Below are 72,089 nucleotides of genomic sequence, written 5' to 3' on the forward strand. Positions count from 1 at the left end.
TAATCGTGGAGATGGATTCCAAGACAGTGGTTGATCTCATGAATGGAAAAAAATGAGACAGATTCTAGCTATGCCACCTTGTTAAATGATTGCATGGGCATGGTTAAGAACTTCGAAGGCATCCTTTACACCCATGTGTTTAGGGAAGGGAATTGTTGCACTGACTTCTTAAGCTAATCTAGCTCAAAACAAAGATTGGGGCACCTGGGTGTTCACTGAAGCTATGGAAGGTTTGAGGGTTCATCTGGCACGTGATGCTGGGGGAGCTCTCAACCGTAGAATTAGATAATCTTTGAGGCCTAGCCTCTCTTTCCTCACCAAAAAAAAAAAAAACAGCCAACAAACGGAATCTTAACCGAAGGACTAAAGTGTGTAAAACCATTAAAGTTGAGGACTAAATAGAGTACAAAAAGTCACTTAGGACTAAACTGAGTAAAACCACTATAGTGGAGGACTATATTGGGTATTAACTCGATCAAAATTGATAAAAATTGAATAGTTAAGGCACTAAATTAATAGTTTTGAAAGTCGTGAATTGCAATTAACAATACCACATAGTCACATGACCAAAATTGTAATTTTCTCCTAACAAAAATAACATGTTGGTTACAATAACAGGGTGTTTGGTTGGAGGGAATTTAAATTCAATTCCCTTCCCACTTAATTTCCACCTAATTCCAAATGTCATAAAATTCCTTAGTTTGGTTGGAAGGAATTGCAATTCCATATATAGAAATGCAATTCCCTCATTTTCATGGAATTAAAATCTCATATCCCCTGGGATTTTTGGAAGAAAAGAGCTAGTGATGAGAAAAAAATTACCCCTCCCTTTTTTTAACCTAAAATTAATACCAAAACAACAATGGACATTTTGAACTTTATATTACTTATTCCCTTTTAATTCCCATTTATACCAAACATTAGAATTGAAATTCCCAGTAATTCTATTCCTGTAAACCAACCACTAAAATTTAAATTTCTACTTTATTCCCAATAATTCATCTCCCATGAAATTGCAATTCCTTTTTCACGTAATTCCCCCCTCCGACCAAACGCCCTATAAAGAGTAATACTATTCTCTTGCATAATTTAATCATATTAAGCATCTCTCCCTTAATTTGAGATGTTAAAAACTCAAAATAAAACATTCTTTTTTTTTAAGCTACTGATTCAATTACATTGTAGTATTTGTTCATACATATTTTCTCAACTTGTTGAAGCACAAAGAGTCAACATGATCTCCACTAAGGCTCGATTTCGTGACCTCCCATATGGGAGATTCGCTACATACCATTTCAAAATAAAACATTCCTTCCTTAGTTCCTTATTTAGTTATTTTAAGAAGATCCAAATCGAGACATATCCTTAATGCAGTGAAAAAATGCAAGGAAAAAAACGTTTTTTAGAGATAAAATAGATCAAATTGCATTTATATATTATTTTCAAATTTAAATTTCTATTAGCAAATTAATTATATATTTCGCAAAAGTTAAATAACTTATTTAACGTTATCCTTTTATAATATTGCCATTATACTAGCCACTTTTAATTTTGTTCAAAGTTTGATTCAAAGAATGCTCAATCCAGTGTTTATTGATAGGTGAATGTCAAAACGTTGACTCGTTGACTCGTTGACTCGTTAGAGTAATTTCGTTAACAAAATTCCATTGCGTGTCTAAAGTGCTCATACCGAAATTAATGAAATGGGAGCATAAATAGGATGAGAGCAGCTTAGCCAAATGGGAGACCAGTCGTCCAGTATGGCCACAGCCTCCAATGCAGTTTCTTTCATTCTGTCTTATTTGCTCATAATATTTCTTCACCTTGCCCAATCTAAGTGCCCAAAAGAATTCCTCTGTAGCAACCGGAGCATTCCTACTTTTCCTTTCACAAATATGTCATTTCCTGATTGTGGGTTGGTTAAGTTAGGTTGTAATGTTGTCTCAAGACCTCCTACACTAGAATTAGATGGTAAGTTGTATAACACTATATTTTTTGGGGAAGAGGATTTTGTGGTGCTTTCTGATCCAGTTCTCAATGATCACTTGAAGAACCGAAGTTGTGATTCTTTCAATTGGAACTCGTCTACTTCCTTTACCAATTCTCCTTCCATTTTATTTGATGTGCCCAAATCCCAATTCCTTTTCTTGTTTAAATGCATCCAAGGCTCATCACACCATAGTCGGGAGGAGATAGATTATTATTTTAAGGGATACAAGAGCTATAGTAACTGTAAAAACTTCACTCTATACTACCAAGAAAATCATCATATTATTCCCAAAAACAAAGTTCCTAAAGATTGTTCGCTTGTTCAATTGCCATTTGACAACTCAACCAAAAGCAATGATTTATTTGAGGAGTTAACTCCTGAGATTATTTTCTTTTGGAAAGTGTCCGAAAAATGTTCAGAGTGTCACTATAGAGGGGGCCAGTGCCAATCTGATAGCAGCAACAATTTCAAGTGTTTAGAAGGTATGCTATATAAACTAAAAATGTTATGTTCTAATACTGAGGTAGAAAGGATGTTATATTTAATTTTATTGATCAAAATTGTCCGTAAAACTATATGTTTTTTATTATTTTTATTTAATAAAGCTTTCATTGTAGGAAAAAGAAAGGGGACTGTAAAAGGAAGAAAGGCAAACCTGAATCAAATAACAGGTAAGCATATACACCGATCCAAACTACTTTTTCCTGAAACATGTTTTAAAAAAGGAGGTTCCTTGTGCGCATTGAGCACGGTCTAGCATCTGTGGTTCATGTTCAGTTGAGTTACCATGATTTACATCCTCCCAAATGTTCTGTTGGGTCGGGGTGTGGGAGCCCTTAGGGTTGGGGTTCAGCCTTTGGAAGAATGTTTTAGAAAGGGAAAATATTACATGGACGTTCATTTCTTATTATAAATTTTTACTTCCTCGCACAAATTTTTAATATAGACACTTTTTTATGACATATATTATGAAAATATTTAATCCTTGCCTATTATATTATGGAGTAAAAATGAAGAAGTAAAATTTGAGAGTACATGTAATAAAACTCTTTAGAAAATTTTTATCTTGACCCACGATATAAAATTTCTTGTATAAGTATTGAATTTGATCTTGACCCGACTTGTCCAATCGTTATGCTGTGGAACCGTGTCCACCTTTAGTTCTATGTTCATAATTACTGAACTATATGTTCATAATTATAAAGTTATATATATATATATATATATATATATATATATATATATATATATATATATATATATATATATTCATAATTTATAAACTTCATATTTATAACTATTGAACTCTATATTCACAATTACAAAACTCTTTGTTCATAATTACTGAACTATATGTTTATAATTATAAAGCTATATATTTATAATTTTTGAACTTTATATTCAAAATTATTGAATCTCTATATTCATAATTACAGAATTATATGTTCATAATTATAGAACTATATGTTCATAATTTTTAAACTATATACTCATAATTATTAATAGTTTTGATACCGTGTCCACCTTGCAAGGTGGACACGGTTCCACAGCATAATTTGCCAGACTCATCTCAGACAAGTATTTTCTCACATGTTTTTGTCTTTGATTATAACTTTTAAGTTTATGTTACTATATATGGACCTTAGCTCATGATATAAGTATTGAATGAAGTTTGTTGTTTTTTTTTTTTTTCTTTTTCTCAAAAGTTGTTTCCTGCCAAATAAAAAATAAAATAAATTTACGAAGTTAATTGAATTGGTTTTTACATGCGAGCATATAAACATGCAAAAATTATCTTGACCCACAATATTATGTTGATGGCCTCATTTGCAGGACAAGATATCTTGACCCACAATATTATGTTGATGGCCTCATTTGCAGGACAAGATACGGTTGGGGGAGAAAATAAGAGGAAGATGATTGTAATAATAGGTATATACTTTCTTCACTATCACATTTTTGAAGTGTTTGGTAAATGATAAATTAGTACGGAGTAATTTTTTTTGCAAATTTTCAGACTTTAGCCCTTTGATCTCGTCAAATGGCTAAAACTAGTAGCATTTGATAAATAGCAAATTGTGGCCAAAATGTTAAAACTAATACTCCGTACTTTTTTTTTAGGTTAGCAAATTAATTACATTCATTTAATAATGCAAAAGACTATTTTGCCAATTAATTGTTACTATTAATTTTTATTTACATAATATTATAATAAGGTATATTACCACTAATTTATATTTATATAATAATTAAGAATATCATTCTTTAAATTTATATTAAATATATTAACATTTATTTATACCTATATACTCTCTCAGTCGCATTTTGCATATCATATTTTTAAGAGACAGAGTGCTGAATTTAACCCGTCACCGGCCTCTGCCCAACAATACCCCTAACTACCAATTGATGGACTTGGCCTTTTACTGTCCTCCGCCCAATAATTGATAACAATTAGTTGAGATTAACAAGAATAGGAAACAATAACAATGACAGAAAGTAAGAAAGACAAGATTTACGTAGGTTGATAATGTGCCTACGTCCATAAAAGTGAAGTTATTCTTTTATTAGTTCTGATGGTGATGATAAAACATTAAGAGCATCATATTTATATGTAACCCTAAACATGTACAAGTACAAAAATACTCATATACTATGGGTCTGACCCAATCCACTCCACTCATATTCCTTATATGAGACATACTCAACAAATCTCCACTTTAACGAATATGTCCCTTAGGAAAAAATAGCTATCTCACATATAACCATGAGTCGGGTAGTCGTGCTCATCTAGCATGCATCTAGAAACACCCAACAAATTCAAACAATGTCAGTAGTAACTGCCTTTGCTAACTAGGGATGTAAATGAGCCAAGCGATTCGCAAGCCGCTCGGTCAAAGCTCGGCTCGAGCTCGGTCAAAATCGAGCTCGATCCGAACTCGAGCGGCTCGTTTAGTAAATGAGCCGAGCTCGAGCTCAAATATTCTAGGCTCGTGGCTCGTCGAGCCGCTCACGCGCCATAATTAAATAAATAGATAAATATTAAATATAAATATAAATATAAAAAAGAATACATACATATATATATATATATATATATATATATATATATATATATATATATATATATAAAACTTAAAACTCTCAAAGTAGGAAAACCCTAAATCTATTGCAGCTGCATACCCGCTGCCTAAATCTCTCGGTGCCTCCCCGGAGACGCCACTGGCGTCGATAAGGAGGAGCATCAAATTAGATGCCACTACCAAAGTTTGGACTTTTGATTTTTAAAATTTTTTATTATTTATGTATGGATAAAATAATAGTTATTATTAATTGAAATATGAATTCAAATAGGTCAAACTCGAGATTAAAATTGAGCTCAAATTAAGCCCGAGTTCAAGCTCGAACTCGAGCTCAAGATCGAGCTCGAACAATTGAGCAGCTCGAGCCGAGCTCGAGCATCATTTTTTGAGCTCGATCGAGCTTGAGCTGAACTATGCTTATCGAGCTCGAGCTCGAGCCAACCCATGCTCGAGCTTGGCTCGACTCGTTTACACCCCTATTGCTAACATATATGTTGCATTCTCACTGGTATGAATTTTTTACAACAAAATCTGACCAGAAGCAACTAACTCTCTAATCAGATGAAACATTGTTTGGTCCTGGCCTGACGTACTTGATATTTAGCTAAAAAGATGGCACTCTGATTATCACAATGTAATTGAACTCCACCTTGCTCAATACCCAATTCCTTAATCAAACCTGAAAACCACAAAGCCTCTTTAGTTGTCTCAATCACAACACCCTGTATTTTGTCTCAGTTGTAGAGAAAGCAACAACCGACTGAACTGATGACCTACATCAAAATAAGGCCACCACCAAAATTAAATACATACCGTATTGTAGAACGTTTGTTATCCATATCACCAGCATAATCAAAATCCACATGTCCCTCGAGTATAGTCTCACTCAGTTGACTCCCGAATACAATACTATGCCCCATAGTGCCCCTTAAGTACCGGAAAATCCAATTAACTACTTCCCAATGTTGCTTCCCAAGTTTAGACATGTAGTTACTAACTTGGCTAATAGCATGCGCCAAATCAAGTTGAGTACAAACCATCACATACATTAATTAAGCAAGCAATTGCACTAGCATAATGAACCTTTGCCATATTTTAAATCTCACTAATTGTTTGGGGACACTAACTAGATGAAAACTTATAGCCAAAAGAGTGCTAACTAATTTAGATTTACTCATCCCAAACCTGTCAAGGACCTTCTCAATATTACTCTATTGAGTTAGCCACAACTTCCTTGCACCTCTATCCCTGCGAATTTTCATGTCAAGAATTTTTTGTGCAACTCCTAAGTCTTGCACATATCAAATTCCTGATTCAACAAAGCTTTCAATGAAGTAATATCATTCATACTCTTAGAAGCAATCAACATATCATCCACATAGAGTAACAGAAAAATAAAAGAACCATCACCATAGTTCTTAACTAGACACAACAATCATACTCACAACGTCTGTAGCCAATTTGAATCATGTAAGAATGAAACTGCTTGTATCACTGTCATGGAGCCTGTTTCAGCCCATACAATGACCTCTTAAGCCTACAAACCAAATGCTCACCTCCTGGTTTAACAAACCTTTCAGGTTGCTTCATAAAAATCTACTCTTCCAGATCATCATGCAAAAAAAGCAGTTTTCACATCCATCTACTCCAAATGCAAATTCCAAATAGCTAGCAAAGCAAGTACTAACCTAATAGAAGTATGTCTAACAATAGGAGAAAAAATTGCATTATAATATATCCCCTTCGATTGAGAAAACCCCTTCGTAACTAACATAACCTTGCATCTTCACCCCCCCCCCCCCCCCCCCCCACCACCACTACTTTTTTTTTTTTTTTTGATATTCGTGGCTTTTTCCTATAGACCCACTTGCACCCTATAACATTGTTTCCTTGAGGAAGCTGAACTAGCTCCCAAGTATGGTTTTGATGTCAAGACTCCATATTCTCAATCATAATTGTCATCCATTTATCTTTCTCCTAGCTAGAAACAACCAATCTATTGAAAGGTAACTGTATCATTATTAGTTACAAGAAGTGCAAAAGATACCATATCCTCAAACCTATAATTGCTAAGTGGTTTGACATTGGTACGTCTCAATCTACCTCTAGCCAAACCATAATCTTGTAAATTCTCTGAACTTGAACTTACTGCAGATGTGGAAGCTGTAACTTCACAGCAACACCATTCTATTGTGTTGTCTTACACAATGTATAGTACTTTTGAATTCAATGTTCTGCACAAAATTTTAGAAATTCTTTCTTAGTATATTATGTTCCATTGTCAGACCTCAAGTACTTGATTTTTTCTGTCAGATTGCTTCACGACCTCAACCTTTTATAGCTTGAATTTTTCAAAAACTTTAGATTGTTGTTTCAAGAAACACACACACACACACACTATATATATATATATATATATATATATATATAGAGAGAGAGAGAGAGAGAAGAGAGAGAGAGAGGTGATCACATGTGGCCATGTTGTTAAGTGTGGTCATATGGTCAATTATAGGCCATTAGGTTAGATAGATCCAATGAATCATATTAATCAAGATTTTTCCAGTATTTTCGCGCACATTCTCCTACCCAGCGAATTGCAAAGGTAAACTCGTCATAAAACACCGTAATAGGGAAAATCACATTGTTGTGTGTTTTATTACACTATTGGTGCATGTTGTCAACATTGTTAGTGTATTCTGGAACACGGCCGCTATAAATGGCCACTGTAATTACCATAACACGGGAATACACCATTGGTGTGTTTCACTGTGGTGTGTTTTATTACACTATTGGTGTATGTTGTCAACACTATTGGTGTATTCTGGAACCCGTCCGCTATAAATGGCCACTGTAATTACCATAACACCCCAACTTACCAAAACGCGCGAAAATCCTCAGAATTACCACAGCCGTTAGATTAAACTGATTCAATGACATAGATACTATATATATATATATATATATATATATATATATATATATATATATATATATATATATATATATATATATATATATATATATATATATATATATATATATATATGTCCATGCTCTCGCATGTGATCGTGCGGACATATCAGAACAGTAGAATTAGCTAAGATCAAAGGGATAGAAATCAATAAAGAGGAGAAAATATACGGTGGCAATTTCATAATTTCTTGCAACATGTATATTTCGGCGGTGCATTTAGTATTATATTGCACCACTCAATGGGTCTATTGAACCCATTGTTTTTTTTTTCCCCTTTTTGGCGTTGCACCACAGATCACTCATAAGTCCACTACACCATCCATAAGTGCACCACACACCAGCACTTAGTGCATCACCAAAATATACAAAGTGCACTTATGAGTGATCTATGGTGCACTAATGAGTGCTCTGTGATGCACTGATCTATGGTGCACTTTGTATTGCACCACTCAACGGGTCTATTGAACCTATCGCCTTTTTTTTTTCCTTTTTGGTGGTGCACCACACTCATAAGTGCACTACAGAGCACTCATTAGTGCAGTACAGAGCACTCATAAGTGCACCACACACCAGCACTTAATGCAACACCGAAATATACACGGTGCATAAAAGTACAAAAATTAGTAATATTATTTTAGTAAACATTATCAATAAGGTATGTGTAATTGTGTGTAACAATGTATTAGATTTACTACTAAAACTATTTGAAAAATTGAGTAATTATATGTCCACATTTTTTTCAATAATTGCAGCTTTTTCTGGAATTGGAGTCGCGGTGTTAATGATTTTACTTCTCTGTCTTGGAAGGACTTTCTCTTACCATCTTAAAACTCAAGATGAACGAAACATAGAAGTCTTTCTAGAAAACAATGAGTCGCTCTCTCCAAAAAGGTATAGCTATTCAGAAGTCAAAAAACTCACCAATTCATTCAAAGATAAACTAGGTCAAGGAGGTTATGGTTGTGTCTACAAAGGAAATTTACCCAATGGAACTCTTGTGGCAGTCAAGTTACTAAAGGAAGCAGAAGGTAGTGGTGAGGAATTTATCAATGAGGTGGCAAGCATTAGTAGAACTTTTCACGTTAATATTGTGACTTTGTTAGGGTTTTGTTTTGAAGGCCGCAGAAGAGCTCTACTTTATGAATTTATGCCTAATGGGTCACTTGAGAAGTTCATTTATGATAAAACAATTCAAAAAAGTCGCCAATTAGGATGGCCAACATTGTACAAAATTGCAATTGGTATTGCTCGGGGACTTGAGTATCTCCACCGTGGCTGCAAGACACGAATTTTGCATTTTGATATAAAGCCACATAATATTCTTCTAAATGAAGACTTTTGTCCAAAAATCTCAGACTTTGGTCTTGCAAAGCTGCACACAACAACAGAGAGCTTTGTATCAATAATGGGAGCACGGGGAACAATTGGATATGTTGCCCCAGAAGTTGCTTGTAGAAACATTGGAGCGATTTCTCATAAGTCTGATGTGTACAGCTATGGGATGATGGTACTAGAGATGGTTAGCGGTAGAAAGAATGTTGAGGATGATGTAGATAACAATAGTGAAATATATTTTCCGCATTGGATTTACCGCCAAATTGAACTTGATAAAGAGTTAGGATTGAAAGGAATTACGAATGAAGAGGATATGGAATGTGCAAGAAAGATGGTTGTGGTTAGTTTGTGGTGCATTCATAGTGATCCCTCAATCAGGCCATCAATAAGTAAGGTGTTGGAAATGTTAGAAAGCAATACGGATTCTTTGCCATTTCCTCCGAAACCTTACTTATATTCTTCCTCAACAACCGCGGTAAATTCATCTACTATACCTTAATTAGTTTTAACACTTCCTTTTAGCAGTTTGTTTCATGCTTAGTCTATAGAAAATCACATATGTATTACTTTTTTCTACCATGATTAGAACTACATGGTTTATGAACATTTTTCTGGATGATGCAAAATTGTTCTTAATGTTTAAGGATTCAGTTTAGTATATACTTTATACTACATTCATGTGTAACATATTTTGTCCTTATTCTGCATATTATGACTTTGTTTTGTCATAACTTATTTTAGAGTTTATAATTTATTTTAAATTATAAATAGTTTATAATTTATTTTAAGTTATAAATAGGCTATTAATTCTGTTTGGTAAATGAATACGAGTTTAAAATAAACTCTTATTTAGGAGCTTTAAGTTATTTTTTATGTTTTTATATGTGCACCATTTTGATAATTGAGGGACAACATTTACACCATTCATAATTTAGGAGTGACATTGATAATTGGCATATTATAGAGAAGCATTTTTTACAATTTTCCCTATATATTATTGCATTCAACGATTTGTTGAGTCATGAATCTGATTTGAAAGACTTAGGAACTACATAGAAAATTCTTGGCATGAAAATTCGCAGGGATAGAGGTGTAAGGAAGTTAGCGGTGTAAGGAAGTTGTGGCTAACTCAACAGGGTTATATTTAGAAAGTCATTGACAGGTTTGGGATAAGTCTAAGCCAGTTAGCACTCATTTGACTAATCATTTTAAGCTCTCATCCAGTCAGTATCCCAAAATAGTTAGTGAAATTGAAGAAATGACAAAGGTACCTTATATGCCAACGCAACTGGCTACCTAATGCATGCAGTGTTTTGTACTTGACATGCTTTGGCTCATGTTGTTAGCCAAGCCAGTAATTACATGTCTAAACCTGGGAATTAAAGCTGCATTAGGAGGTAGTTAAGTGGATTATGCAATACTTAAAAGGCACTATATGGAGCATAGTATTGTATTTGGGAGTCAGCACGCAGAGTGAGCCTTTAGTCGTGGGATATGTGGATTCTGAATATGTTGGCGATATGGATATTAGACATTCTAAATAGGGATATGTATATACTCTTTGTGATGGTCCTATTTGTTGGAGATCATCAATGCAGTCCATCGTAGCTTTGTCTACAAATGAGGCAGAATACATGGATAACTAAGGCAACTAAAGAGACTTTGTGACTCTCAAGTTTAATTTATTTAAAGAATTAGGTATTGAGAAAGGTGAAGTTCAATTACATTGTGACAATCATAATGCCTTCTTTTTGGCTAAGAATCAAGTATATCATGCTAGAATCAAGCATATTGATGTAAGGTTTCGTAAGGTTAGAGAGTTGGTTGTTTCTGGTGAGATTTTTTATAGAAAATTCAATTCATACCAGTAAAAATGCAACAGACATATTGACAAAGACAATTAGCACTGACATTGTTTGGACTTGTTGATTGACCGTAGGGGCAAGCTAAGGACAAGAACCATCGTTGTGTCAAACTCTCTAATGTATGGAAGAGAGCCTTAAAGAGCATGGGGTCCTCTACCCCAACCACTAAATCTTCACTTAGGAAGCAAATTAAATTATCCCTGGAATCACGGTTGGGTGGGGGCAATTTATATCGTGGATCATGGTCCACAGTACACTATACACCGTAGTCTAATGCATAGAATTTGACTTCATAAGGTACAGAATTAATGTTCATAATACACATGCACATAACACGATATAATGAACATTAATTATGTGTATTATGTTAAGTATTTATATGTTCTCAGTTATATTATAGAAAGAATCCGTGCACAGAATTTATTATTTTATGAACATAAATTCTATATATTGGACCAGGGTCCACAGTCACAAGGCACCTTAAATTTGTTTGGAGCTGAGCCTTGTAGGTTAATATATATTTCATGCACAAATTAAAGGGCATTGATGCAAGCGATTGGCTTTTCCTTCCCATCCATTTTCCTTTAGATGTCACGGATCTCATTTGCAAGGGTTACCATCAATCTCTCGGGCTCTCTATTTTAGAGTCAAGCTAATTAAGGCCTTAGCATTGGTTTCCTCGATCAAATTAAAGCCTCCTCTGATCTTCAATTCGCGATCACTCATATCGACTACTCACTTGAGCCGAGACGATGAACCTCTGTCTGTTCAACAAGCCTCATTTTGCATTCAGAAAGCTTTGGGAAGCCTCAATATAATGATGCTCTAAATCGCTCCCGGGAGCATCATCAATTACTATACATACTGCCTCATATCATGCATGCATTGTTTTCCTCTTCTCATTGTAGAACATCCAAATTTAACTCCACAATCTCACTGTCTCCCAGGGCCGGATTTTAGGCTGTGCAAGCTGGGCTACCGTACAGGGCCCCCAATTTTAGAGGGGCCCCAAATTTTAGAGGTCCAATATTTAATATTTACCTAGGTAGTTTAGAAATAAAAATTAAAAGTTTACAATAAATTTAAAAAGGTTCTATGAAGAGATGGTATAAATGTGTATATATTGTATTTTAACTTGGAGGTCAAAAGTTCGAAACTCCTATATCTTACTTTTAAAAATTTAGATTTTGAAGGGCCTCAGTTATTTACCAGAACAGGGCCACACAAACCTAAAATCCGGCCCTGTTGTCTCCTACAACATTGCTGTTTACAAAGAAGAAGGAGAAGTAGAGGCGAATAAGGCGATGAGAATCAGAGCAAGAATGTATGTTGGTTCCATTACATGGGTTGAAGTGAATTGAATGCAGGGGCGGAGCCAGGAATGCATAGTGCGGGGGTCAACTAATACATTGATATGCAGTTAACATATTTCAAAATAATCATTACATTACAAATTTAATAAAGTTTAGAATAAATCATTTATAATTGAATATATATTAAATTATTTTGTAATATGCTTTTCAATGCACATTGCTTTGTACGGTTGAAACAATGAAAACATTCACGTGTGTTTTAAAAGACTATTGATTATTTCTTGAAAACTATCATCTTCACAACATAACATAATAGCAATTGTATTCTCAAATACATATACTACACAATTTTTACATTATTATACATGTTAAATTAAATACAAAACTTATCACATAACCACAAATTTGCATAATTAACCAAACAAATGCACCTTGATATCCATTATTTAGAATCAAACAAAACCACTATTTAAAATAAACAATAAAATATGAAACAAAAATTAACCAAACATGTAGTTATAAACAACAAAAAAAACCAAAATTAACTTGAAAAATATGCATAGATTTTAATGACGAATTGTCTTATTATAGCGTATATACTGCATATATGTATGGTTCTAGAGAGAAAAACTAGTAGGTAGGTTAAATGGGGTTTAATTTGAATGTGAGTCAATAATATAGGGAATACATAATTTAGAATGGGAGAGAATTGAAGAAGATGAGAAAGTTTATAACTTAGCCTATAGGATTAATTTAAGTGGGAGAGGGGCCAAATATTTTGAAGAAACAACAAAATTTTAATATTCTATATAATATTTTTTAAAAAAAAAATTAATATATATAATATTAAAAAAAAAAAATTGGAGGGGGGCCAGCATACCTTTGCCTCCGTCACTGAGTGAATGGTTTTAGTTTTGAAACTCATACGACTGTCTCTGGTTGGTTTAAAAGTGTGAGACCACAATTGGTATTATCCCAATATTCGGAGGACCATTAGACGTATTAACTCTCTTTTTATTAAAAAGAAGACTAATTGTGGCAAGGAAATTAAAATCAAAAGATGTAATAAGGCAAAAAAAAATTTAAAACAAAAATTAATAATAAGAGAAATGTTTCAATGACTAAAAGTGAAATTTGCTCTAATGTTTTTATTGTATTATTAAGTTTTAATCCAGCTTATATTTTATTGTAATGTTATTATATAGGAAATGTAATTTTCCTCTCAAAGTTGCACTCCTAATTTCTCATCCTTGGTGATTTATGAGTTATGAATTGGCCTACTCTACCTAATTGTAATCAAATAATGCCACGCCATGAGAAGAAAATTAAGAAGAATTAGCTTGGCCTTTTTTAAAAAATTATTGTTGTTGTTTGAATGTGAATATTTGTTAAATAGTTCTAGTTGTATGGATTTATTTTGGTCTCTTTTTTTTTTTTTGAATAGTAATAGAAGTTCAATTCTATGACTACCCATTTAGAATGGTAACAAAAGTGTTAAAAAAATAAAGTTAACAAGTTGAATCATTTCAATGCCAACCTATTACAAATTCTGGTTCATCTATGAAATCTCAACCCCTTAAGTACCTTAACAAGGCGTTTGGTTGGAGGGAGGGAATTATGTGGGAAAAGAATTGTAATTCCATGGGAGTTGAATTACTGGGAATAAAGTGGGAATTTAAATTCCAGTATTTGGTTGACATGAATAAAATTACTGGGAATTTCAATTCCAATGTTTGGTATACATGGGAATTGAAAGGGAATAAGTAGTATAAAGTCAAAAATGTCCATTATTGTTGTTAGACATTAATTTTAGGTTAAAAAAGGAAAGGGTAATTTTGACTCATCACTATCTTTTTTTCCCAGGAATTAAAATACCAGGGGGGGACCTGGGATTTTAATTCCATGAAAATGGGGGAATTGCAATTCCCTCCAACCAAACTACGGAATTTAATGGTCTTTGGAATTATGTGGAAATTAAGTGGGAAGGGAATTTAAAATCCCTCCAACCAAACACCCTGTAAAGGATTGTGTTCGACATATGGTCCAAACCTGTTAATATACTAAAACAAACACAAAGCACAAATTGTGAGGTCTAATTCTTCATAGGGATATATGGCATTGTAAATTTGTAATTTGTAAGATCTGTAACTGTGCAAATTAAAAAACGCAGACTGCAGATGTGATTTGAATATCCAGAGAGAACTGTAAACACACAAGATAGACACAATTACAATACCTGAATTCAATCTGTAAACTATTCCACCAAATCGGCACATTACAGTATACAGCTTGTATTACAACCTTAGAAACCCAGTATGGATCAATCCAACATGAAGCTGATTTTTTAAGGCTAAAATATTACCATGACAAAACTGCCTTTGAAATTTTGATAGAAGAGCTTCTAGGGTGACACTCTTGGTTCTCAAGCTTTATGGAGACCGGACATCAGAGCGATGGTCAGGAGATGAAAGAGTTTCTCCTGCATGTGCATCAATTTCGGTAGCGTCTTCAGGTAATAGAGTTTGTTCACCATTTTCAGTATTCTCCGGTTGAAAATTAATAGGGAACTTTGTGACTCTGGGTTTGTCAGCCAGAATATTTCTTTGGACCTTATCAATCAAAACCTTTTGAGGAGGCTCCTCTCGTAGTTGCTCATCATCATAGTCATTGTTGACATAGTATCCAACCCGAATAAATTCTTGTCCCAAATAAGAGCATGTCAATAGTAATACTGTGACACCAATAATATCTTCTTCGCGGATTTTAGATGGGTCTGGGGGATCTGCCTGTAAAAGTGTGTATAAGCAATCAACGCATCAAAAAACCCAAATATTAAGTAATACATACCAGATAAAGCAACAAGTTAGTTACCTGAAGCAGAAATCGGTATTTGCCAACATTTACAGGCCCGACCAAAACACTTTCCAAGAGTTGGTCATAAGTTTCATCCTCTGCAGATCCAACATAAATCAGCTTCCATTCCAAATCTGTAATAAACAAGAAAGGTTTTAATATGGTCAACGTTGCCAAATCTGAAACCACAATAGTGATCCTTATGCATAGGTATCTATAGCAAAATGAACACCATAACAACTTACTATAAGAACCAGCCAGAAATCCCAGAATAAGTCAATAATAATAATAATAATAATAATAATAATATATATGAAAGAACATTCTTAAAATGATAAACACAATATCCACCCACCATCTCCAGAGTGACTGCAAAATTTTTTACCATACTTTAAGATCCCACTTTTCAATGAAGTATATTCAATTCAGGTTCTTTTGTTTTTTAAATAATTTCTCACCCTCTTGTCATAAAGGGCAACAAGCAAACACATTGCAGCTGAAAGACTAAATACCACCTTTACCTCTAGAACCTTAATAGAATTTTCATTTAATATAAATTTACTAGTGATGTACAGTACACCTACCAATGTGATTTGCAATTCTGCATGTATTTTTTGCACATGAGATAAATTAAAGTTGTTGCAAATAAACTTAAAATTGGCTCCTTTCTGGTACAAGGGATAATGATGCATTCAAGTTTTTAAATGTTTTGAAATAAATTTTACCCTTTTGAACATAGTTTCATACAGGGTATTCTGGCCCTGACTTTTGGCAAAATGTTAAGTTTGATAAAGAAAATAGCAACAATCTCTCAAATGCCTGTCTAATACTATCTATAAGCTTATCCAAGTGACCAAAACCTCCATATCAAATTGACTCTTGAAAGATATTTAACTATCAATAGCACTAGTCTGCTGCAAAATAAAATCAGCATATAATGTATGTTGAAAGCACACACGGGACCAAAAACCCCATTTTGAGATACAAATGGGAGCAAATGGTACTTAATAATCTTCCAGTGGCAACAAAAACCCTGAATTTTGAAACGAAATAGGTTGCAAGTAGGAAAACAGCAATAACAGAGAGAATAATTTAGCTACCAGTTCACAGAAGTTTCAAGATCCAGAAGCAACTCTAGTTCAAAAAAGTCCAGGTAAAGGATGTTGATAGAGTATTAATTGTGAGTCATCAAATAAATAAAGTTGTGTACCAAAATTTTAAAAAACAAGCTAGCATAAAAGAGTTCTTTACTAATGTAGATATAGCCCCACATTTCATCCACTTACATTTTTCCTTCTAGTGTTAGACAAGAGGGAGTAAAGTTTCAAAGCAACAGCTACAACAAAATAAATGGCAATATGACAAAATTTCAAAAGCAAAATGTTGTCAAAGCATTCACATCCCTGGTTTTCAAATAGTAAGGCATTTTAGAAGATAAAGGCCCCAGCTCAAGAGGTTTTCATTTATATCATGTTATCACTGACTAGATTATTCTGATCCCTGCATGGCTTTAAACACACTTCTTTAACATTATATGCACCAGTTCTATGAAGTAAATATTTTAGAAATTCTCATTTGAGTTTATAACATAATTTAAAAGCAAAATATCACTTATTCAAGGCAATTCAGCATGAATTTTATACCTGTATACAAATTTATTTATTTTTATTTTTTTATTTAAAAAAAAAAAAAAAAAAAAAAAAAAAAAAAAACTCTTCCAAAGTGAGACCTTGTAGCTACTTCAAAGAATAATTGATATCCAGAAACACTTTCAACCAATATGACTTAAAATGAAAAGCTGAACAGAAAGGTTGCAAAACCTAGAGACATTAATTTAACTCATTTTATGTCCTTTGTTCCTCAAAATTGAATTATTAAGAGATGCAAAATTATACAAAAGTGAGTAACATATTTAACTTGAAAAAGAAATGTAGCGAACCAAAATCCAGGTCAATATCATACCAAAAATAAATAAAACATAAAATCAGAGGTGGAACGCTACATATCCGCATTTTCACAATCGATAAATTCTAACTTCACAGTTTCAAAAAGTGAATGAATTAATTAATTAATTAGAAAGAAAGATGTTTACCGTCTTTCAGGGAAGTGAGGCATTCGTAAGAGATCTCAAATTGAAAAGGATTGAGAAACGGCCCCGGATTGTCCAAAACGGAGACATTTGTGAGGTTGACGACGCTCATCTTTCCCTGCAACCTGCGGTGTAGGAATCGGAAGCCCCTACGCTTTCAGGGAAGAGCTAAACGGATCTTGAAAAAACAAAACCCTAATCGCCGATTTGAAATGGAAGTAGGCGAAGCTAGAAAATGTTTTGACCAGTCTAGAAATTTTCTATATATACGGGACGCATTTTAATTTGGCGGGAGATTTTTGTGACCGCTTCTTCGTTTTTATGAAAATTGAAAACCCGCGAAGAGATTAAAATGAATGCACGTAGACAAAATAGCAAATTACGCACAAACTAGAGTGCATCAATGATTAACGAATACACTGCACGGAGTAGCACAAAATAATTAGGAGTATTTTCTTTCAATTAATTATAGAGGAGTTTTTTCCACTTTTGGTCCTATGACTTTAGTATCTCCGTCAACTTAGGTTCACAATTTTCGTTCCTGACATAAGTAGTGCTTGATTTTGATTTTTTTTTCATCTTTAGTCCTTCCGGTCATCTGAGCGGTAAGTTCCGATCAAAATTAATAAATTGTCCTGTATATTTAATTTTAGAAGGGTAAATAAGTCTTTCACCATCAATAAAAAATAAACAAAAGAAAAAAAAATAAAAATTTATGAATTGCCTTCCCCACTCCGCTGCTTCGTCTTTCTTCGTCATCAACAACAACAAGACTCTTCACAGAAGCGCATTCCCTCCCTCCCTCGCTCTCTCTCTCTCTGTCACTCTCTCATTGGCATTTTTCCTTCTTCCTCTGCGAAACTTAAAAAAAAAAAAAAAAAAAAAAAAAAAAAAAAAAAACCTCATATTCTTCTCTCGTATCTACATATCCTCTCACTACATGTGACTGCAACTTCATGTCTTTCTCTTAAAATTGACACATAAAGCAATTTGCTCTACTGTTTTCAGGTTCCTGAGTCTGCAATTTTCTGTATAAAATTTTGAAGATGCTGTACCCTTGTTAATGGAACCCATTTCATGCAAAAACCTTCCATTGTACTACTGCGGACGTATGCAAGATGGTTTATTAAATGAGTTTTTTTTTTTGTGAAGAGTCTTGTTGTTGTTGATGACGATGCAACGGAGTGGGGAAGACAATTCATTAATTTTAATTTTTTTTCTTTTGTTTATTTTTTTATTGATGGTGAAAAACTTATTTACCCTTCTAAAATTAAATATACAGGACAATTTATTAATTCCGATCGGAACTTACCGCTCAGATGGCTGGGAGGACTAAAAATGAAAAAAAAAAAATCTAAGTCAAGCACTACTTATGTCAAGAATAAAAGTTGTGAACCTAAGTTGACGAAGGAAGTAAAGTCATAGGACCAAAAGTGGAAAAAAACTCAATTATAGGGCAAATGGCACTTTTTCCCATGAGTTATATACTTATACTACTTTTTCCCTCTTGAATTATTTATATAAACACATTACCCCCTCAATTATTTTTAAAATGGCGGTTTTCCCCCTTGATATATTAAATTGACATTTCTACGCTTAAAATAAACATTTTATTTATTTTTCTTCTCCAACAAATTATAGCGTATACGTAAGGATGACCACGATTCGATTCGAATTGAACGGCGCACTATAGCAATTGAATTAAAAGTTTTCGGTTATGATTCAGATCCAGAACACAATATTTGGATTTCAGTTTATTAAAATTATGAATCGAAAAAACTGGATCCTGAACCGTGAACTGGCGGTTCCGGATCCGATTCGAAATTTTGAACCATCTTTATTTTAAAATTTTATTTTTTATTTTAAAATAGTCTAAATTCAACAATAAATGTATTTTATTTTTTCCAGTTCGGAACATAAACCGGCAGTCCCGATTCGCGATTTTAATAAATTCTAAATATCAGGTTTCGATTCTAAATTGTAATTAGAATATTTCGGTTTGGTTGCTAAAGTGTCATAATTTGTTTGAGAAGAAAAATAAATGATATATTTATTTTAAGGGTAAATATGTCCATTTAACATTTTAGGGGGAAAAACAACCATTTAAAAAATTCAGGAAGAAAAAGTGTTATAAGTATATAACTCAGGGGGAAAAAAGTGTCATTTTTGTGTTTGTGTTGATCATGGTTCACACTACATTATAGATCCTGGTTCATACATTTGTGTTTTGTATCTGACGGGATAATGGGGCTGGCACCCGACCCGGATCACAAATGAGCATCTGACTCAGCATCACATGGGAACCCAACGGGCAGAACTCCAACGGTTAGAATTCCAACAGGTGTCACCTTTATTGTCATTGAAGCCACCTTTGATGCCACCATTGATGAGCGAGAGTTAAAGCCTCAACGCCTCATTCATGACTCTTCATATTCTTGCCGTTAGCTCAGCTCCCCAAGGATGTCTTTTCATGTTGTTACCGTTAGGACCTAGCATAAATAGAACTTCCCTCAGCTGAGCAGGGGACACTGTATTTTCTATACTGAGACAAAAGCAATACAACTATTGTTACTCTCTTATAGCGTTGTTATATTATTATTACCGGTAACATTATTTACCGTCATTGGTGCTTTCATTGAGAGCCTGAGTCCAATACTCAAGCAGGCTACGACACACACAACTCATTCCTCTTTCAACAACAAGCTTGAAAGAATGGTGTCCCGCAGCTCCCATGGTTCCCGCAACGTGAACAATGGCAATGCCTCAGGTGACATCCGGAACCAACTCACCAACAATCGCGGAGGGGACCTCCGAGAACAGCTCAACAACGGGAGGCCCGGAGACCTTCGAGACCAACTCAACAATGGAGGGGACCTTCGAGACCAACTCAACAATGGAGGGGTGAACCAAGCCGTGAACCTCCAGGCGACCGCCGATCTCATTCAGCAAGCAGTGACGGCGGCGCTAAATCAGGTGGCGGTGGGACTGCAAGGCCAAGTGCCCCCGCCGCGGCCCTAGGAAATAAGGGTGGAGACCCAACGAAGTGGACCGGCCAGACGACAACCAGGCCCTTCCCAATCTGCATCAGAACGATTGGGACAAAGGGTGCCCGTGCGGCAAAGATTAGGATCACGGGCCGAGGGATCCTCTACCAGAGGTCCTCGCCAACACGAAAACAGAGAAGGCGAGAGATCACCCACAAAGGAGGTGGGCGAGTCTCGGGAGCCGACCCCACGCCAACACGTTGATGAGTCGGCCTTACGTCGACACTTGGAGGAGCGACGCGTCGAAGGGCCGGCTCCGCGACGGCACTCGGCGGGGAAGCGACGCGTTGATGAGCGGGTTCCACACCGACACTTGGAGGAGCGGCAGCCGGCCCCGCGCCGGCACCCTGATGAGTCGGCCCTGGTCGAGAGGCTGCAGAGAAGAATCGAGGAGTTAGCAAGAAGGGTGGAGGCACGGGAGCAGTCGCCGGAACCCGAGGTACGGATGGCAGCACCATTCTCCCCAAGCATCATAGACGTACCTTTGTCGAGGGACTTTAGGTTGCCCGCCATCACGGAGTACACGGGGGTCACTGACCCACGCGTCCACATGATGAGGTACAAGGCTGCTATGGTAATGATCGGGGCAGGGGACGCCATCATGTGCCAAGCGTTCTTGTCCACCCTGGATGGAGCGGCCCAAGACTGGTTCAACACCATCCCTGATGGGTCGATCCAAAACTTTGGGGAGTTGTCCAAGAGCTTCCTGACATACTTCTCCAGTAGCATACAACGTAAGAAACCCTTCTCTCACCTCTGTATAGTGAAGCAAGATAGAGGCGAGAGCCTCAAAGATAGAGCTGTCAAAACGGGCCAGCCCGGCCCATATGGGCTGGCCCGTCTCTGGTTCAACTGAAAACGGGACGGGACGGGCCGACCCGTTTTCCCACGGGTTGGGAATCCCAACCCAACTCGTGTAGGACGGGCTAACGGGCTAAACGGGCCAGTCCGTTTATTCTTTTTTTTTTTTTTTTTAATTTACGTGATTAAAATATTTATTATTGTATTACTTAGGAATTGAACCCATGACCTCTAAGTTAGTAACCGAGACTATTTGCAATCAACCACATTAACCATGATTAACAAATATGTATATTTATATATATATATATATATATATATATATATATATATATATATATATATATATATATATATATATATGTATGTATATATATATATATATATATATATATATATATATATATATATATATATATATATACAAATATGTATATAGTATATACACATATGACATATACACATAAAATTAGATTTTAGTTTTTAATATGTAATTATAATTTATTTAATTTATATTTAATACTTATATATTTTACATGTAATATTTTTTATTTGTAATTATAATATATACTATTAAGTTATAAAGTTTATAAAATATAGAATTTATTACTTTATGTAGTTTATATAATAAATAAACTTTAAATTAATATTTATATTACGATACAATTAATTGTATTAATTAATATAGATATATAGATATATATTTAGTAATGCTTGTGAATGATGTAAATAGATATATAATTATATTAAATATTTAACATGTGTTCTTAGCGTAATTGGTTTTAATTGGTTTTAATAGTAATAATTTGATAACTTAAGTAAAAGGTCAAATGTCCAAGTCTTGTTAGCAACAATCTTTTTAAATATTAATAAAATACCCAATTATACAATACATTTGGAAGTGGGGTGGGTGGGGATACGGGTTATACGGGCCAACCCGTATAACCCGTATCCCCCACGGGTTACACGGGACGGGCTGGAAATCCTCCAACCCAACCCGTGTAAAATACGGGTTAAACGGGCCCAACCCAACGGGTTGGGCCCGTTTTGACAGTTCTACTCAAAGACTTCCTGATAAAATGGAAAAAGGAAGTCAATAATGTCTACGACTTCGACTCCAAGGCGGCGATCCCGATATTTATCCATGCCTTAAGATCAGGGTATTTCCACAAGCAGTTGAACGCCCACCACACCGCTCTTACGAAGATCTGATAAGGACAGCTAGCCGCTATGCCGAAGCAGAGGACGTCGACAGGAAGAAGAAGGACAAAGAGGATGGAAGGAAAGGTGGGAAGCCTGGAAAAGCGGGTCCGCCCAGCCAGGCACCACTCTCGAACCACCCGACCGCAGGGAAAGACCGAGACCACGAACGACCTCGCCTGGTCCCCTTGCGTAATCCAACATGGCTACTTCCGACATTTCGTCAAGCGATCCAAGCAGCAGCAACAGCCGCAACACAATCCACCAAAAAATGTCTGGAGGAATGAGGATGGCACCGAGCCGTCCACCTCGAACGCCAAAAAAAGAGACCACGACCAAATATCTGAGCAGAATGATAGCGAGAAAGAAACCGAGGTGGCGCCCAGACAACAAAAGAAGCACACCATACACTTTATCTATGGTGGACCCGCAGGGGGCGACACGCCCGCGGAAAGAAAGAAGTGGAGCCGGCAGCTATACGTGGGAGAAGTGGTGAGTCTTCCTAGAGAAAAGAAACAGAGACAGGAGGTCATCACCTTCTCTGATGATGACCTCCCAGAGGGCCCGTTACCCCATCGTGACGCCCTGGTGATTAAGATGGACGTCAACGATGTCATGGTCCACCGCATCTTAATCGACACAGGAAGCTCAGTCAATGTGATGTATTACGATGCCTTCACCAAGTTAGGGATACCTAGGAACCAGCTCAAAGAAGTCCGTACCCCACTCTCTGGATTTACGGGTGATTCAGTTGAGACGGAGGGGTCAGTGGTCTTACCAGTGGAGATAGGCACGAGCCCTAACATTCGCAAACTTGACTTGGAATTCATCGTGGTAAGACTCACTTGTGCGCACAACATCATATTAGGGAGACCGACACTGGAGAACCTCAAGGCCATAGTGTCGGTGGAACACTTGTGTATGAAGTTCCCCACTTCGAGCGGGATAGGGGTCGTCAGAGGAGACCAGCGAGCGGCCCGCAGTTGTTACGTTAAAGCATGTAAAAAGATTGGCAGAAATGATCCATAAGTCCACACCATCTGTAAGGATAATCGATCGGGTATGGAGCTAGGAACATTTGATTAAGTATTTTCCTTAATATTCTAGTAGTCGTTTGGGACTAGTGTTTGGTAATCGCGGTCCGCCCGCTTTGCATTCTGAAATCTTTTGGAATAATATCTCGTGCTTGTGGTCCGCCCATGTTGTTTCAAAAAAAAAAAAAAAAAGGAACGAGTCGCACGCCCCGGCCACAGGTTGGCCGAGACGTGACGGGCGCCTCGGCCACAGTCTGACCGAGGCACGCCTCGGCCAATGGTCGGCCGAGGCGCACGCCTTCGCCAATGGTCGGTCGAGGCGCCCGCCTCGGCCAATGGTTGGCCGAGGCGCACGCCTCGGCCGACCCCGCCTCGGCCAACGCCGAAATCCGTCTCGGCAAAAAAAAAAAAGAAAAAAATGAATAAAAAATAAAAAATATAATAAAAATAGGCCGGAGCCTGCCCTAGCCACGATCGGTCGAGGCTACGCCTCGGCCGCGATCAGCCGAAGCGCACGCCTCGGCCACGATCGGTCGAGGCGATGCCTCGGCCACGATCGGTCGAGGCGTCGCCTCGGCCACGGTCGGTCGAGGCGCCGGCCTCTGCCATGGTCGGTCGAGGCGCACGCCTCGGCCACGGTCGGTCGAGGCGACGCCTCGGCCACGGTCGGTCGAGGCAACGCCTCGGCCACGATCGGTCGAGGCGCACGCCTCGGCCACGGTCAGCCGAGGCGCACGCCTCGGCCACGATCAGCCGAGGCGCACGCCTCGGCCACGATCAGTCGAGGCGACGCCTCGGCCGGCACGCACCTCTGCCAACCTAGGCCAAAGCCTATCTCGACTAGCATAAGAAATAAAATAAAATCATATGTGATTTAATATATATATATATATATATATATATATATATATATATAATCACATACACAGGATCAAATAAAATCACATATCCTAAATCAAGCAGGATTCTACACAGGATCAAGATAGATTCAGCCTTACTCCCAAGTCAACTCAAACACATCCGTTGACTCAGGAGTAGGGGGGACTGGTGACAGGATAATGGGGCTGGCACCCGACCCGGATCACAAATGAGCATCTGACTCAGCATCACATTGGAACCCAACGGGCAGAACTCCAACGGATAGAATTCCAACAGGTGTCACCTTTATTGTCATTGAAGCCACCTTTGATGCCACCATTGATGAGCGAGAGTTAAAGCCTCAACGCCTTATTCATGACTCTTCATATTCTTGCCGTTAGCTCAGCTCCCCAAGGATGTCTTTTCATGTTGTTACCGTTAGGACCTAGCATAAATAGAACTTCCCTCAGCTGAGCAGGGGACACTGTATTTTCTATACTGAGACAAAAGTAATACAACTATTATTACTCTCTTATAGCGTTGTTATATTATTATTACCGGTAACATTATTTACCGTCAGTGTCTATATCTTATGAGTGAATTCTGTAATTGAAACAAATTAGTAATTGTGTCTTATGTTATAATTTTTTGTGTTTGTGTTGTTAAATTTTGTGCCTATAGACATAAATGATGTACCTAAATCAGATTTGAAAAATAAGTAAATATATAAAATGTGTATAAAATTTTGTACCTTACGAGTCTGAATTTTGCACCTCGTCTTTTCAATCCACCTGAGTTCATAATGATATGCTATGTGTCTTGTGCTGTGATTTTTTGTGTTTTGTGTTGTGAAATTCTATACCTTACGAGTATGAATTGTGTACCTCGTTGTTTCAATCCATGGTTCATAATGTGAAACTTGGTCCATGATATAAATTGTCATTTACTTTTTATTCCAATGTTTATTCACTATAATTATTTTTTCATTGCTAAAAGATACTGCAAATTATTTTGCAAAAATACTTCATCTACTCCCAAAATCATACTCCCAAGTTTTACTCTCACTTGTGTTAAAATTTGATTGGAGGGAAAAAAAAAAAGAATGGATAAACATCATGTCCCCTACTAAATTAAGCAATCAAAGCATGTCAATGATGCCATGTCATAGGAAGTACAAAATGAGAGTAGAATTTGGGAGTTTGTGGGTCTGGGTTCACCTTGCAAGGTAGACCCAGGTCCAAAGACACGCAATTTGCATACTAAATGTTTGCAATTTATCTTTTAAAAATTCATAAATTATGATGACCTTATATTGTATTCACAAATTCTTAAAACTTAGAAACACAAATTATATTCCAAATGTTCATAATTTCAATACAAAAAATACACAATTTAGAACCAGAATCCACCTTGCAATGTGGCCCTAGTCCATGGTATAATAATAACTTAAAATATATGGAGTATTGCCTACTAAATTCATTGATCCAAATCGACTCGTCAAAATTCAAGCCTATAACATGATAAATTGATAAGGGGGTGTTTGGTTCAGGTAATATGAGTCTAGTAATGTTATTTTACCTTGTTTGGTTTAAATTATGAGATTACTTGGCAATGTTATATTACCTCAAAGCTGATGTGGCGGTAACGTTACAAGGTAATGTGATTACCTCCATTTTCTAAGGTAATATGATTACCCTCATTTTCTTAGAGAATCTTATATTACCTTGAATTATTCCAACTTTGCTTTTGTTAACTAATCTTTGTACAGTAATAGTAATAGTAATAATAATATAAATATATGTGTATATAATCAAATATACATGTATGTATATTCATATATTTATTTTTTTTAATATTTAAGCATTGATATATATTCATACATATAAATAATTAAATAGATAAATAAATAAATATACACACACATATATATGGGAAAATTGTAATTTATATTCCTATATAATATACCAGTTTATCAATGTCACTCCTGAATTATGAGTGATGTAAATGTTACCCATCAATTTTTAAACCGATACAAATATTGCTCCTTCTGTAATGGACTTATGGTTACCCGTTAGTGTGCACCGTTAAGTCAGGGTAAATAGGTAATTTGCTTCTTTTATTTCGTTTTTTCTATTTCTCTTTCCCCTTTCATTTTAGTTCGCCAATCGTGTTGGAAGAGAGACGGTAAAAGACCCTTGCTCCTGCTATGATAAAAGACGATAGAAGACAAGAGCCTCTGTTCGCCGTTTTTGTTCTCCAACTGTCAACAACCAGGTTTCTCCTTCTTCCTATTTTCTTCTTCTATTATCCTTAAACAAACCTAATTAATTTTTTTGCTTGATGCATCTTTAATGTACTGCAAAATGTGATGTTTGAGGTTCTTGTGAGTAGTTGTTATTGGTGTAAATGAGAAAGGAGTTTGTGGAAAAGTAGTTGGATTGAACTGGTCTAGCATCTATTCAATATTGAATAGTCGAAGCAGTCATACTTTAATTAACAAATACTTGTATTTTATTCATAGGAAAAATTGTAATTTACTTAATGGGATAGGGGATTTTGATTAAAGATATGTCTGGGAGAAACCAAAGCTTTTCATGTTCATCAATGGAGGAGATACGCTATACTTATGGTCTTCTTGCACCCGTCGTCTTGGATCTATGCGAGTCGGGAAAGAGATTTCGAGCATGTCAAAGATATGGTGTAAGTAATTCTGATTATTTTTAGATAATTATGAATAAAGCCTAAATAAAGTGTGTTAGGAATCATTGCAGTGGCATGGAAGTTGTCATTTTTTTCATTGGTTATATTTCGATGTGATTGAGTGAGTAGCACAATTGATCAGAAGCCTATTTAAATGATTGGATAAGCATCAGAATGAAATCTAGAAATTTGAAATTGAGATGGAAAAGAAGGAACTTGAGGTGCAGCTGTAACGTTTTCCTTATGTTATTATTGATATTATTAAGGTTATAATAATAATAATAATAATAATAATAATAATAATAATAATAATAATAATAATAATAATAATAATAATAATAATAATAATAATAATAATAATAATAATAATATTAAGTAAATATGTGGTGCAAATCAATAGGTTGAATAAGTATTAGAACTTAGTCAGCATTAGGTAATTAGTTGCCTACATTGATGGGATGTAGGTATTTAGACTCCCAAGTCCTCCCACTGCTCAGTTGACGTATCATACACCATCTAGAGTCACTGAGAGAAGTGGCTGGATGTTAGTGGTTCTAACTTGTTAATTTATTGCCACGTATAAAGTGTTCTCTACGTGGATTATGTGCTTACATTTGGTATTAGTGCCATTTTTTTAATCTCTGCCTAGCCTTTTGATTGATTGCATAATCTACAGTTTGTTTTACATATGATATACATTCTTGTATAATTTAGGATTTGTATGTAATGTGCAATCATATTTGTTGGGCTGCTTGAAAATATTTGTGTTCCCTTTATCCGCATTAAGAATCAAAAAAAAAAAAAAATTGCAATTGTTTTTTTTTTTTTTACGTACTGTCTTCGCCGTTCCATTCGCCGGTGGCCGGATATGCCGGCTAGCCACAGGGTTTGCCGGATTTGGTTCGTCGACGGACCTCCATTGTTGACGGAGAACAAACAACGCCGGATTCAAAAAATAAAAAATAAATTCACCGATAGTTCTTCCTTCATTCACGTCAGTAATGGTAGCCTTTTTTATCGGTGTTGACGGATGGTTAGATGGCCAGCTGGCGTTCCGCGACGCGCCGGAGGCAGGCGCACGGCGAGGGCGGTGGTTCGCGTGAGGTCAGGCGGTGGTGGCGAAGCCGGGATTTCCTGGTGACACTACCGCTCTGTCTCCTCCTTCAAGCGACCAGCGGCCTGGGTGCTCGTCCTCCATCGTCGCTGCTTCATCTGATCTTCAAGCCATGGTTGTTGCTGCACAGTACTTAGCTGCTAAGTCTGCTGGTTGAAGAAGATGATGATTTATTAAGACATGGGCCGGGTCTGGCCCAATTCGGCCAGACCTGGGCTTTATTAAAAAAAAAAAATCAGTTCTTGGCCTATTTTGCTCATTGGGCTTTTTGATTTTTTTTTCATCATATTTGGCTCTTCTTTTGGGTTTTCTCCAATTGATTTTTTCCCCTAAAGTTGATATTAAGTTATTATTCAAATTCTGAACAAATTATTATGTTTCAATTTGTTTTAATTTTAATTTAATATTGAATTTCAGTTTAAATTGTATTAAGTGTTACAATTTAATTGTGGAGCATGAGTTATAATATGCATAATCTAAGCATGTTTTTTACTGTTTTATTGCACTAATTATTTGATTGTTATAATTATGCATCTATTAGAAAAGCATGTTCTTTTAAGGAGTAAATACCAGCCAAGGTCCCTCGAGTTTGGTGGTTTCACCACCTATAGTCCCTAACTTCCGTAATTACCATCCGTAATCCTCCGAGTTGCGAAACCTTACCTTCTGTTGTCCTTCCGTTAGTTCCTTCCATCAATGCCGTCTAAAACAGGGATATAATAGTAATTTCTCTTTTTTTTAAGGGAAAATATCAGCGATCTGGTTCATATATGAATTCACACAAAAATATCAAATTTGAGAAATTGAACTTTCATTGAAAAAACATTTCTCCCATAAACCAAACAACATATTACTAGTTTTTTCTCAAATTTCAATTCCAAGAAATTTATTTTCGATTCAACAAAACACTCCATAGTAGGAGACACCAAAACCTTCGCCGTATACACACTATGGGGATGAAAATATGTTGTTCTAACCCATACTCAGTCTTGAAATATTATATTGTAATACAAACTTATATTCAAATTCATGTTGCACTCAAGCCTTAACATTTGGTTACTATTGCTACACAACACTACTCTGCACCATTTTCTTCTGCTTCATTTACCCTAATGATGTAAACCTGTAGATTCAAAGTGAGGTTAACCATGAAAGCCCAAATCATCAAAGTTATATGTAAAAACCCACCAACTATCAATCCCAGAGCAAGAAAGAAAAAGAGTAAGAGGGATTAAGATTTGCTTGCCTTAAACCTGGTTGGTTCAATCAACTGAAAAACCAGTACATCACCATCAACTAGTTCCTGGTCTAAAACGAAACCCTCCATCGGTCACTCAGCCCTGTCTTCATAGCCGGGTATTTTGTATCACTTTCATCACCATTTTGATCTACCAGAGTGATCATATCATCATGCTTTGGAAGATGGGCCTTGCAAAACTGAACAGGTAGTCCCTATACACACACACAGAGAGACAAACCTTAGCTTTAATAAGAGTCTGATAATTTTTTGAATTATCATGATAAAATTAAAGATCATATCTTGTTGAGAATTTACCAGCCAAAATCCACCTGTGATAAGTGATCTGAGCAAACAATTTTCCCCAACTGGTTTAGTAAATTATGTAAAGAATCAGCATCCCATTTCATATCTATCCAATTTCAAGATAAATATTGGGTTAAAGATTGCGTTAATAATTTTTTTGATTATAGTTGCGAGCTAGTTGTTGGCTATTTCCTATAATGAGACATGCCATATTGATGTCTCTGTTGATCAAAAAAGTTAAGAGTAGAAACCAAATGGCTTATCTTTGAGCTATATGCAGTCTCTTTCATTTTTGCAGACTTTGTAAGGGAGTGCCGGCGGCGGTGGTTGTGATGGAGCCACCATGGGGGAGAAAGAAATATGGGTTCTGGGGGTTGGTAGTGGAGGCGGAGGCGGCGCGTGGGGTTGGGCCGCCGGTGCAATCAATGGGACGGTAAAGCTGGTTGTACCACCGCAGCCGGGAAGACTTCCCTAGAATCGATTTGCTGATTAGAGACCAGATTGACGCCGACACCCTCTATTTCCAGCGGCTGATCTCTCTATCTCTCTATTAGTCGACAGCAAAGACGGGCCAATGGCGAAAGAGCAACCACGAACGGTGACCTTTGTTTCTTTCCAGCGAACGGTTGACGCGAAGCGAGCAGAACAGATCCAGCGCCGTCGCCGCCCACGTAACGAATTTCCAACAGGTTTGAATTGTTCGATGAAACAATTTGATCGTCGAAATCTACAAAGTCGTGGGTTCGTGAAATGGGGCGTTGATAGAACATGATGCAATGAACTGGGAGAGGGATCAATATAGCAAATGACAAATTTATCCCTACTATTAACAACTTAGACGGAAGGAACTAACGGGAGGATGGCATCAGGTCAAATTTCGCAATTTTGAGGACCATGGATAGTAATTACGGAAGTTAGGGACTATAGATGGTGAAACCACCAAACTCGAGGGACCTTAGCTGGTATTTACTCTTCTTTTAAGTATGAATTTAGAGCCTTTTTAGGTCTGAATTATATGCCTATTATGCATGTTATAGTGCCTTTTAAGTGAATTTAGTGCCTTTTAAGAATAGATTAAGCATCTTATTTCACTCATTCGGTTATTGCTCCACTCGTGTCTTTCTAAAGTTATAAAGCACATAAAGTACATCAAAGTTGTAAGTTTACCCAAATTTAAAGCCTTATCCATAGGTGTATAACCATCTTATAGATCTTTCAAACAATTTTACTTCAAATATGAGAACACATGACTTAGGGAAGTTTCCTGGGGAGGAATACTAGTTGTATGGCCCTGGCTTAAAAGCCTTGTTGCTACTAGTCCCCTTGCGACGCTACTCTGTCTAAGGAGTTGGTATTTAACCGAGCTTCGTCTCGACCAACTTTCCTGTGTGTATACCTAAAGATTGTCTATCATGTTTTGGTTTAATTTGTTTGCTAGGCTTTAAATTACCCTTTGCCAAGTGATTACAATTTTGTAATTAAAGAGTAGCCACAGCATCTTTATTTGTTCAAATTGTATTTAGATTAACTTACATAAAGAGTTGGCAATATCCTTGTAATTAATTCTATATGATATGACAAAATTTAGCCCACAGGCAATTTTGTTGTATTTGTAGGATTGATTAGGATGAAATGCCAGACTACGATCATAATTTGCCCACAGGGATTATGTATCGGCATATAGTTTTGGTAGTTTTGTCATTAAGGGTAGAAAAACTCAAGCCGTACCCATTTCGTTTTTCACCATTCAGCTTTGGTGAATTCATTATGTGTAAAAATTTAGCCCACAGGCAATTTTTATGGTATTCGAATTTATCTTTTGCATAAGTTTACATTGGTAAAATATGCACTTCAGTTTTTTTGTGCCTCGAAAATCAAAACTAACAAACTCATAATTTTCTTTCAGCAACTACCCCAACTGTCTCGCACATTAATGTTCCAATGCCTACTCCTAATAATCATAGAGAATGGAAAGATGCCCTCCTCATCTATTTTGGCTGCCTCGAAATGGACTATGCTATCAACCATACAGAGCCCCCGACTATCACCGCGACAAGCACTCAAGAAGCCAAAGAACTTTGGGCTAAATGGGAACGATCCAATCGCCTATGCATTTTGTTCATTAAGTCTCGGCTCCGAGTGATATTCGTCACACGGTTGATAAACTTACAAAAGTTCAAGAGTGTATTGAGGCCATTGACAAGAAGTTTGAAACTTCAGACAAATCCCTAGCAAACACCTTAATAATGAAGTTCACCTCCCTTCGTTTTTCTCCTGCCGATGGTGTGTATAGTCACATCATGCAACTCAGTGATATTGCAGCTCAACTTGACAAGTTGGAGATTAAACTTCCAGACTCATTTGTGGTGCACTTTGCACTTAATACTCTCCCTTCTGAGTATAACACCTTCAAAATTGCTTATAACACACATGACAAGAAATGGTCTGTTAATGACCTAATCAATAAGTGTGTGCAAGAAGAATGGAGACTACTTCAGGAATAAAGGGCGAGAGTTCCATGCTTGCAACAGCCAAGCCTAAAGGGAGATCTGGAAAGCGTCCCACTTCAGCTAAAGGGAAAGCAAAAGTATCCCCTCAGACAGACATTAAGAAGGCACCGAAATGCTTCTTCTATAAGAAGAATGGGCATATGAAGAAAGACTGTGCAAAGTTTAAGAAGTGGATGTCTGAGAAAGGTATGATCTCTTCCTTTGTCTGTTTTGAATCCAATATGTCAGACGTTAATGCTAACACTTGGTGGATTGATTCTGGTTCAACAATCCACATTGCAAATTCTTTACAGGATATGCAAAATTTGAGACAACCGATGTCAAATGAGCGAAACATCTTCTCCGGAAATAAGATGGGCTCGCCAGTTGAAGCTGTAGGGACTTGCAGGCTGATTTTAGATAGTGGCTTTGTTTTGGAATTAGAGAGAACATTTTATGTACCAACTTTTTCACGAAATTTGGTTTCCATTTCAAGACTTGTACCGTTGGGATTCAGTTTTAATTTTTCAGACAAGTATTTTAAATTATTTAATAATTCTACTTGTATTGGAAATGGTACACTGTCTGATGGTCTTTATCGTCTTCACTTACAAAACGATGCAAGTTATGATTCCTTACATGTTCAAACTGCACCAAACGGTGTAGTATTAACGATAAATCTTCAATGTTGTAGCATCAGAGATTGGGACACATCTCCCTTGAGCGCATTAAAAGGTTGGTAAAGGATGGAGTACTTTATACTCTAGACTATACTGACTTTGAGACTTGTGTAGACTGCATTAAAGGTAAACAGACTAACAAGTCAAAGAAAGGTTCCAACAGAAGTTCAACATTGTTAGAGATAATTCATATTGACATATGCTGTCCAGATATGGATATGCAGGGTCAGAAATATTTCATTACCTTTATAGATGACTTCTCTAGATTTACCTATGTGTATTTACTTCATCATAAGTATGAAGCATTGGATGCCTTTAAAACATTTAAGGCTGAAGTTGAAAACCAATGCAAGAAGAAAATACAAATAGTTAGGTCAGACAGAGGTGGTGAATATTATGGTAGATACACAGAAAATGGACAAGCCCACTTTGGGTCCGTTTGCTAAATTCCTTCAACAGCATGGGATTGTTGCCCAATACACCATGCCGGGTTCCCCCCGGATCAAAATGGTGTTGCTGAAAGAAGGAATCAGACTCTTTTGGACATAGTGCAGAGTATGCTAAGCAACTCCACACTTCTAAAATCATTGTGGGCCGACGCTCTCAAGACGACAACGTATATATTGAACCGGGTTCCAACCAAGGCTGTCCCCAAGACACCTTTTGAGCTTTTCAAAAGTTGGAAACCGAGTTTGCATCATATGCGTGTTTGGGGTTGTCCGTCTGAGGTGAGGATTTATAACCCACATGAAAAGAAACTTGACCCGATGACTATAAGTGCTTTCTTTATTGGATATGCACAGTCTTCTAAGGGTTATAGGTTTTATTGCCCAAAACATACTACTAGGATAGTGGAATCGAGAAATGCTAAGTTTCTTGAAGATGACTTGATCAGTGGGAGAGATCGATTTAAGGACTTAGTTCCTTTATTTGATCATGTTGACTCTTGCGCTTCTACGTCATCTAACGGAGTTGTACTTATACGCAACGCGCCTTCAGTCCCGCCTGCGGTTGTGCAACCCATTGTTGAGATTCCACAAGCTGTTGAAACTCAACCATTGGAAGAACAAGTTCAGGACTTACAACAACCTCCTGAACTAGACTTCGAGCCAATGGTTGAACCAATTCAGGATTTTCAGCAAGATCCTTAACCCACACAGACTGAAATTGAACCAATTCAAGAACTACATCCAGTTCCTGAAGAGGTAGTTGCGCCACAACCTTCTCAAGGTACTGGTGTTCCAACATTAAGATGGTCTACTCGGGTGAGGCGCTCAGCAGTTCCTAGCTATTAAGTATCGTATCTACAAGAATCTGACATTGGAGTAGAAAATGATCCCGTAACATTTTCACAAGCTACGAATTGTGCACAGTCCGATTTGTGGTTAGAAGCCATGAAAGATGAAATGAATTCCATGAAGAGTAATGGAGTTTGGAACCTTGTTGAGTTACCTAATGGGGCCAAGCCGATTGGCTGTAAATGGGTATTTAAAACCAAAAGAGACTCATTAGGTAACATTGAGAGGTACAAGGCCAGACTCGTTGCTAAGGGATTTACTCAAAAAGAAGGAATTGATTACAAGGAGACCTTTTCTCCTGTATCAAAGAAAGATTCTCTTCGAATCATTCTGGCCTTAGTTGCACACTTTAATCTTGAATTGCAACAAATGGATGTGAAAACCGCGTTCCTAAATGGTGATCTAGAAGAGGAAGTTTATATGAAACAACCTGAAGGTTTCTCTTCTAGAGGTGGTGAGGATTTGGTGTGTAGGCTTAGGAAGTCCATATACGGTTTAAAACAAGCCTCCCGTCAGTAGTATATTAAGTTTGACGGGGTCATTTCATCATTTGGTTTTGTTGAAAGTCCCTTAGATCCTTGTATGTACTAGAAAGTTAGTGGGAGTAAAATATGTTACCTTGTTTTATATGTGGATGATATCCTACTAGCCACTAATGAGGTGGGGATGCTTCGCGACGTGAAACAGTTCCTTGCCAAAAATTTTGATTTGAAAGATATGGGTGAAGCATCTTATGTCATTGGCATAAAGATTCATAGGGATAGGTCCCGAGGCATACTGGGTCTATCGCAGGAAACCTATATTAACAAAGTTTTGGAAAGATTTCGTATGCAAAATTGTTCACCGAATGTTGCTCCCATTGCAAAAGGGGATAAGTTTAGTTTGGACCAATGTCCTAAGAACGACTTGGAGAAGGAGCGTATGAAGGATATTCCATATGCTGAAGCGGTGGGATATCTTGGCTATATTCAAGTTTGTACAAGGCCCGACATTGCCTTTGCCGTCGGTATGTTAGGGCGGTACTTGCATAATCTAGGCATGGACCACTGGGGAGCTGTGAAGAGAGTTTTGAGGTATCTCAAAGGTACCAAAGACTTCAAGTTGGGTTTTAGGCAGACGGACATCCTGGATGTTGTTGGTTATTCTGATGCGAACTTCGCTGGCTGTGTTGATTCTCGGAGATCAACTTCCACGTACGTCTTCATAATGGCTGGTGGGGCTATTTCATGGAGAAGTGTTAAACAATCCTTAATAACTACTTCTACCATGGAAGCCGAGTTCGTGTCCTGTTTCGAGGCCACTTCGCAAGGTGTGTGGCTCAAGAATTTCATCTCCGGGCATAGAATTGTGGATTCTATATCTAAGCCATTGAAAGTTTACTGTGACAACTTAGCTGCAGTTTTCCTAGCTAAGAACGACAAATGTGGGAGTCGAAGTAAACACATCGACATCAAGTTCTTAGCCATTAGGGAGCGTGTCAAGAATAAAGTTGTATTCATTGAACACATTAGTACTGTGTTGATGCTAGCAGATCCCTTGACTAAAGGCATGCCTCCATTTAAATTCAAGGATCTGATTTAGAAAAGGGGACTTTCGTCGACTTTGTAAATTTGTATATACATTCAGTTCAGATAATGAAATTCTTTTGCACTTTAGTTTTCTTCAGATACTTCAGATATTTTCTTTGAGTGTGTACACAATTCAGTTTTATCTCAATAAGAAAATATACTTCAGTGGACTTGAAATGAACATATGGTTTGTTTCATTAAGTTTAACTAGTAATTGTCCCGTGTGTTGCACGTTATATAAATTGTAATGTATTAAGTTTATGAATGATATATTATAAATTGTGTGCAATAATGAGGTTATAATTTATAATATATAAATTAATTGTGTTTGGAAATTGAACAAAAAAAAAAAAAGAAATCTTTACATAAGAGTTAATACCCAAAATCGTCTTCGACTATAGTGGTTTTTCTCAATTTTGTCCTAAACAACTTTGGTGACTTAATGTAGTCCCAGAGTTTTGTGTTTTTACTCAATTTTGTCCCAGACTTTTTGTGTTTTTGCTCAATTTAGTCCCCATTTGTTATTCCGTCCATTTGTTGTTAAATAAATAGACAATTCAGTAATTTTAATATTGGCATCTCTTTATTCATAGACATGTGAAGTGTGAAATCCCTCTTTTTTTACGAATTACTCCCAGAATCACTTCTAAAGCTGCGAATATAAAATTTGATTCGTAGGTCTGAGAGTAACTCTGGTGTAATTCGTGTAAGAAAGAGAGATTTCTCACTTCGCAGGTTGAAAGTAAAGAGAGGTCAATATTGATATTATTGAATTGTCCCTTTATTTAACACCAATTTGACAGAATAACAAACGGAGGACTAAATTGAGCGAAACACAAAAGTCTGGGACTATATTAGGTCACCAAAGTCATTTAGGACGAAATTGAGAAAAACCACTATAGTCGATGACAAGTTTGGGTATTAACTCATTACAAATTATTGAAAACTTCATGATATACAACGTTAATTAGTGGTTGATGTAGTAGTTGTACCTGAGTGACCATCTGGATTGTTAACCCGAGATGCAGCCAGGTACAACTGGCCATGTACAAACACCGATTTCTTTAGTATTAATCCGACATGAGACAATGTTTGTCCTTGACTTTTGTTTATGATCATTGCATATGATAGCATCAACAAAAATTGTCTTCGTTGAAACTTGAACAACAATTTTGGATTGGGCGGTGACATGGACATTCGGGGGATCAACACTTTTGTTCCTTTGTTAGCACCAGTCATTATCTCGACTTCAATAACATAATCTGCTAATTTTGAAGGTACTAACAGGCCCACCGAAACGGTAGGCAATGAATATATAAAATATAATTTTGTTAATGATGAAAATATTAAAAGTAATTATTAATACATTTGAGGATAGATCTTAGTATTTTAAAATAATGAAAGTAAAAAAAATTATAATAATTATAAATATAATCATAAAACTAAACATATTAGTAAACATAATATTAATCCTAACTATCGTAATTATAACTACACGAATATAATATATTGTATAAATAACAAATTAATATAAATAAATAAATACAAACAATTAAATAAGTTTACTAATATTAATCTTACCCACATAATATTAATGTTACTAACATAATATTAACCTTAACACACAAATAATATATAATTAGTATTGCTTGTTGAGCAAAATTACTAAAATACCCTAACCTAATACTAATACCTACGGTTCAGATTGTTTCATAATCTATTTCATTTCGAGAATGTTCACTCACTCTCTATACTCCATTTCTGTAGTGTGAAGACAGTCTCTTCTTCACTCTGGAGTGGGTTGAACCCTAAGGCCAGAAACTCTCAACACGAATTTTAGCAAATTCGTGATGATGCTATGGCTTTACGTTCATATCTCAGCGCTGTTGTTCGTATGGAATACAATTTTTGATTTCTACAACCCCCAGGTCGTGGCAATTTGTACATTCTAGCGGTAACTACTTCAATTTCTTAGATGAATTTTCTATTCCGGTAAGTTATCTAGTATATCTCTCAGTTAATTCCATTTCTATCATAACTTCTTAACACATTGAGTAGATACGGTGAAACCTAACTGTTAAGGGTTTGTTTAACTACTAAGTCCCATTAAAGTGTAGATCTGATGAAATCCTTCATTAGAAATCACATGCATCTGGATTTTGACCAAAAATTTTGTATTCTAATGTTAGTATTTGCATTATCTTGGTGGATTTGTAGTTGTAAAGCCAGATTTTTTATTTTTTTTCTTTCATTTTGTTGTTTGCATATTTCTTTTAGAAGCAGACTTTCTATTTAACAATCACGTATAATATTGTGTTAATATTTGTCAGGTGCATGTAGGGATAAAGAAAAAGTTAGGCGATTTGCTACATAGTTAAGTTTTTTCATTCTTAGTTTTAGGTTGTATTAAAATGAAAATGTTTTAACCACCTAATTCTAGCTTTAGTTACTACCACTTGTTGGCATTGAAAGATACTTTTGGTGTCCATCATGCTTTTCTGATGTATATAAAGTGTTGGTTTCGAGTGATTAACATTTTTATGAGAGAACACACTGATTTGTAATTTATCAACTCTGAGCTATTATTGTTAATTTATTTATTAATTCCTTCCTTCTAATTTGATTGGTCACACAAATGATTTTGTTCAATTCCCATAAATCATTTGCCTCACAGTCCACTACTTACAATCTGAGAATATATGTTGGGAATGTGATTATTATTTGATTTATTGGTCACACAAATGACTTTGTTCAATTCACATTTTATCATTTGCCCCCTAGTCACTACTTACAATCTTTAATCATATGTTTGGAATGTGATTATTAATTGTGTTGCCTATTGATATTGTTGTTTTAGTGTAGATGATTAGTAATTTAAAATTGGTCTGAGACTATATGCTTGGAAGAGTAATAGTTAAATGCTAAGCACCAATCTGATTATTAATTATGTGCCTATTCATATTTGACAATGTAAATTTTGAAAACATTAAATAGTACATCATGCTATACTTGTGTTTTTTTTTATCTTTTTTTTTTTAAACAAAAAAGTTTATGGATCAAAGTCAACATACCTTTTGTGCATCACTACTCAATTTGCGTTAGGTAGTTATCCTAAGTCCATATTTTAATCATTAAGATCACTTTGTTTCATATAATGTTAAGATAAACAATTATATTCTGGTACTCTAGTCCTATATAGAAATAAGGCAATATGCCCATTATTTTTGAAGCATGATAGCGTCAATTAGGTTTTGACACTATCATCCACAACTCACGCCAAAGATTTAAAAAGAAAAAAAAAAAAACCCTTAAGCAATGGTTGTTCTAGATCGCTCCGACATAACTCGCCTCTTTCGATAATGTCTGCCTCTCTCAACAACACTCTGGCCACCGCAACCATTTCCTTCTCTCTAGAATCTTGCTCAATCTAAGACTTTAATCAATAGCTATCTTTACCTAAATGCTTGATTTTGTCTACGATTTCTACTGACACTATTTCTTTATCAGGTTTCTTGTTCGCCAGACTAAGATTGACAGTATGACAGTGTGATACAGGGGGTTTAATAAGACTTACCTTATTACTTGCAGGCTTGTAAACCCACCCCTGTATCCAAGAAAACATTCTTTCAAGGTAAGATCAAAACTTAGCCTTCATTGTGGATCACTGCAAATATGGACACCAGGTACATCATTCTTTATATTAATGACTTTTATTACTCAAGTTTAGACTGTAATATTTTCTGATTAATTTTTTTTCATTTATTTAATTTTCAAATTAAATATACCTAACATTCACTCTTGCTATGTTCTACTAAAATTATCAAAAATAAAAGGTTAGATATGAATATATGATCAACATACCTTTATTTTTTGAGAATACTGCTTCCTCTTGCCTCCTATCATTCTTGATTCAGTTAATTTGCTCACTATGTTCCCTATGAGTATCTTAATTTCTTCCGCATCGCACGGGTGAATACCTGTGTATCAACGTGCTTTTTCAAGTCCTTTGAATTCTGGGCTTTGGATTTCTGCAGAATTGGTTTTAACAGTGAGCCAAATTATTGCAGCTATCGTTGGTTTGTCATTATCAAGGCATGTGACTCCACTGTTTGCTTGGATTGTGGGTTATGCATCTGGATGACACTTTGGAGTTCTTCCCTACATTTGCTGTGGATTGAAGATTGAAGATTGAAGATTGTATTTATAGGATAGTTATTTTGGATACCAAAGAGTCCCACTGGACATCAGGATACTTATTTTGCAATTATTGTGGATACTAAAGAGTCCAAGTGGAATTACATTGCTGATACCAAAGAGTCATTCAATAAATGTAATCTAATGACTTTGGCCGGAGCTCATTCACACTTTTGGAGGGAAACTTTGTGTGAATAGGATTCTGCTTTATTATATATAAAGAAGATAAAGATAAAGATAAAGATTACCTAAGTACTCGAAGGCAATTTGCATTTGATCATAATGGGTATTACACGTGCTAAGGAGGACATATCATTATGGTTGGTGTGATCTTGTTCTTCGGGTTCCGTATTTGCACCAAGTTGGAGAATGTAACGTTTTCCTTATGTTATTATTGTTATTATTAAGGTTATAATAATAATAATAATAATAATAATAATAATAATAATAATAATAATAATAATAGTAATAATAATAATAATAATAATAATAATATTAATATTAAGTAAATATGTGGTGCAAATCAATAGGCTGAATAAGTATTAGAACTTAGTCAGCATTAGATAATTAGTTGCGTACATTGATGGGATGTAGGTATTTAGACTCCCAAGTCCTCCCACTTCTCAGTTGACGTATCATACACCATCTAGAGTCACTGAGAGAAGTGAGAGAAACACAATCAGTCTACGGTGATTTCACAGCAGCCCGAGGAACTTCCGTTCGTCAGACCACGAGTCCAGACAATCAAGGTTCTAAGCTATGGCTGGAGGTTAGTGGTTCTAACTTGTTAATTTATTACCACGTATAAAGTGTTCTCTACGTAGATTATGTGCTTACAGCAGCAACTGACAATAAACAATACAAAGCTAGAATTTGATTTGGTTTGGATAACCAAAGAGGGAGAAGTATGTTTTTTGGGGGGATTAAGTGTATGATTAATATTTCCTTTAATCTGGAAAGGGACATGGAATCTGTTGTTGCAGGTGATGGTGTTTTTCAATTGAAATAAGTGTTATTTGTATTTTGTATGAACTTATTGCTAGTTTGCTACAAAATAGAAACAAGATCAAAATGAAACTGTAGTAGGTAATGGTATATGTTATTTTGTATTTGAATGAAAATGAAGTTGTTTATGGTGATTTGCACATTATTATTTCTTGTTCATGTTGTTGTCTAATAATCTGATGCCCTGAAGGAATTTGATTACTGGTATATGCCCTATATAATGGTAAAAAAATCCATATTCTAAAGCACAATGTGCTATCCAAAAACACATAAAAGACAAAAGCACAAAAGCAAAAAATCACAAAAGCCCAAAACCACAAAGGATATTGTGCATAATTCATAAAAAACACAAAAGCACAAAATCACAAAGGATATTATGCATAATTCATCAAAAGCACAAAAGCACAAAGGATATTGTGCATACATAAGAAGTTGTGCATGATGTATCAAAAGCATCCAATTGTTGCAAAATACATAAGAACTGCCAAAGTTGTACAACAAAATACAAAAGTACTGTCAAATTCATATAATTTAAGACTTTTTTTGTTATACTTGGACACTTCATCTTATTCTTCTGTAGAGTTGATAAAGTAACAAATTATGTTCCCCCTTTCCTAATGACATTGTTTGGTGTTGGAAGTTGTTCCATGTATGATGAAATGAAATATGATACTTGAGGTTCATGATTTCCAACATCCTGACTTGGTTGAGAATTCATCATGTCCTGCACATTTTTTTGTAGGCATTTAGCAAAAAAAAATGTTTGCATTCTAGTGAGTTTCAATAATAACATCCTCTACTTCAACTTACCATTTTATCTATTACAGATGTTGGCACTTGAGTTTCAACAACAACATCGTGTAGTTCTACTTCTGGCTCTGCTTCTGTTGTTGCTTCTGCTTGGATACCTTCATCTATTTCTGTTACTACTTCTACTTCTTCCTCAACTATCTGCACAATTTTATTTGCAAAAAATCAAGTATTACATGTTTGTAATTTGGTTTAATTAAGATACTTTTAAACTGATTTTCCCCTTTAACCTGCTTGTCTTTTTCTTTGCAACTTCTTTTGTTATGGCCTTTCATTCCATAGACTGTACACATTTTCAATTCACTAACTTTTCCCTTGTTTCCAGTTTGATCTGCAGCTGATTTTGTCAATCCTATCCTCCTTTTTTTGTTTGGTCTTCCTAGTTGTGCTTTATATTTGGGTAGCAGTGGTAGTGGGGAGTAGGGGTGTGCAAACTTCGGATAATTTTCGGTTAACCGACCGAACCGACAAAGTTCGGTTAACCGTTTTCGAACCGAACTTTTTCGGTTCGGTTAATGGTTAAAGGAATTTTAAAACTTCGGTTAACGGTTAATTCGGTTCGAAAGGTCAGTTAACCGAATTAACCGAACGGTTAACCGAAGTTTTTAATATATATATATATATATATATATATAAATAATAATATAAATATAAATATTAATTTGAAGTTATGGATGTTTGGAGTTTATAATTCATGTTTTTTATATTTTGTTATGAATTTATTATGATATTTATTTTATTTTAATTGAATTTATTATTTTAGGTGTTATTTTTAGAATTTTAAATTTTAGCTTTAAAAGTTCGGTTAATCGGTTAACCGAAAAAAATTTCGGTTCGGTGAATTCGGTAGAGCAAACTTCGGTTCAATTAACAGTTAAAGGAAAAAAAACTTCGGTTAATTCGGTTCGGTTAACCGATTGAACACCCCTAGTGGGGAGGGGGGGGGGAGGGTAGGAGACATGTCTAGTGCCTTAACTCTGAAGAAGTAATTGGTAATAAAATGGCTGGTTCATACGATCTCATGTAGGACTCCACACAGTAACAATTGTTAACATAATCTTCTGGAATGCCTCATTTCTTCCTATTGGTTGTAATGCCCATGTCTCTTTAAGTTCCCCTTCTACAATAGCAAATGCAATTAGGAACATTGCATTATTCGCATCAACACCAACTACAGTTATTAATTGGCCCCCCTTTTGGCATCCCTTTAAATAGCATTCATCCAACCCAATGAAAAACCTACAAACAGCTAGAAATCCACCTTTACATGCTGCATAACAAATATACAACCTCATAAACTTTGAACTACCATTGATTGTGTAATCCACACCAAGTTTCATTTTTGCAGTGGTTCCTGAATTGCTTTTCCTCAACTCTTCACTGTAATCCCAAAGCATTTCAAATTGTTTGTGATCATCCCCATATATTTCCTTATGTGTCAATCTCTTGGCCCTCCATGATTGATGTTTACTTATGATACAATTAAATTGTTTTTTCACTTTTTGTTGAAACTGGATTCTATTGAATGAATTATTAGCAATTTTGAACTCATCTTAATAGTACTTAACAAGAAAATCAGCATGCACATTCTTAATGTCATTTTGAACCACACATATATGGTATGGATTATAACTTTTAATGCCCATAAACTCCTAGAATTACTCTTTGAAGCATACATCTTCCATTTACAGTTCTCATTCTTACATACAATAGTAATTCTAGCGGGTTCAATCTTAGTAAATTTGATGCCTCTTTTACTAAGTGTTTGGTGATATTTTACAACACATTTGAACTCATCATTACTGTTAAATATCATGCCAACAACAAACTTAAATCCTTCTTTTTCATGAAAAAACATTTGATGGTTTAGATAGCTCCAAATCTGAGTCAGATGAACACAAACTCCTCAACTCTTTTTCAGAATGGACAAAATATTTTTCTTCCCCATTATCTAAAACTTTCTGTTTGTTTTTTCTGATTTTAGACACTAACTTCAATAGCATTGACATTAACATCCACAAAAGCATTAGCATCCACAACAGCATTCACATAAGCTTTCACATTCACATTATCTTCAAAAGTCCTATCATTATCATATCATTCACCAACTTCAAATTCTCAATCTTGTAAATGAGCATAACTTTCATATTTCACTTATAACTCATCCGAAATGTACCTCTACCTCATCATAGTCCCACTGGTCATCTACTACATGTTTTACAAACATTTCAACATCTTTATTTTTGGCAATTTCATACTTAATACTCAACCGTTCAACATATGTTTTAATCTGTCTCAGTTTTGAATAACTCTTAGAATAGTATTTAAACCAAAACTTAACCGTCTTATCACTAAACTTTAAACTTTTCACCATTTTTCTTAATTCTAAAATGCTACCTTCTTCAGCAGATAAGTTATCAAATTACTAAATTCTACCATTCATATATTGAACTCTAGGTTTTAGCACTAGTTCTCCACCATAATACAATTTGAGAGTGTACATATCTAGCTCATCATCTGGCAATAAATAAATCAGTACAACAACTACATTAATTTCAAGTCAAACTACTAGGGACCATAACAAGAAAGCTCAATTTCACTAAATCGATATATTTTTTGGCAACACACAATATTGGGGGCCACGTGTAGCTTTAATCTATGTGAACAGGAAAAAAAAACAACAATTGCACTCATCTGGGCAGAATTAAAAAAATATATATAGTTCACACAATGTTGGGACCTACACATGGGGAGAATCCAAACAACGCACATGTTCAATAAACTATAACACAAACCAATTAACACAAGTTAGACAACAACAAACTATTAAGGGTCCCACCTATTAAAATACTACCACTTATGAAAAGTTAAACAACAATAAGCCAATTAAATTTAATACTTATATTTGGGTATAGCAGTTAGTCCAAAAAGCCTTCGGCTAGTCTTTATTGCATACTCCAAGCTTCCAATTCCTTCCAACATGTCATCATAATCAGCGCAAACCTGTTGTTAACTTGCTAAAAATGTTAATTGCTCTTTTTCCAGGTTCATAGATGAATTTGGAGCTTATTCGAGTTCAGTGGCTTAATTGCTATCCCCAAAATAGTTCAATGGCCTATTTGTACATTTTCCCTAATGAAAAATTTGGACACCTAAGAGTTAGATATAGCTATGTGTGGAAATTCATTACACATGGTATTGTAATACTACTTGACCAGGGGCGGAGCTAGGATTTGTTAGTGCGGGGGACCGATCATCGCGGTTGGCGTCGTTAACTGAGGAAACGAAAGAGAGGATTTAGGCATTTAGCTATCATTTAACTACTACAATATCTAAACTTTTTGTTGTTGTGAGGATGGATGAATCCATCTCCAATAAAGAATAATTCATAACAAAAATTCAAAGATTTAAATAATAAAAAAGAAATGAAAAATTACCTATAGATTTGCAAGTTGAAAATTGAAGAAAATCTGACTGCCTGCGTATTGCGTTTCTGCGTATTAAAAATAATGTACTTTCAGTATTCAAATAATATACTTTTCCCTAAATGCAATGTACATTATTAATATACTAAAAATACATTATTTTCATACTAAATGTGCATTATTTTATAGAGTTAATGTCATTTTTAGTCCTAGACTTATTAGGGTGTGACACTTTCATCCTCCATAATAAAAATTGTCATTTAGTAGCCACCGTTATTGGTCGTTGGACACTTTTGATCCTCCGTCTCTTAGCCGTCTAAGTGAAGGGAAAACATGTCTTTTTATATGGTCTTCTTCTCTAGGCCTATTAGTCAAATGCTTTTTACTTGTAAACAACTTAGACGAACGAAGCTCAGCTCAGCAGTTCGAAGACCACAGCAACCCTAATCAGTTCGAAGGCGAAGGCGAGGATGTAGGGAGCAAGCACAATGGATGGTGTCAAACAAGGTAACAACAATATCCCCGGTGATTTTGGATTTTTATGCGTTGTATGTATACGTAGTTTGAGAATAATAGCGAAATCCTAGGTGAATTTGAGTGTTGTGTGTATGTAGTGAACAGAATAGTTGCAAAACCGTAGGTGTTTTGTTAATGTGTGGTGGGCTATGAAATAGGTTGATTTGTTATGCTTGTTGCTTGTATATATAGTGTTTAAGTTTTGGGTATATAGGGAACTAAAAAAGTGCAAGTTCATTAGCTTTAAATTTTGTACATGTCATTGGTTGTCTATTGTTTTGATATACATATGCTTTGAATGGTGGGGTCGGTGTTTCACTTTAAGTGCATTACATCTCCCTTTGATATTATAAACTTGTCTGTGTATTCAAAGGGGGACCACATGGGGCAGTAGCCTTTTTTTTTTTTTTTTTTTTTTTTTTTTTGAAAAGGGGACTACAATTTGCTTTGTATGTTTCTCTGTTTTGTTGCTTTGTTCACTTTTAATTTGTAAACTGTTTTAAATTGCTACATAGATGGAGAAAGTAACACATCTCAATTTAATATGAAGTTAAGACATTGTAGTAGTCTTAAAAGACATGGATTTGGATATATTAGAGGGGTTATTAACAGTTTTAATTTACCCATTGATTTGTGGGGCATGTTAACTCTTAGGGAAACAGTTGAGGAATTGGGATACAATATGTTAGACACCTTTAAATATTTCACCCCTACTGGTAGTGACACAATATTTGAATTAAGTAATGATAGTGATTGTTGGGCTATTTGCGATGTTGGAATGTTTCCCAAAGAGATTGAGGTTTGGGTAGTAGGTGGTGGAGAAGGTGAGGGTAAAACACCATCAGTAGAAAGTGAGGGTGAGTCAGAATCTGGGGATTATTTAGATGAGTTTGAGAACAGTGCTGATGAAGTGGGAAATGATGACCTAGAGTTTGAAGCGAATGTTGATAACAATGTGGAGTTTGATGGGGGTAAGAGAAAGTGAACAACCTGTTAATTCAAGAGGGGAGAGTACTAGGGTTTTAGACAATGATCATGTTCTACAGTTGTCTGATGAAGATAGTGCTAAGGACAGTGATGAAGAAGGCAACATGAAATGGCGATAATTTAGGGCTACAACTCAAATGCAATCCCCTAAATTCTGTGTTGGTTTAACATTTGCATCAAAGGTAGAATTCAAAGATGCAGTCCACAATTATGGTTTCAACAATGGTAAGGAATTGAAGTTTATTAGGAATGACAAACGGAGGGTTTATGTAACACCCCCGTGTTACGGCCTTCAAATCGAAATTAATTATGGAATTAATTCCATTAACAAATAGTTAAAAAGAATTTAAGTGGGTTAGAATTCCCTTGATTAATTAATGTCGTCCACAATGGATCATGGACCCTTATCTCTAATTAAGCCTTTAATCATGTAGGAATAAAGAAATTAGACCTTTTACTATTTAGATTCTAATTAGGAATCCTAAACCGAAATATCTGTTAGGAATAAAGAAAGAGGGTTTGTTATTAATCAGATTCTAATTAAGAATCTTAAACTTCTTACCTAGTTAGATTCGTATTAGGGATCCTAACCTATATAAAGGGGGGATTAGAAGGCATTAGAACCCTATCACCCATATCTCCATCTCCTCACACGAAATCCCCTCCAAGCCAAGGATTTCCCCATCACCAAGCTTAGGGAGGATCCATTGAGGAAATATCTTAGGAAGTTGTAAGGAGTTTTACTTAAAACTACCAGGTAACCCATGTCTTACAAAAACTATTTTCCTTGCTATTGTTTATTGATTGGCTCCGTTGGTTGATTGAATGTGTGATTTTGTATGTATATCTTGTTAGAGCTTGTCTTTATGTTTATATGGTGAATTGTTGCTATTCTTGATGGCCCTGTGTGGTTATTAATATGATCTTGTATTTAATTATGTCTAGAGCTTGTCCCTAGGGTTTATATCGTGAATCTCGTGTTGTGATGTTCTTGGTATTCTTGGGTGGGTTTATGCATGCTCGGGTGTTCATTCTTGTCTAGGACATGTCTTTAGGGCTTTGCATATAGATTTCTTGATGTTCTTGAGGTTCCGGATGCTCCTGAACTGTTATGTGATTGATGTAGAATCTTGGCATGTTTAGGAATCGTGTTAGAACGTAATTGGAATGATTCTTGATTTAATCATTGTTAATTGAATCCGTGATGTTGTTGTTACGTGTTGGAATGCATTTGGTTTTCACGAGCGAACACCAGACCACGTAATTACCATCGTACCAGTGGGGGGTAGGTGGGGGGAACGAGTCCCCACCACCTACCCGCGGCTGACTGCCCGATTCCAGCGGGCAGCCGGCGGGCAGTAGACTGCCCACAGGGTACCCGCTGCAATTATGACCGCCCACCGGTGGGTGGTCCTCCACCCGTCGAAAAGTGGTGACGCAGCAGGTCGTTTTCCCCCATGTGACGTTTCCCCGTGTCCCGTTGTACCCCTTTTGATGTTTATGAGTCTCGTATGATGGTTTGAGTACCGTTCTAGGAATTTGTATGTAGCATGTGTCGTTGTTATTGTACCTTGATTGTTATTGTTGATTATATGATTGATTGATTGAATGGTGATGGGTGTTGTAATCATTGCGCAATGATGTATGAGATTGATGATGATGAGATTGTGATTGGTGGAATGAATTGTTGGCGGATAGCACAACGAGTGCTCGGTTATCGTGCTAAAGGCACGAACCACCCCTTAGACTTGCTGGATAAAGGCTTGGGTCAGGGTATAAGCGCCACGGTGCCATGTCAGAGCTATATGCACTAACCCCTTGATAGTGGTGCTAGAGGCACGGATCATGCGAATGACACTTCGTTACTACCATGTTAGTGGACTTGTTGGTGGTTTCGTTGTGGGGCATGTAGTTGCTCCGGGGGAATAAGGGAGGCGATATAAGGGTGGCCTGGAGGTACAAGTTGGAACTGATATAAGGATGGAGAGGAGTAAAGGTTGGGACTTGGTATAAGGTTGGAAGATGGATTGTGTGCCTTGATGATTTCTTGCTAATTGATTGTCATTGGATCCCATTGTTGCCTTTAATTGCTATTTATGAGCTTACTTGTCTATTATGCGTTGCAAACGTAGGATGCATGCTAGTATCTCTATAATATTCGAAATGTTGCATTATTGATGGTGTCTCGAGTCTTGATCCTGGTTTTAAAGCTAGAGTCTGTTTAGGATTATATACGTATTCCAGTTTCAAAATGATTTTCTTATATCTACCTATATTGTACTTAACGCGTGGGGGTCGGTTACCAGCTTTATTCGCTGACGGTTGTTACACCGCATGTTTTTCAGGTACTAACTAGTAGGCTCAGAGTGCGCTAGACGGACCCGCAGATTTAGTATTAGTTAGTTCTAGTCATACTTGCTATGGCATGTGTGCCTTGAATTGTATTTGAATATTAATTGTAGATTATGGTTAGATTAGTTAGTTATAGCCTGTGCATCTAGGTTCTCAAACCTAGGTGTGGCATAGCACCCCGACTCTTATGGATGGTTTATGCTCTGTTTGGATGATTATCGTTAGATTGCATTTATTATATAAGTTTTTAAATGTTTAAAAATTAGGGGTGTTACAATTGGTATCGGAGCCTAAATTTGACCCTAGGATAAGGCCTTTAAGACAAGACTTTAGGACATTAAGCTTGAACTCTAGGTGTTTAGGATATAAGAATCTTAGGATACGCGTTGAGACTGTGAGTTTATTTATCACTTTCTATTAAGTTCCCTATACTAGTTCCTTGTTTCCTACGCTTGCTCTAAAGTTGTGATATCCTTGCATACTGTTACATGCTTTGTCACATATCATTCTTTGATTATTGATGATTTACCTTGACATGCTATTGATTCTGTTTCTTAATAAATGCTGGACTTGGTTATTTGCTTAAGCATGAAAGTTGGGTTATTTTACTAATTAATTCATTCATATATCGGCTAAGGACTTGCATACCATTGCCTAATGATTTGGTCAATATGCATTATTTGGATAATTGTTATTTGATGGAATATTTTGGAACTTGCAAATTAACGACTTTATTTGACCGATAATTGCTCACTTTTCTTAATTGTGATTGTTCGATTATTTTGATAGATAAATTACTTATAGTTTGATAGGTACTTGCATGAGTCTGCATGAAAGTTGTGGGAACGTAGCCTTATTTCTTAGGAGGGAGGGGGGGGGGGATGTGATGTGTGTTCCTTATGATGTCTTGAACTTTCGTTTAAGTCTCCCGTGTTCCTTGTTGATATCATAATAATGTTATTCCTTGATGTTTATCATGTATTCAAGTCCCTTTTGTTGTTCATATGAGTGTGAAATTGTTTGGGCTTGAATTTGTGCATTCTTGGGACTTTTCCTGAAGTGATTCCTCCTTCACAGTCATGTTCCAGTGGGACCCTGGCAGGAGGTCGACCTCCCACCACGTGCCCACTGGTACGGTGAGTTGATTCTTGACTTCTCGTTTTATTGATCCATTGTGCGCTTGTATGTCTTCCTGATTGATTCCTTATATGTTTAATATGTGAATAACAATCTATACTTGAACATGATGGTTGGATTATTTCCTAATGATATATATAATTAATAGATAAATGCATAGGTACGTAGGAGCATATACATGTACGGTACATAGTAATCCTTGTTCCCTAACTATATTACCTAATATCGTCATAAACCCTATTACATGTTGAGCTCAATACTATACTCATAGTTCTAATATACATGTACATAGTTATACATATATGTATCAAGTTTTGACCCAAAAGACAATCTGAGTGAAACCGGGAGAAGTCCGGAAAACCTAAATCAAGTGGTCACTTCGAAATTATTTCTTTTGGAAGAAATCCATTTTAACTCCCCAAACTATTTTAAAATTATCCTTCTAGACTTTAGTCCTTGTTGCATGGTGGACTACAAGCTTTCAATGCCTTGTCTGATGCTCTTGACCATTAAGATAAAAACCCCCTGAACAAACATTTATACATATATAAGTATATCCCTACTATTCTAAACATATTCTCCTAAACTTTATATATATATATATATATATATATATATATATATATATATATATATATATATATATATATATATATATATATATATATATATATATATAGAATTAGGTTCAGGTGCGGTTGTGCGGTTTAATCTGGGTCATTTATCTCGCTTAAATCAACGTTCATGATTACCAAAATTTAAAAAAAAAAAGAAAAACGCGGTAGCAATTTTGTAATTTTTGTACTTAGGTCAACATTAATGTGAGCGGTTCTGTGATTAATGTGCGTGAGTTTTTTATATAATATGCGTGAGTCTTGTGCATAAGGTGCGTGAGTTTGTGCTTAATGTGCGTGGGTTGTGCTTAATGTGAGTAGTTAGTAAAACTTAAAGTGTGGGCTTTTGTGTTTAAGGTGCGTGAGATTTGTTCTTAATGTGAGTGGAGTTTGTGCTTAATTTGCGTAGGGTTTGTGCTTAATGTGTGTGAGGGTAGTGATTAATATCAGTAATTGTTGAAACTTAAAAGTCTGTGAGTTACAACTTAAAGTGCGTGGGTTTTGTGCTTAATGTGCATGAGATTGTGCTTAATGTGTGTTTGATGAAGAAGCATGCAGCACGTCTAAATAACCAAAAGCTTCTACCAAAAACACGTCTTCTTGTCCAACAATGTGCGTGGGTTTTGTACTTAATGTGCGTGAGTTTGTACTTAATGTGCATGGGTTTTGTACTTAATGTGCGTGAGTTTGTACTTAAGATCTAACACTTAAGGTGCCTGGCTTCCTTCCAAACACGCGTTTTTTTTTTATTTTCATTGATTTGAGTCGTTGATTTAGATTTGATCAACGGCTTACATGCTTACATTAACATACTTACATGCACACAACGCGTAGGAGGAAATATCACAATCATCCATCGAAGCTCGTGCACAGATTAACATACTTGCATGCACACAGCGCGTAGGAGGAAAAAATCACAACCATCCATGAAAGCATGTGCACACATTAACATACTTACATGCACACTGGGCACACTGCCAACAATATCTAGGATTAGCTCGTGCACACATTAACATACTTACATGCACACAGTTTGTATTTTAAGGGAGGTTTGTATTTTAAGGGGGGTTTTTATTTGAAAATAATCCTCTCTCTCTCTCTCTCTCTCTATATATATATATATATATTTCAAGGTTGTAAAAATTAGTCTAAGCGCCCGCCTAGGCGCTAGGCGCCTCTAGACCGTGGCGATTTTCCCCCTAGGCGCCTGCCTAGGTTACTGGCCTCCTAGGCGTTCGCCTAGCGACTAACTCGGCCGATTTGGCTGCCTAGCGTCTAAGTTAGTCGAGTTAACTCCTCCATTTCGGTCGAGTTAACCCGATAGACATATGTGTGTGTGTGTGTGTGCGCGCGCGCGCTCATACATATATATAATATGACATATATACACTCGTAGACTAGTTTGATACTTTGAATCTTTGGATGATTGAAGTATTTGAGTATTTCATATTTGAGTATTTTTAATTTTTAATATTGTTTTAATGTTTTTTTTTTTGAAAACCATTGTTTTGATATTATGACTTATAAATTATCATTAATTCATTTATTTGATTAAATGTTGAAAACAACCTCATTAAAATTGTCAAAAAGCAAGTCTACCACTGTTTTTTTGACGCCCGCCTAGCGCCGCCTAGATTCCGCCTAGGCGCTAGGCGCTGTCCGGGTACCCGACTAGCGCCTAGCGCCTACTGCAACCATGATATATATATATATATATATATATATATATATATATATATATATATATATATATATATATATATATATATATACACATATATATATATATATATATATATATATATATATATATATTCCTAAAGTATGTAGTAGTCCCAATTATATTCGTATGCTACACTTACACGCATATTATTATTATTATTATTATTATTATTATTATTATTATTATTATTATTATTATTATTATTATTATTATTATTATTATTATTATTGTTATTGTTATTGTTATTGTTATTGTTATTATTATATCCCAACCCTAATCACTTTGCCTAATCCTAAATAATACATACGTACCCTAGCTATGTTAATCCTATATGTATCCACAAGTTTACACTTAGCGTATCCTAATCCTGAAATATTATTCCGTACAAATTACATTACTCTTATATATTTTTTTGAATCCAGTGAGACCACCCCAATCAGGTGAGATCATGAGATCCCATCTCATCCATTGACAAAGTTTCAATTGATGGATAGGATTGAAAGTCAAACAACAATTAAATAAGGATAGATTTGAAAGACAAGGATGAATGAGTAATTGTATTTTGGTTTTTAATTTTGGTTATAGTTAAGTAGAATCTTACCAGAATATTAGGGAACCAATCAATAGTAATATTTAATTATATTTTGTACATTTGTAATTTTAAATTACGGGGAATTTTACGGTGGTGTGTGCGTTTTACTGTAACAGGGCTTGTACACCATGGCGAGCTAGTTTTTTTTTTTCATAAAATTATACATTTTGGTATGTGCGTTTCGTGATACAGGCATGTACATTTTGGTTTGTGTGTTACTAGTTTCGAGCGTGTGCAAAATGTATCCAAAAGAAAATAAAAATATACGAATCTAATTTGGGTATCTGCGTTTGAATTTCGAGTAGATAATCAGTGCGTAGTAGATATAGTATTGGGCTTGTTGTGTGTGTCTGTGTTTTTTTTTTTAATTGTGAGAAATTTTACGGTGGTGTGTGAGCAGGTGTGGAATGGCGTGTGCGGTTTTCTATAACAGGAGGTACACCATGGCAAAATATAAAACGCACACACCATTTCACACCCATGCACACACCATTTCACTCCCATGCACACACCATTTCACACACATGCACACACCACCGTAAAATTCCTCATAATTTAAAGTTACAGATGTACAAAATAATTAATTATTACCATTGATAGGGTCCCTAATAATTTAAAATATCAAATTTCCATTCATAATCTCCCTAATATAATGCTTAAGATTCCAATTGAATTATATCCATAATTAAACATATATCTACAATTACTATTTAATCCTTTTGATTTCAATATATCCTTAATTACTTTCACAATCTCTTATAATCTCAACCATTCATGGAAAATGAATCAATGGATATCATGAGATCTCATGATCTCATCAGTAGGGGTTGCACCAGATTCGAAGCCTATATATATACATATATATATATATATATATATATATATATATATATATATATATATATATATATATATATATATATATATATATATATATATATATATATATATATATGCACACACACATATCCTAAGATAACCCTAATTCTATATATTTTTCTCCTCGCATAATCTCTCTGTTGCCACTTCTATCTTCCCTAAATAATTAAAAACTTTAGCCTCATCATCAGGTCATCAATTGATTCAAGAATTAGAGGGTCTTCAATTCTAAGTTATTTAGGTATTCTGGGCTTCTAGAGGTAAGATTTATGCCTACCTAAAATTTATTTACCCTGAGGTAAAACTGATTTTCCTAAGTGATTGTGTGATCAAATTCTGTCAAAATTTCTCAAGGATAAATCTTTTAGTATTTATGAACATAGGTTATTTTACTCGTAATTATTAAAGAATATTTGTATGTGAATTGCATGTTCAAATTGTAGGTGGAGATTTATATTTTCACGGTGTATGTATTGTGTGTCGAATCAGATAGCTCGCATGTTTGTGTTGAAATGCATACTTACACCCATTCATATATATATATATATATATATATATATATATATATATATATATATATATATATATATATATATGTATATATATATATACATATATATATATATATATATATATATATATATATATATATATATATATATATACATATATATATATATATATGTATATATATATATATATATATATATATATATATATATATATATATATATATATATATATATATATATATAGAAAGCATGTTAGACAAAACTGTATGTTATAAGGCGTCCCACTATGCATATATACAATATTATTAATTGCAAGCAATCTGCATATACGTGCCAATACTTGTATACTTAGTATGCTATGAACAATCCCGTATAACACCTCGTATATTCATGGCGTACGAATTAGACATGAAGTATCCGTCTATGAAATCCGGTAAAATATTTCGTATGTGCTAAATTTTGATATTTAATATTTATGTAACTACTTGTTATGTGATCATTCGTTATCATAAAATTTGTGTTGTGCGATATAAAGATTTTGATTCTAATGTGTTCCCAAAATTTATTTACCCCATAAGAAACAAAAACATTTTTCCTAATTGCCTACGTGAAAATCTTTTCCTCAAAAATCGATCTTTGTCATTTTGAGTAGACCTGGCAATTCGTGTATACGTGTCCGTTAACGGGTCGACACGATAACGACACGTTATGGTTAACGGGTTCAATTTTTTAACACGAACACAGTTTGTTAACGGGTTAAACGGGTTGACACGATAGACACGTTTTGTTAACAGGTTTCAAGTCGTGTCGACACGATATGGCACAAAACCCATTTAAACCCGCTATTTCTATTAATATATTTTAAAAAACTAAAATTTAAAGTTAAGTTCTATAAAAAAGAAATAAAACCTACAGTTCAATTCATCAAACAAACTAAAAAGTATTCAACTCATAATATTCATAACATGATAAAATAACATCCAAAAATAATTAAAGGAGTCCATATAAGTTTTTAGAATAAAATTGGAAACAATCAAATTTCAAATTTCAAATTGTTGAACATCAATAATTGGTGTAGGATCTTGGCCTAATGTAATAAATTCATCCTTAGTCATTTACATAATATCTTTTGTAATCTCAATAATGACAATGGTTCTTACATAAATGACAATGATTCTTAGCGGGTTATAAACAGGTTTGGTAAACGGGTTAACACGATAATATTAACGGGTTCTTAATAGGTTTAACGGGACTCGTTAAGACACGAAAGATAATGGATCCTTAACGGGTCAACCCGTTAACGACCCGGGACACGTTAAGGCTAAACACTAACCCGTTATTTTCGTGTCCGGTTTCGTGTCGTGTTAACGGGTCGTGTCCAAAATTGCCAGGTCTAATTTTGAGTGATTGTTATATGATTTATGATCTTCCTGAATATATATGACAATTGTCCTGTTGTGCCACGAAGAATTTATTTGTTGAATATACACTAGCTTAACATGTTAAATAGTATGCGTATGTGTTGTGTGATTCCATAAGTTATTATTTAAGACTCATAATATGTTCACATGTCTTCATGCTATGTGCCTATAGACTTAGGGAGTTATATATTTAACATAATTGCAGCTGCATACATAGGTGTGCCAATTTGCAGGTTTCGCATATAACATGATAGTTAATCATGAAAGATTATCGCATATGATAGGCTTATTATTATTATTTGGTGCATTATGTCTTAGTACAATGATTAGGTATAAATTATGTATAGGTGGTATTTGGCTCATAACATGCTAAATTATACATTAAATGTTTATATCCATTAATGACCCATCTGCGTTGATATATGTGCATATTGTATGGCTATTCAAATTTGCACATGTGCAATATTAGTCTCTTATATAGGCACATAGATAAACGTATTTAATTGCATGTTCGGTGCATCTTATAAATCATTGGAAATTATTTAAATGTCGTAAGTAAGACTTCTATGCTGTGTTTATAATCATGTGAATTGCATGCTCGTAGCCTCATTATTTAGTATATTTCGTTAGTACAAAGGTTATAGATATAGGGGTGAAGTCAAACGTGTTGATTAGGTATAAGAATTTTTAAGTTTGATCATGCAACAAGCCGGATTCCCTTCCTTTCCCTGACAAACCAAAAACCGTTTCGTTGAGAAATCCTTTCTACCACTTCAAAATTTCATTCTTGATACCTTCTTCCAATTGATTCCGTACAAAGTAACAACCTTATTCCCTAGATTACAACTTTAATCCCTTGATCCTATTTCAATTTAACGTTATTCCCAAGGTTGAAACCTAAAACTTCCATTCCCTTTTCTCTTTTTGAACCAAATCTTCCCAAAACCTAATATATTTATACATATATATATATATATATATATATATATATATATATATATATATATATTTCCCGTAAAATATTTTCCCTATGTACTACCGTATTAATTCTGACTCTTTATCCTCAAACCGATTTCTAAGCTTTGGGGACGAAGCTTCTTGTAAGAGGGGGAGGATGTAACACCCCATGATACGGCCTTCAAATCCAAATTAATTATGGAATTAATTCCATTAACAAATAGTTAAAAAGAATTTAAGTTGGTTAGAATTCTCTTGATTAATTATATATGGTCCACAATGGACCATGGACCCTTATCTCTAATTAAGCCTTTAATCCGGTAGGAATAAAGAAAGTAGACCTTTTACTATTCATATTCTAATTAGGAATCCTAAACCAAAATATCTGTTAGGAATAAAGAAAGAGGGTCCATTATTAATCAGATTCTAATTAGGAATCTTAAACCTCTTACCTAGTTAGATTCGTATTAGGGATCCTAACATATATAAAAGGAGGGATTAGAAGGCATTAGAACCCTATCACCCATATCTCCATCTCCCCACACGAAATCCCCTCCAAGCCAAGGATTTCCCCATCACCAAGTTTAGGGAGGATCCATTGAGGAAATATCTTAGGAAGTTGTAAGGAGTTTTACTTAAAACTACCAGGTAACCCATGTCTTACAAAAACTATTTTCCTTGCTATTGTTTATTGATTGGCTCCGTTGGTTGATTGAATGTGTGATTTTGTATGTATATCTTGTTAGAGCTTGTCTTTAGGTTTATATGGTGAATTGTTGCTATTCTTGATGGCCCTGTATGGTTATTGATATGATCTTGTATTTAATTATGTCTAGAGCTTGTCCCTAGGGTTTATATCGTGAATCTCGTGTTGTGATGTTCTTGGTATTCTTGGGTGGGTTTATGCATGCTCGGGTGTTGATTCTAGTCTAGGACTTGTCTTTAGGGCTTTGCATATAGATTTCTTGATGTTCTTGAGGTTCTGGATGCTCCTGAACCATTATGTGATTGATGTCGAATCTTGGCATGTTTAGGAATCGTGTTAAAACGTAATAAGAATGATTCGTGGTTTAATCATTGTTAATTGAATCCGTGATGTTGTTGTTACGTGTTGGAATGTGTTTGGACATGGTTTTGGTTTCCACGAACGAACACCAGACCACGCACTTACCTTCGTACCAGTGGGGGTAGGTGGGGGGAACGAGTCCCCACCACCTACCCGCGTCAGCCCGATTCTAGCGGGCAGCCGGCCCATAGTGGACTGCCCGCCGGGCACACGCTGGAATTATGACCGCCCACCGGCGGTGGCCGGCAGGTGGTCCTCCACCCATCGCCCACCCGCTGGAAAGTGGTGACGCGGCGGGTCGTTTTCCCCCGTTTGACGTTTCCCCATGTCGCGTTGTATCCCGTTTGATGTTTATGAGTCGCTTATGATGTTTTGAGTACTGTTCTATGAATTTGTATGTAGCATGTGTCATTGTTATTGTACCTTGATTGTTATTGTTGATTATATGATTGATTGATTGATTGAATGATGATGGGTGTTGTGATCATTGCGCAATGATGGTTGAGATTGTGATTGGTGGAATGAATTGTTGGCGGATAGCACAACGAGTGCTCGGTTATCGTGCTAAAGGCACGGACCACCCCTTAGACTTACTGGCTAAAGGCTTGGGTCAGGATATAAGCGCCGCGGTGCCATGTCAGAGCTATATGCGCTGACCCCTTGATAGTGGTGCTAGAGGCACGGATCATGCGAATGGCACTTCGGTGCTACCATGTTGGTGGACTTGTTGGTGGTTTCGGTGTGGGGCATGTAGTTGCTCCGGAGGAATAAGGGAGGCGATATAAGGGTGGCCTGGAGGTACAAGTTGGAACTGATATAAGGATGGAGAGGAGTAAAGGTTGGAACTTGGTATAAGGTTGGAAGATGGATTGTGTGCCTTGATGATTTCTTGCTAATTGATTGTCATTGGATCGCATTGTTGCCTTTAATTGCTATTTATGAGCTTACTTGTCTATTATGCTTTGCAAACGTAGGATGCATGCTAGTATCTCTATAATATTCGAAATGTTGCGTTATTGATGGTGTCTCGAGTCTTGATCCTGGTTTTAAAGCTTGAGTTTGTTTAGGATTATATACGTATTCCAGTTTCAAAATGATTTTCTTATATCTACCTATATTGTACTTAACACGTGGTGGTGGGTTACCAGCTTTATTCGCTGACGGTTGTTACACTGCATGTTTTTCAGGTAATGACTAATAGCCTCGGAGTGCTTTAGACGAACCCGCATATTTAGCATTATTTAGTTCTAGTCATAGTTGCTATGACCTGTGTGCCTTGAATTGTATTTGAATATTAATTGTGGATTATGGTTAGATTAGTTAGTTATAGCCTGTGCATCTAGGTTCTCAAACCTAGGTGTGGCATAGCACCCCGACTCTTATGGATGGGTTGTGCTCTGTTTGGATGATTATCGTTAGATTGCATTTATTATATAATTTTTTAAATGTTTAAAAATTAGGAGTGTTACAGTCTGTGTTAGATGTAAACAAGTCGGTTGCCCTTTCAAAGTTAATCTTTAGAAAGTTAAAAATGCCTTGTCATGGAGAATTGCCAGTTATAATGAATTGCATGATGGATGTGGTTGGGTACTTGGGTGTATAAGAACACCATGATTAAATCAATTAGGATTGCAAAGAGATTGGTGGCAACAGTAACTAGACCACTGTAGAATTTAGAGAGAGGGTCAAAGCAGATGAGGGATTTGATTTGTCCACCAAGCAAGCCTATAGAGTTATGAAAAAAGCAAAGCAAGTCATTGAAGGATAAACTATTGAATTTTTCAACAAAATATGGAGCTACCAGTTGGAGATTGAAAAAACAAACCCTAACACTACATGCAAGGTGAAGTTAAGTGACTTACTGTATGAAGGAAAACCTAGGTTTCTAAGGATGTATTTCTGCTTGGAGGCTTCAAAGGAGTGATATAAGTTCTGTAGGAAGCTAATTGGAGTTGATCGTTGTCATTTAAAAACTAAATTTGAAGGTCAATTATTAACAACTATTGGGATTGATGGGAATGACAGTATCTTCCCACTGGCTTATGCCATTGTTGAAGGAGAAACAAAGGATTCATGGACCACCTCAGGCACCAATCAGACCACCTCATCCACCAAGAAGACCACCCCAGGCACCAATTAGAAGACCTCAGGCACCAATCAGACCACCTTAGGCACCAAGCATGACTCAGGCATCAATCAGACCACCTCATCCACCAAGCAGACCACCTCAGGCACCAATCAGACCACCTCAGCCACCAAGCAGACCTCCCCCCAAACGGTGTACATTAGGGTTGAAATCAAAGAAGATAAAGAATACATCTGACACACCTCTTCGTAGGAGGATAAGATCCACAACAACTCTCAAGTGTAGGTTCACCAACAAATCGGACACACATCTAAACATTGATTAAAGTTGACTTCTAGACTGATGTTTTGGTACTGTGAAACTAAAACTGGTTGTATCTATGAATATATTTTGGAATTAGTTTTTGGTAGGCTACATTCGACAATGATTTTTTGCTACTGTGAAACTCAAACTTGGATGTAGCTTATGTCAGAATCTGGATTGATTTTTTGCTACAATGATGTACTTAATCATTTTGGAATGACATGCCTTGTACGCCTATATTCTGAACATGGATCTCTTTTACTTTTTGTTCTTTGTATGCCTTTGAATGGTTACTTGTTTTGGGCAATTACCATTACCACATTCCTTAAAAGATGAACAATTAACATTGCCATAAAACAGTTACCATTACCAAATTCCGAGTAAAAGATGAACAATTAACATTGTCATAAAATATAGAATTACCATTGCGATAACACTTACCATTACCAAATTCCTTACAATTACCATTGTCAAATTCCTTACAACCAAACACAAAAAAAAAGAAAAAAAAAAAAAAAAAAAAAAAAAAAAAAAAAAAAAAAAAAGCAAAACATAACACTCCCTATTGTAAAAGACACACAGCATAACACTGCCAAAGACACTTATGAGAGCAAATACACCTTATTCTTAAAACCCAACCTCTCATTTTTTCCATTAACACTTGTAAAATAAGCCATTAACAATACAATAAGGCCACATACAACAAGTAGCTTCATTGAACTACATCTTTTGCTCCTACGCATATCCTTCAATTCACCATCTTCCCCTCTTGGAACACTTCTAAGCTTTGATTTTAATTTTGTTATTTCTTCTTCACTTTTGTTAATTCTCTTCAGAAGCCCCGGTATAATCCTCTTAGACGTAAGTCACATTGGAGGATCATACCACTTCACAAACATATAGCCAGATCCATCTTGAAAATTTGCAAAAATAGCAATAAAAAAAACTACAAACAATTATAAATTCAGTACATTAATTGAAAGCACTCTGCAAAAACAAAAACAAAAATTGAAAGCAAAAAAAAAATAATAATTAAAATCAATTACGAATTTCCGTACTAGCCTTACATCCTGAGCATTCCCAGTACCTCCTACCGGGGTTGTCATTTGTCCATGATGTTCTCAAAATCAGTTCTTGACCACATTCGCATACATCGATTGAAATCCATTCCCCATACATATAGGTCTTCCTCGTTGTTGAAGAACTCGAAGAATTACTGCGTACTCCCTTCGATCTTTCCATTCAGAATTTCAAACTGAGTACCCTAACCCTAACCCTGTTTTCTTTGATCGACATACACCGAAGTGAAGGAAGAAATATAAGGAAGAGAAGAAGACCATATAAAAAGACATGTTTGCCCTTCACTTAGACGGCTAAGAGACGGAGGATAAAAAATGTCTAACGACCAATAACGGTGGCTATTAAATGGCAATTTTTATTATGGAGGATGAAAAGTGTCAACACCCTAATAAGTCTAGGATAAAAAATGACATTAACTCTATAAAATAATGTACATTTAGTATAAAAATAATGTATTTTTAGTATATTAATAATTAATAATGTACATTGTATTTAGAGAAAAGTACATTATTTGAATACTGAAAGTACATTATTTTATATAATTTACATTCAATACACAAATAATGTATATTTAATATATTAAAAATGTATTTTTTGTTATGGTCCACACAACACTGTGTGGACCATGGTCCATACAATAATTTGCCAAAATCTAGCCTAGAAATTTTCTTGAAGGTGGGAAATTATATTTGTAAGGAGGCCACAAAATAGCCATTATAATATTAATAAAAAAAATTTGTGAAGAGGGCCAAGCCACCATTGACTCCTGCTACTCTATACTAATTCAAAATAGAATTTGTTTTTGTGGGAGAAGGCCCCTGCTCATATTAGGTGGCTCCGCCACTGTACTTGACTTTATTAGCTCACAATTTAAATTGACAAATTCTTTCATGAAATATTTGCTAATGGGATATATTTACAAGACATCAAGATAAATGAGTCTTAAGCCTATTGTTCAAACACAAATATATAAAAAATTTAACTCTTGTCTATGATTTACAAGACATCGAGATAAGTGGGTTTAAGTCTTGTTCAAACACAAATATATAAAAATTTTAACTCTTCTATAATATTACATTAGATCTAAAGTTCAATGTATACAATTACTTCATTTGTTGATAGCAAGCACTCAAAGTTTTTTTTTTTTTTTTTTTTTTTTTTTTTTTTTTCTTTTTCATATCTCGGCATAAGTGATTGGTCTTACATGATAAGTGAGGCTGATCAGTATCTTAATATATCTTTTGACAAAGTATTGAAATAAAATAATTTCTCAACAAGTTTAAATCCATAATAACTAACAAAAATTCAAGATGCGTGATACTTACACTTTCCTTAAAACCGATTCATTTCACCCCGATGGTGTTGAAGCGTTAAAGCGTCAATTTTCTAGGATACAATGTATTACACATAAATATTTGAGCACTCAATATAAATGTTATACCCCAACTGTCCTATGTGAAGACAATAAAACTTGTGTTGCACAATTAATAAATGAGCATGTTTAAAAATATTTGACAAAATATATAACGTCAATATTCAATTCACGTGAGCTCCAAAAAAATCACAAATTATTTTACAGAGTGTTAATTCTAATGACAATCTTAAAGATGGTAATATATCCATTTTCTACCATTCTTTTGAAACAATGTTTTTGTTTTAGAATTGATTTACAATAGAAAAATCCTCTAAAATTATTTACTTTCCAACAAAATGCAACTCAAAAATTTCAAATAAATCCTTAAAGAACTTTTTTTTTGTCAGCCAAGGTGCCGAGTAATGAGATCGAAACGCACAACTCTCGCTCTGCTCTTTTTGACCGTCTAGATAAACATCACCCTTCTCATTCCCTCAAACCCTAGCAGTCTCTCCTTCTCCTCTTTCTTACTGTCTTCACAGTTTAACGCCATAACCCTTCAATGGCTTCCCGGAGGCTTCTGGCCTCAATCCTTCGATCATCCTCCCATCGGGGTGGCTCCGTTTCCAGATCCGCCGTTGCCAACTCCCTAACTAGGCCTCGGCCAACTACACGTTCCTCCCCTGCCGGATTTCTCCTGAACCGGCTCGCTCGTTACTCTACTTCCGCCGCCCCTGCTGATAAGCCGGCTTCTAAGCCTGCCGGAAATGAGCCCACCGGGAAGATCACCGATGAGTTCACTGGCGCCGGTTCTATCGGGAAGGTCTGCCAGGTTATTGGTGCCGTTGTTGATGTGAGGTTTGATGAGGGGCTGCCCCCTATCCTCACGGCGCTTGAGGTGCTTGACAACCAGATCCGGCTTGTTCTCGAGGTGGCTCAGCACTTGGGTGAGAATATGGTTAGGACCATCGCCATGGACGGTACTGAAGGGCTCGTGCGAGGTCAACGTGTGCTTAATACCGGCTCTCCAATCACTGTGAGTGATCTGGCCTATTCATTTTCTTCATCATTCATAAAGATTGGTGCTTTATTCTGATGGTTTGCTATTTCATTTTTACTCTGTATTCATATTACAATTGCGATTCATGGCTTTACAATGTGAACTCTTGAACTTATTGAATGATCGGAGTGACAATGGATTTGCCTATAGTTGTCGGTTTGAATCAATTGAAATTCTGGAATAAACCAAGTAGCTAATTTTATTGTGAATTCCAAACATATAATTTTAGTATTGAGGAGTGTTTTGAAACCAGAAAAATGACTTCTGAAAAAGAATGAGTCATTTTTGAAAACCTGTTCATTTTCAATGTTTGGTTGCATTCTGGAAAATGTCTTAGTGTTTTTGGTTCATTTTTTTTTTTGGAAAATGAGAGAATTGTATAATTAAACATTTTAATTGTTTTGTTTAAAACATAATATTTATAATAATAATAATAATAATATAATAATAACAATTTTAAATATAATTTAACAGAATAAAACCTTCATTCATAAGAAATTGCACATACATCATCATAGATAATCCATAACACTCATTTACAGAGATATAAAAAGCATAATCAGATAAATCAAATTTATAAAAATAAATAAATTAATAAATTAATAAATTAATAAATTAATTAATTATTAAAAGATAAAATTTAAAAAAACAAGCACTGGTTTCTGCGAGCGAAAACCAGAATGGACCGGAAACCAGTCTGGGTTGGCTTCGAAAACCAGATCAGATCTGGAAAGACGGTGGAAGAAGATGAAGAAGAAGCCTTTGGAAAGGAGATGAAGAAGAAGCTGTTGGAAGGAGATGGAGAAGATGCTGTGCCTCTCTGGTTCTGTTGAAGTGAACGCGTGGAAAATGACTTCCCCCAAAAAAAGGGGAAGACAGTTTCCTGTAAAACATACCCATTTTCCATTGACTAAGACCACATTTTCCGTTGACCCCCCGGGCAAACACTTGAAACCCGAAAAGTGATTTCAAGAAAGCTGCAGACATTTTTTTGTGTGTTTCCCTTCTATTTTATTATTATATAGTATATATTACTCCGTACAATATTATTATATATAATTATAATGTGAGAATTCTGTGCTTGAACCAAAAGTTTATGTAAGAGAAATTTCCTTGTACAGTGAAAGTCAAATCTTGTAGTATGCAAGTCTATGTTTTTGGTGGTTTCTACTACATATTGCCAAATCATGGACTTGTAATTTACCTAAGATTCAGGGGTATCTAGCTGTCCCTTACTGGGAGTTTATGTTGATTAAACCATGCCTTTGGTGGTATTAAGCTGCCGTTGATTGATTTTCTTTTGTTTTAATTGATGAATCAGGTTCCTGTTGGTAGGGCCACTCTTGGGCGTATCATCAATGTCATTGGGGAGGCCATTGATGAGAAGGGTGAATTAAGTAAGTTTTGTACTAGTAATAATAGCACCTAATTAGTTTTGTGGTACTCTCAAAAACAATATCAATATAATTAATAATACATGTTCTACTGATCTAATTTGTCATTAAAAATTGATGCAGAAACTGATCACTACCTGCCAATTCATCGTGAAGCTCCTGCTTTTGTTGAGCAAGCTACAGAACAACAAATTCTTGTTACTGGCATCAAGGTTCTCTGACAGATTATTTTATATTTGGTGGTTTTTGATATCTCTTCTATTTTGGAAAGAAGTGCACCTCATTTATGTTCGGGCATCATTTTTACTAGAGTTTAATTATGTATTGATTGATTTTTCCAATGTATTCTGTTTTTGTACAGGTGGTCGATCTTCTTGCTCCATACCAAAGAGGAGGAAAAATTGGACTGTTTGGTGGTGCTGGTGTAGGGAAGACAGTTCTTATCATGGAACTGATCAACAATGTTGCAAAAGCACATGGTTAGTAATTGATTCTTAATTTGTTCCTTATGAAGTCCCCAAAGCGTGGTCATTTTTTGTTTCAACTTTTTGTTACATTATTGTTCAGGTGGTTTCTCTGTCTTTGCTGGTGTCGGTGAACGTACTAGAGAGGGTAATGATTTGTACAGGGAAATGATTGAAAGTGGTGTCATTAAGCTGGGTGATAAGCAAGTTGGTGCTCTGTACATTACTAGTATTATTTTCTAGGTGCTCTAGTCCAAATAAAGTTCCTGTGTTTTTCTAACAGTGATCATATTATAATGCTGTCAGAGTGAGAGCAAATGTGCTCTTGTATATGGACAAATGAATGAGCCCCCCGGTGCTCGGGCCCGTGTTGGGCTCACTGGATTGACAGTTGCCGAACACTTCAGAGATGCTGAGGGTCAGGATGTGCTTCTTTTCATTGACAACATTTTCAGGTTCACACAGGTTTGTTTATTTCTAACCTTCCGTCTTGAATAAAATTTATTTATTCAAAGCTAAAGTGTTCTTTTGCTGGTCTAATATTTAGTGAGTTCAGTATTTATTACTGTGTTTCTTTAATATTGAAGGCCAACTCAGAAGTGTCTGCTTTGCTTGGGCGTATCCCATCTGCTGTGGGTTATCAACCAACTCTGGCTACTGATCTTGGAGGCCTTCAAGAAAGAATTACCACCACAAAGAAAGGTTCCATTACATCAGTCCAAGCTATTTATGTGCCTGCTGATGACTTGACAGATCCAGCTCCTGCAACAACCTTTGCTCACTTGGATGCCACAACTGTGTTGTCCCGTCAGGTATGTGGCCATTTTTTGATGTTATGCTTGGGAATTTTTTTTTTTTATTATTATTGTTGTTGTTGTTGTTGTTTTATCTTTTGACTTGAGACCTGATACTATTCTAAAATGCTGTTGGGATAGATTTCTGAGCTTGGTATATATCCTGCTGTCGATCCACTTGATTCAACATCTAGAATGCTCTCCCCTCACATTTTGGGGGAGGATCACTACAACACTGCTCGTGGAGTACAGAAAGTTTTGCAGAACTACAAGAATCTCCAAGATATTATTGCCATTTTGGGTATGGATGAGCTCAGTGAAGATGACAAGTTGACTGTTGCCCGTGCACGTAAGATCCAAAGGTTCTTGAGCCAGCCTTTCCATGTTGCTGAAGTTTTCACGGGTGCCCCTGGAAAGTATGTTGATTTGAAGGAGAGTATTAACAGCTTCCAGGTAATCTTAGTGTTCTTGAATTAAAATTTAGCCTTTATTTGGGGTTATTAAAGTGCAAGAAAAAAACTTCTCTCATCTAGATAAAAGCAGTAGTAGGGTACCTACTTTTAAAATGACTTCTGACCAGTAATAAGTACTACTCCCTCCGTCCCATTTTATGTGTCAGAGTCCGGTTAATGAGGCTTGATTGAAGTTATTTTTAATTTAATTTTTCAAAATATTAAGTTTAGTATTAATTTATAAAATTTACATATTTAGAAACTATATTAAAAGCACTATAAAACACAAATTTAAATTTAAAAATACTAAAGAAAATAAGCAGAGAAGACATAATTAGTTTGACCAATGAATAGTAAACATAGCATGTAAAATGGGACAGATGAAGTATTTTATTTCTCTGTTTAACTTGGAAATGCATCTTTTAGTAGGTCTCCATTTTCTTCACTGATTTTCTAAACATAATTAGAGTCTACATTACCTTTGGGCCTTGTGTCACTATTTGTTTTTGTGATATATGCCATTACAGTGATGCTGAAGCACTCATACATTTGTCTTAATTGTTTTAATATAGGGTGTCTTGGATGGCAAGTATGATGATCTTTCTGAGCAGTCATTTTACATGGTTGGTGGAATCGATGAGGTCATTGCAAAGGCAGAGAAGATTGCCAAGGAATCTGCTGCATAGAGAAGACAAAATCGCAAGTTTCCTTTTGTGCTTTCACCAATAACTGCAGAAATAAGTACTTTTTCTGTGACAATGCCAAACACCGGAGATCCAACTCTCCTCCGTTCATGGGGGTCTGAGTGGTCCAAAATTTTCTGTTTTTGTTTAACGTGTATTGCGGGATTGAGAAATAGAGAAATGGAGGCCGGAGCCACAGGCGGTCGCCTTGATAATCCACCACCCTTCCCCCCTTACACCCTTCCACCCCTGGGTTGTATGTTGTGATTTCACATAATAAGGGGTGAGCAGGCATATCTGTACATTAGTTATGATTCTTATTTTAAAATTGTTGCATTGCCAAATTATGAAATTATGTGGTCTTTTTTTTTTTTTTTTTTTTTTTTTTTAAATGTCCTTTCTTGCTTTAGTATACTGGCAATTCGCATAGGTATGGGAGTGCTGGTTCTGTTTCCATTCCTAAGAAAAATGACATCGTTCTTGAGTTATCCTCAGTAATTTGGAGTGTTTTTAGTCTCACGGACAAATTTCATTTGTGACATTATTTGTTGTTATTAGAACAAATTGCACTTTTGGTCCTGTGAGTATTAGGGTATTGACAATTTGAGTACGTGACTTTCAAAACTCCCAATTTAAACCTTTAACTATGCAATTTTTGGCAGATTTGGTCCCCCAGGCCAAATTGTTAGCCAATTTTGGCCGGAAAAAGATTTAATGCTTCGAATTAATTTTTGACGAGGGTAAAATTGTCATTTCACTCCCTTCTTCTTCATTCTCCCTTTCTTCTTCATTCTTCTTCTTCTTTGCCGTTGACAGTGATGAAGCACGCACTCCTGAACCGTCTCTTTGGCGTCCTTTGAAATCTTCGCGTTCGTCGGGACCGCCTTCTTCATGATACACGTTCACCGGGAGATGATACCACTGCGACGGCTCGGGAAGAACTGGAATGGAGAAGTATGTATCCACCGCCGCCGTTATTTCTTTCTCGTCGCTTATTATCTCATCCGCACGGCCGCCGCAACACACCAATTTCCGCAATAATGCTTTACCCACCACCGGCAAACCTCGCCGGCGGCGGCAGCGACAGATTATCTCCTTCTCCTTGGACTGACCACCTTGGACTGCAACTTCTTGATGATCTTTCTCCTGTCTCTTCATCTCCATCTCTCCCCAGATCCTACAATACTATAAAATTTCTCCCCAGAACACCGCCATATCAGCAGAGTACTCTCCCAAAAAGGCCTCACAAAAAACTGCCATAAAAAGGACTAACTCACTAGGCACGACAAGTTCTAAGTGCTCTGCATCTCCGGGGAGATCAAACTCCCCGCCGGTTTTGGCAGAGAACAAAGGGAAACTAGCCGGAATTTCAACTTCAAAGCCGCCGACCAGCCCTTCAAGAGTGAAAGGAGTTGGGAATTTCTTGAGTATGGGGCTTGAATTGCTTAAGAGGTCAAGAAATCTTCTTCTTCTTCTGCGTCGTCCCCCTTAGGCCCCGGAACATCGGAGACCGTTCATCACTTGAGGTTGCTCCATAACAGGCTTATGCAGTGAAGAAGAAGAAGAACGAAGAAGAAGAAAGGGAGAATGAAGAAGAAGGGAGTGAAATGACAATTTAACCCTCGTCAAAAAATAATTTGAACCAATTTATGTTTTTCCGGCCAAAATTGGCCGGCAATTTGGCCCGGAGGACCAAATCTGTCAATAATTGCATAGTTAAAGGTTTATATTGAGATTTTTGAAAGTCACGTACTCAAATTGTCAGTACCCTAATACTCACAGGACCAAAAGTGCAATTTGTTCTTGTTATTATTTGTAGTTTGAAGTCATTGGTGTTAGTCTATCTTAGCTCGATGGATTGACTTAGGATAAAAAAAATTAGTTCGATAAGTTTGGTGGCCTGAATGGGCAATTGTTATGCCATGGAAGGCTGTTTGGTAATTTTAGAGTAATGGTACCCTTTTTTCCCACTAAATTAGATTTTTTTTAAAAAAAATTGTGAATAAAGTTAAAAAAAATTATGAATATAGATTTTTATAATCATGAACGTAGAGTTCTGTAATTGTGAATATAGAGTTCAATAATTGTGAAAATTGGAGTTCAAAAATTTTGAACATAGAGTTTTATAAATATGAATATAGAGTTCAATAATTATGAATATTAACTTCTAGAGTTTAAAAATTATGAATATAGAGTTCTATAAGAGTTAATTCCAGCAAAGGTCCTCTGACTATAGTGATTTTCCACATTTGGTCCTCGTCTTTTAATTTGGACAAATTAAACCCTTGATTATTATAATCTTTCCATCATTGGTCCTTCTAATTTAAGGGGTAAAATGGTCCTTCCGTGTCTTCTTCCTCTTGGTCCAAATTTGTTGCACTGCAGTACTGCACTCCCTTTTCTTTGCCTTTACCAGAAGCTCCTTTCAAAGGCAAAATGGCACCAGAAATGTATATCTACCTTCCCACATCACTAGGTCGGATGGATGAATTGTGACAATAATAATTTAAAAAGTTGTGAAATTAAATATTAAAAAAATAATAGTGAGGGAACAAATGTATATCTCATAAAAACTCTTTTTTAGGCAATTAACGAAAGTTGCAGATTTATAGGTGGTCCAGCCGTGGACGTAGCTGCGGTTGGCGGAAATGACGGTGACATCCATGCCATCTCCGATCAGCACTATGTTCCATTTCTTCTTACCAATCTCTATATATTCTCTGTACACTCCCTTCTTGACATATATGACGTAGCGGCGGGAGCTGATTCGGGGGCGGCAGAGATGGCGTGTTTTATGAAGGTGAAATTCCCGGTGCCGACCACCACATTGGACTGTAGAATTCTCCGGTCACGAGATTTTATCCAGGAAGGGAATTCTGCTCTAAGCTTCTTGCCTTGAAACTTGGGGCCGGGAATGGGGCGTACCATGGCTAAAACGTCGCGGATGGATGAAACTATCTGGTTTAGGCTTCCGGCGACCAAATTCTTGATCAGACCATCGGTGCCGTCGAAGCCTTCAATGCAGGTGTCTTGATTAATCATCGCCCTGTTGGAAAAAATAGCATTAAAATGACATATAATGACATGTTAAGTGGCTATTTTGTGGTACAATTATCAGTGGGGTCCACTTTCGATTTGGATCGGGTCAAAGTGGATTCGGATTCTTCGTAGTGAGACGAAGATATTGATATATTGTACGCTCAAAACGGATATTGGGTGAATGAGATATTGATTCTCAAAGTAGACCCATTGAGTTGGAAAAATGAAAGGAAAAAGTGAGCTTTTGTCCCACATTGGTTTGGAAAGAGGATTTGACCCCCCTTTTATACAAGAGTTTTTTTAGAGCTTGTAGAATTGTATAGCATAGAGGCTCTCTCGCGAGGGGGGGGGGGGGGGGTGCAAATCAAATTCCAACTAGAAACGAGATCAAAAGGCTTGATTCATCCGTTACAGAATCTGTATTTGATTTTTGAATTAAATTTGCACTAAAGACCAGCTGTTTCAGATGTTACAAGGCTGGTGTTAATGGCCTAGTTAAATGTTATTTGATGTCCTACGTCCCTATATAAGAAGGAGGGTAGCAGCAGTGTTTCTACACGGATTGAGAACAACACACACAACACAGAAACTTCGTTTTCCCAGCTCCAAAAATCTCTGCTCCTACTCCATTCTTGAAGCTGTGTTCTGCCCGTGCTCTAGTTCGCCGGGTTCGTTCGTTTGGGTGCTCAAACGTCGAACTGTTGTACGTTTTATCCTGGGAAACCTAGGCCACAACGCTCCTAGCACTTTTGGGAGGTGGCAAATAAGATTTTAAGGAAAGACAGGCACTTTGCCTAACTCGTACATTTCTTTCTTCCTTCTCCTTCTTTCTTGTTTTGGATTATGCTTTTAAGCAAAAATCCGTTCTTTCTTGTTAATTTGGAATTATAATCTAAGGATTATATTTTCTTTTTGGTTGATATATATTGGTATATCTTTTTCGTAGATATACATTTATATATAACCGTTGGGTCCGTCTTATATATATTTGTGTGTATATATATATTTCGGATACATATATCCAATAATATTTTATATATATTTCGTGTGTATATATATAAATATTATTTTATGGATATTAAATCGATTGTGGTTCATTATCACCAACACGCCCTGCTCAAATACGCCCTTAAATCAGCACTCAGATTGCCCGTGTTATTGTTCCTTTTACCTGTGAACGATGCAATAAATAAATTTAAATGAAATTGATCCAACTTTTAACTTTTCGATTATCTAGACAACTACATCTAATCTAATCTTCTTATATAATAAAGCAGAACCCAATGGCAACAAAATTTTGGCGCCAATTCCTGCCAACTGAAAACTACAACGTTTTGGGATAGAGATGTACAAGTCACAA

The 72,089-nt window shown here is 35.8% G+C and overlaps 3 protein-coding genes across 4 annotated transcripts; 2 read left to right on the forward strand and 1 right to left on the reverse strand.

Moving 5' to 3' along the window:
* The first annotated feature begins 1,706 nt into the window (after window positions 1-1,706).
* On the forward strand, window positions 1,707-10,019 carry LOC109156959 (LEAF RUST 10 DISEASE-RESISTANCE LOCUS RECEPTOR-LIKE PROTEIN KINASE-like 2.4). Its single transcript, XM_019304846.1, has 4 exons — window positions 1,707-2,472; window positions 2,608-2,661; window positions 3,872-3,922; window positions 8,799-10,019. The coding sequence occupies exons 1-4, from the start codon at window positions 1,740-1,742 to the stop codon at window positions 9,878-9,880; spliced, it is 1,920 nt and encodes a 639-aa protein (XP_019160391.1). The 5' UTR covers window positions 1,707-1,739; the 3' UTR covers window positions 9,881-10,019.
* A 4,707-nt stretch (window positions 10,020-14,726) lies between these two features.
* On the reverse strand, window positions 14,727-17,918 carry LOC109156968 (histone chaperone ASF1B-like). Of its 2 annotated transcripts, XM_019304855.1 has the most exons (4): window positions 17,868-17,918; window positions 17,505-17,626; window positions 15,431-15,546; window positions 14,727-15,345 (listed from the first exon to the last, which is right to left on the reverse strand). In XM_019304855.1, the coding sequence occupies exons 1-4, from the start codon at window positions 17,900-17,902 to the stop codon at window positions 14,989-14,991; spliced, it is 630 nt and encodes a 209-aa protein (XP_019160400.1). In that variant the 5' UTR covers window positions 17,903-17,918; the 3' UTR covers window positions 14,727-14,988. The 2 variants fall into 2 exon arrangements, with proteins under 2 accessions (XP_019160400.1, XP_019160407.1); XM_019304862.1 differs by lacking the exon at window positions 17,868-17,918 and having other exon boundaries at window positions 17,505-17,858.
* A 45,339-nt stretch (window positions 17,919-63,257) lies between these two features.
* On the forward strand, window positions 63,258-68,060 carry LOC109157609 (ATP synthase subunit beta, mitochondrial-like). Its single transcript, XM_019305461.1, has 9 exons — window positions 63,258-63,879; window positions 65,225-65,300; window positions 65,421-65,509; window positions 65,659-65,776; window positions 65,865-65,968; window positions 66,068-66,226; window positions 66,349-66,573; window positions 66,697-67,008; window positions 67,580-68,060. The coding sequence occupies exons 1-9, from the start codon at window positions 63,406-63,408 to the stop codon at window positions 67,691-67,693; spliced, it is 1,671 nt and encodes a 556-aa protein (XP_019161006.1). The 5' UTR covers window positions 63,258-63,405; the 3' UTR covers window positions 67,694-68,060.
* Window positions 68,061-72,089: the final 4,029 nt, after the last annotated feature.

This window comes from Ipomoea nil, unplaced genomic scaffold, assembly GCF_001879475.1.
Source record: "Ipomoea nil cultivar Tokyo-kokei standard unplaced genomic scaffold, Asagao_1.1 scaffold0298, whole genome shotgun sequence".
Lineage (NCBI taxonomy): Eukaryota > Viridiplantae > Streptophyta > Magnoliopsida > Solanales > Convolvulaceae > Ipomoea > Ipomoea nil.

Excerpts from the sequence above, each read along its gene's own strand:
- LOC109156959 (XM_019304846.1), top strand. The coding sequence starts at position 1,740 with ATGGGAGACCAGTCGTCCAGTATGGCCACAGCCTCCAATGCAGTTTCT. Across the intron at positions 2,473-2,607 it reads CAATTTCAAGTGTTTAGAAG|GAAAAAGAAAGGGGACTGTA; the intron begins GTATGCTATATA and ends CTTTCATTGTAG. Across the intron at positions 3,923-8,798 it reads GAAGATGATTGTAATAATAG|CTTTTTCTGGAATTGGAGTC; the intron begins GTATATACTTTC and ends CAATAATTGCAG.
- LOC109156968 (XM_019304855.1), bottom strand. The coding sequence starts at position 17,902 with ATGCACTCTAGTTTGTGCGTAATTTGCTATTTTGT. Across the intron at positions 15,547-17,504 it reads CCTCACTTCCCTGAAAGACG|ATTTGGAATGGAAGCTGATT; the intron begins GTAAACATCTTT and ends TGTTTATTACAG. Across the intron at positions 15,346-15,430 it reads AATACCGATTTCTGCTTCAG|GCAGATCCCCCAGACCCATC; the intron begins GTAACTAACTTG and ends ACACTTTTACAG.
- LOC109157609 (XM_019305461.1), top strand. The coding sequence starts at position 63,406 with ATGGCTTCCCGGAGGCTTCTGGCCTCAATCCTTCGATCATCCTCCCAT. Across the intron at positions 63,880-65,224 it reads ATACCGGCTCTCCAATCACT|GTTCCTGTTGGTAGGGCCAC; the intron begins GTGAGTGATCTG and ends TTGATGAATCAG. Across the intron at positions 65,969-66,067 it reads TTAAGCTGGGTGATAAGCAA|AGTGAGAGCAAATGTGCTCT; the intron begins GTTGGTGCTCTG and ends TAATGCTGTCAG.